Genomic DNA, 63,519 nt, shown 5'->3' with positions numbered 1-63,519 from the left:
GGCCGTTGGGGCGCGCGCCCCGGGCCGCCGCCGGGGGAGGGGCGGCCGGAGCCCGCGCCCGCCCGCCCGCGCGAGGGGGTCATGGCCCCGCCCCCGGCGCCGCGCGAGCCGACTCCCTCCGCCTCCCCTCCCCCTCCCGCCCCGGGAAGGGAGACTTTTGCAAGTTGTCTCGGGCCGGAGGAGGGGACGCGCGCGCGCCGGGTGCGGGCCGCGGCGCCCGGTGCCCTCGCCGCCCCCGGCTCTCGTCCCCCTCCCCAAGGCCGCTGTTCCACCGGGGCGCCGCCGGGAGAGGGGGCCGCCGGGGCGCTGCGGGGAGCGGCGGTTTGCGCCGGGGCTTTGAGGTTCCCGCCGCCTCGGCTCCGGCGCTTCGGGGGGGCGGGGCCTGGCGGCCGCCGCGCATGCCTCATACAGCCCTGCGCCGTCTCGCGCCGCCTGGGAGGCGGGGGTGGCCGGCGCCGGGGCGGGGTGCGAGGGCGCATGCTCCGGAGAGCCCTCCCCCTAAGGTCGGGAAGCCCCCGGGGCTGAAAGGTGTTGGGGCTTTGTTCAGCGTTTGAGGTTGGGGGCGCGGGTGCTCGGTGCGGGCTCCGTGTACCACCCCCTTCCCTCCCCGCGGGAAGAAGCATCTCCCGTCCCCTGAGTGGGCTTCAATTCTCTCGTTAGAGTTGGGCCTGCAGATCTTAATTGAGGTCATAACCAACTCTGGTGCCTGCAAAACCCTGCACAGAGCCAGAGATCTTAGCCTGGGGTCTGCGATCCTCAAAACCCACGGGCTTCTTGTGGGACGTGTATTCAGTAGAGGATCAGAGCATTGGCCAGATTTCAGATAGCCCCAGAAGAGTAAGAACTTCCACTTAGGGTGTAGGCACTCTGGAGAGGCCCTTTTCTGTCCCCAAAGGGTGTGTGAGGCTTAGCAGTACCAGAGTGCTTCCCTCAGAGGTGCTCAGTGTTTAAATGGTTAACAAGAATGCGTTTCATCATCTGCTTTGCAGATGAGGAAACGGAGGCACAGAGTTTAAGGGCCTCGTCCCAGCATCCCATGGCAGTAAATTTCCACGTAGGCTCAGGTGTATACTGATGGCGTCCTTAACCCCTGTGCAAAGTGTTCATGTGAAAATGCTTGGTAGCTGTGCCCTCCCGTTGAAAGGGTCAGCACGTCAGATGGTGGAGGAGAGCCCTTGTTACTGAACTGTCTTAGCCTCGGGTCTGGGACCAGGCTGTGCCAGGAACTGGCCGGAATGGAGAAACTGGAGCACAGGAACGGTTTTCCTTTGACAGATGTAATTCTCTGTGCGGGACTCTAGCTGTTTGCACTTCCCGTCCCGGTGTGTTGGGAGGGAAACGGAACAGAAGGGCCAGCAGGGCTCTGTCTCTGCTGTGTTCTGTGTGCCGGAGCGCCTGTCAGCTGCAGGGTTCCAATCAGCCTGTCGGAGCAGCGTGTTTTCTTGTCCCGAAGTGAAGGAAGTGATCCTTACGCCAATGCTGAGGTTCACCCAAGCATGTAGTCCCAGAGAGAGTGTGCAAAGGGGCACACGCTGGCTTGTCTGATGGGAATGGCACTTTCTTAGTCTTACTGAGAGATTCCTTTGCTCCCCAGGAGTAGACAGACCCAGCAATGCCTTGCAGTTTGCATTTGCTTTGTATTTACGACTCGCGAACCTTGTACATTCTGGATACACGTACACAAATCTATACGTACCTTCTCCCACCCCCTTAAAAAACAAGCAGTAGGGCGGTTTCCTTTGGACTAGTAAGCGCATCCAGGAGACTGAGCATCCAAATGCCTCGTGGAAGATGCACACCCTAAGTTTCCAGTTCTTGTTAGCATCTTTTGAGTTTGGTCCAGAGTCAAGGCCAGGCCCGTGCTGCCCCGCTGCTTTCCCACGGGCGTGGGTCCCCCCGCCTGGCCCCAGGTTCCCGGCTTCCAAGGGAAGCAGCAGCTCGCTCCTGCGAAGCAGGCCTGCCCCGGGCCGCCAGCAGTCCCTAGCTTGTTTCCAGAGAGGCTTTTTGCGGGAGAATTTTGCAAGCCTCACTGTGGAGGGCCGCCTCAAGGAGGTGTGTGTGTGAGAGCAGTTGCCGGGAGCGGTCTGGAACTCCAAGCCGAAGTCGGGGCTTGTGAACCCAGATACTCGTGTGGTTGAGGGGCAAGGTTGCCTTGAGTAAAGTGTATTTTTGTAAAACAGTCTTAGGATTTCAGTCTCAGGAAATGCTCTCTCCCGGGCTTACGTATAGTGTTGTCAGATGAGCATTTTACAGTGGTCTAGGGTGGATGACGTGTGAGCCCCATGACCCTGGAGGTAACGCAGGCCACCTCGGCAGAGTTCTGGAAAACGGGAGTGTCGCCAGCTGTGTGGGTCTTTGTGGTTTCTTCAGTGTCGGGGTGCTAAGGTCTTGTGGACCCCAAGACGAGTCTGTCCCATCTGCAAGGGCCAAACAAATATGACCAAAAAGCGAGCTTGAAGTCTGTTCTAGTTGATAGCCCGTTAGGGAATTTGTCGTTGCTGGCATTTCTCTGAGCAGCCTTCCCCTTGCCGGGGGTAGCGGTTTCTTAAAAGGATATATGTTAAAAGGTGGACTCTCAGCTTCATAAACATGCTTTTTGCTCTTGGGCAATAATTCAAAAATCGCTTTGAACCAGAAATCCCATTTTGTTGATTGAAGAAACTCAGTGCATTTTTCTGCGGTGGCCATTCATCTCAGACCAGCTTACGTGACCGGGGTGTCAGGAGGCAGCAGGTGGAGTGAAATTCACTCATCCTCTTGGGGAGACTGTTGGACCGGCTTCACTGCCACATAGCCTTTAGTCACAAAGAGCACTCTCTCGGCCCATCAGGGAAGGCTGGATTAGACCTCGAAGGGTCCCAGAGCCTCCGTCCCTCAGCCCCGACAGCCATCCTTGGGGTTCCTCCAGGTGGAGCCAGCAGACATCGGGGTCTTTCCCCCTGTCAGGCCAGCTCAGGTCTGTGACCAAGAGGGACATGGGCTGTGATTTAAAGGGTGTTAGGAGTTCTGTTCCTTATTTGAAATTTTTCTTTCCTAGAAGGTAGAGGGAAGAATTACATTAGGGAGAAATAAAGTGGGTGGCCTATGGCAAACGGCTGTGCAGATCATAGCATGAAGTCTAGTCTGTTAGTTTCATCTGATGGGTGAGGACATAAGGCCCAGGACAGGAAAACCTGAGAAAGAGAACAGTCTCTCTGGAGGACTCCGACCACGGTGACTAGAGTAGACTGCACTGACGAAGGCTTGCCAGAAGCCTTGGATCAGAAAGGTGGGAGTTTTGGAGAAGCCCAGTACCCACAGGCCCTTGCTCCCTTGGTGCAGAGGAAGCCCGCTCCTGCCCGGGGCCATCGCAGAAGCTCTTGCAGTCTGAGGGAGCGGCCGCGCTGGTAGATGCCCCTCCATGTCATGGTTTCGTGGTCACGTTGCCCCCGGGGGTCGTCTGCTGCCCTCTCCACGCAGACCTGAGGAGCCGTGGGGGGCCGGCCGGGCATCTGGGCAGAGACCCAGGGCCACTCCTTCCTTGGGGAACTTGACAGGACCCACTGGCTGCTGTTCATCCTCTGTGGTAGACCTGCAGAATGTTCTAGCCAGGCCTGCCCGCTAAGCAAAGAAGGGGAGATAACTGAGGGAAACTCGGCTCCCGTTCAAGTAACCCGAGCCCGTGGGTGCTGTGGGCTGGGACTGTCCTCCGATGGAGGTCGTTCTCTCAATAATTTACGTGTGATGAGGTCCTTCTCTGTCCCCAGCTGTAGGGCTCCCCTTCGTGTGCTGCCTGCAGGACGGGGCCTGTTTTGTGGGGTGCCCATGGCCTCAGGTCTGGGTCACACAGCGTCCCCCTGAAGATGTGTTCCTCTTAAAAACACACGCACCGTGTTGCCAAGCATCCCGCCAGGGCAGGCACTGCCTAGAGCTTAGAATGACCGGGGCCGGGGGCGCTTTTTTTCATCGAGCCTTCCAAGAACAGTTCTGTAAACAGAAGGAAACCATTCTTTTCGGTGACCTGGGGTGGTGAGGTAAAGGATGACGGCAGAGAGGAAAGGCCCCCTTCCCTGGCCCCTGCAGGGACCTGGGTGCATGGTTCAGAAGCGAGTCTCCGCCTGACGGTCAACTTTTAAAAGTGTGTTTGGACATTTCATTAATGCAGCACACTGCTGAGTGTTCTGAAGAGTGCCACCCCAGATCGGACAGTGGCCTTTTTGAGTGGTGCGTCCCCTCGACCACCCAATAGTGTGTGGTCCTAGTCCCATTCTGCGTGGGAAGGCTGAGCGTCTGGGCTCCGGAGTCCTGGGGCAGGGAACACGGCCTCTCCCTCCGAGGGCCGGGCCCCAGAGCCACCCCGTCCCCACTCACCGCTGCTTCCCTGGCTCACGGGCCGGCAGCCGGGATCTCCCGTGTCACACGGTGCTCTGATGCTGTTCCCCCCGCCCCCGCCCCCCGGAAAGGCGCCGCGCACAGCAGGCAGCAGAGGGCCAGTCCAGAGTCACTGGTGATGCAGGGCTCTGCTGGCCCCAAGGTCGGCCGCTTCAGGACTCCCTGCGCTGCCACGCCTGGCTTCTTGCAGTTACCTCCAAGGCGGTTTGCAGGGTGGAGGGAAATGCCACGTATGTAGCTGATTTTTTTAGTGTTTTGCACAAGGTATTTTCAAGAGAAATCGACGGATAAAAATGAGCCTGGGCCTCTCAAACGAGCTGCCGCGGGCAGGTTTGGGATTATGCTCACTGATGAGGTGGTGACCACCTCGGGCCTCCGTTCACGGTACGAGCCGCGGGGGGAGGCACGAATAAAGAATGATGATTTTTCTTTTGTTTCTGGCTGTCGTGGGACAGACTGCCAAAGCTGGAAGCTGCATTGCAAGCTAATCCTTTTTTTCCTCTCTTTCCCTCTCTCTCTAGAAACTTGAAGGGTCTAAGTGCAAAGGGCAGCTTTTGATTTTTGGGGCAACCAACTGGGACTTGATTGGTCGAAAAGAAGTGCCTAAACAGCAAGGTATGAGACCCGGTTTCTAAAACTACGAAGCTACTGTTTGTCGAGTGTTTCCTGTGTGCTAGGTGTCCCGTGTGGTTCCTGCGAGCAGCCACCAGGTAGGTACTCTCTGCGTCGACAGAAGTGTTCAGAGAGGCCAAGCGACTTGCCTGAGGCCACACAGCCCCTCTAGGGACAGGGCAGGACTCAAACCCTGGTCTTGTGCTAGTCTCTCATTTCACAGTTCTGTGTTGTTGTTTTTTTTTAAGATTTTATTTATTTATTAGAGAGAGAGCAGGAGAGAGAGGGAGAGAGAATCCGAAGCGGACTCCATGCCAAGCGCAGAGCTGGACGCGGGGCTCAATCCCACAACCGTGAGATCACGACCTGAGCCAAAACCAAGAGTCAAATGCTTAACTGACTGAGCCACCCAGGCGCCCCTCACAGTTACGTATTTTAAAAACCCAGTTCCATTTAGGATTAAACAGGAGAAGTACAAATAGTCACAGATAGCATGGACACCTTTTTCCCATCCTCCTCCTCACATCAGTTACTTTCATGAACATGAAGAGGCTGGTCCCGTGGGATGTCAGAATGTCCAAGACGTTTGTCACATGTCACACGTCCAGCTTGTTAGACATTGCAGAAGAGTCCATGAGTTTGCACGCTGCCAAATTGTTGCAGGAACTGGTCAGACAGAGCGAGCAGCAGTGTGGAGTGGAGGGAGCAGAGAAGCCCCAAGAAGTAGCTTTTGGTTCCCTGTGGCTTTTTAGAAAATTGGTATCTTTCCTCAGGAGGATACTGGCCCATCCAAGAGAAGTGGAGCTGGCCTGTCGCCACATTTTATGGCTTCTTGATTTCATTTGGAAAGATTCCCAAAGTACTTTCCAACATCGCCCAGCGAACAAATATTTGCACACGGACACTCCCTGGTGCCTCAAGCTGGGCAGAGGAGATCATCGTATTCCGTGAACGCAGCAGAACTTCCAGCAGCGCCTGGGGTCTGGCTGAGCTGGAGGGGGCCCGAGCCCTTTGCCTCCTGTCGTGGAAAGGACCACCTGCCCCGGGGCTGGTGTCCAGGAAGCCCCTCCCGGGGTGTGATGGCCACCATCTCCCTGCCGGCCCCGTGCGGGCGCCACATCATGTCTCCGAGCTGCTCTTCCAGTGAGTGGCCGGCTCATAATCACACACGCTCAGGCTGGAGCAGGGAAGTAAATGCCAGAGGAAAGCAAGCGGCAGAGTATGGGCCGTCTCCTGTGGACATAGGGTGGGGTGCCGGGCTCCCCACACCCTGGTGAGGCCCAGAAGGAAGGAAAACTGCCTCTGGTTTAAAATCCACTTTCACGCCCTGGTTGAAGGCATTCTGGGCGCATTTTAAGACTGCCTTTTTGTCTTCTCCCATTGCGGCCTTTGGTGTCCTGATGGATCTCCCTGCAAGTGAAGTTTTATATCATTAACAAACATTCTTCATAAGTATTTTAAAGTATCCTTTGGCCCTCCGTGACCTTGCCAGGGAGACTATAGGAAAAGGGGGAGGACTTGTCCCGCTGGTGCGAGTCAAAGGGGAGAAGGAGTTCTCCTCCCACCCCGGCCCTTCCCAGTCTCCTCGCACCCCCTGGGGGGGGGGCAGCCCCCCAGGTGCCCACTGCCATGAAGCCCCTGGAATCGGCGTGATGCCCACTTCGTTGATAGCATGACACGGTGGCTTGCGCTCCATCCCCTGACCGCCAGGCTGGCCGAGGAGCCGCCACTGCCACCGGGCACCGAGTTTGACTCGGATCACTCGGACAGGGCTCCTCCGGGGCCGGGACAAATCCTGCCCCTCGGGCTCTCGGCGTCTCGGGCATTGATCCTCCTGGAGCTGCCCTAGGGAAGAGGCTTCGGCACACCAGGGCATCCGGCCCCCTGCGAGACAGGTCCACTCCAGGCTGGGTCTGCTACGGTACTGGGTCCCTCCACGGTGTCCCCGGGCACTGTGCGTTTTTCCCAGAGATGACACGGGTCAGTCCTGCCACCGTCCTTTTCGCCTTCGTGATAAACAGACTTCGGCAGAACCCCTGAAGGCCGTTATGTTTGGTGTGCTCTTTCCGGGGAATTGTTGGGTCGTCTTCCACCTTCCAGGAGAGCAGAGTGTCTCAGGGTGGAGCAGCTCTCCGGGGTGTTGCTGTGGGGGGGGGGGGGGGGGGGGGGGGGGGGGGCCCCGAACGGAATGGGGGGGCCCCTGGCCCCCGGGGCGGGGGGGGGGGGGTGGGGGGGGGGGGGGCGGCGCCGGGGGGGGGGGGGGGGGGGGGGGGGGGGTGCTGACTGCGGCGGCCCCGTAACTGAATGAGGGCGCTCCTGGCGCCCTCTGCTGGTGGGGCGCGACAGGGCAGGACTGGCCTCGAAGAGTTCACCGATGCTTTTCCGCTGGAGCCCGGTAACTGAGCAGCCTCATAACCAGCTCGGACATCCAGATTAACGTGACATGGTTGACGTGACAGCCGCTAGCATTTCATGATGGTCCCCACGGGCCGAGAAACGTGGCTCGTGTCTCTGTCCTCGAGAGCCCCAAATTGAAAGTATTAAGCAAAACGTTGGCCATGCCCTGTCCACGAATGGGGAGGAGAGGGAGTTTTGAAGGAAGCAGCTGTGTTCTGCCCACCCACACGCCTTCCAGTGTTCCTGGGTGCTCCCTGGGTGCCAGGCATTGGCGAGGCCCTCGGGTTGCTAGGGCCTGGAAGGCACATGAGTTCAGTAGGCTTGAGTGCTGTGATTGGCCTCCCGGTGTGTGAGAGCCATGAGCTAAAAGAGGGATGTGGGCATGGAGGGCTTCCCAGAGGAGGGAGTGCTTGACATGAGGTTTGAAGAACAAGCAGGGGACACGGAAGGGCATTCTCTGGGAGGGAGTGCATGGCAAAGCATGGGGCCATGATCTGGCCACTACAGTGGGACCCTGGAGAAAGGAGGACACCGTGTGGCAGGGGAAGGGTGTCAACTGGGCCCCCCCTGCACGGGGCCTGGTAGATGTGCAAGGGGGGTAGGTGGTTCTGGGGAGGATGGGGACACTCAGACTCCGCTCGGAAAGGAGCCTCTGGCTGTAGGGGTGAGGCTGAGGTGGGTGGAGGGCAGGCAGGGGAAGGTGAGAAGGGGTATGGGGAAGGAGATGCTGGGTCCACCACCAGCTTTCCTGGGTTGGGCTCGCAGCAGGAGGGAGAGCACTGTCCCTTTTTGGCCACTTGCATGTGGGCGTGCTCAGCAGCCGATGCACGAGGGTCTGAGGTCCCCGTGGGTTGGGGCCGGAGACAGAGGTGGGGCGACAGCGGTCGGTTTCTTTCAGTTGCTGCACACTTTCTCCTTGGGCAGCCTCCCGATGCGAGGCTGACACAGCACCCCGGGGGTTCTATGTCGTAGGAGAGTGGACCCTTTGTGGTTAGTGACGTTTCTTGGGGTGCATTTCGCTCCCCAGTCACTGTGGGTGTTTGATTTGCATTCTTCCCTTTGCAGCTGCCTACCGCAATCTCGGTCAGAATTTGTGGGGGCCCCATAGATATGGCTGCCTGTCGGGGGTCCGGGTGCGGACGGTGGTCTCGGGTTCGTGCGCTGCCCACAGCCTCCTCATCACCACGGAAGGGAAGCTGTGGAGCTGGGGTAAGTCTGGGGTCGGGCAGGACAGGGTGACTTGTGGGGGTGAGCCCTCCCGTGGGGCTGACTTTCTCCTCTGTCTGCCTGGAAGGGTGGCCTTTTTGCAGCCATATTTCTTCTCTCCAGTTTCCAGTTGGTCTCGCCTGTTCCCTGCAAGTGCCTCCCCTTCCTCCACCCTTCTGCCATTTGCTTGTACACTGAACTCTTTGAATCTTCTTTTTTGGAGGAAAGATTTTTTTGTATTAGAGAGCGCATGAGCGGGGGAGGGGCAGAGGGAGAGGGACAAGCACAGAGCCCGACATGGGGTTGATCCCAGAACCCTGGGACCATGGCCTGAGCTAAAGGCAGATGCTTAACCTTTTCCTGAATGTTCTGACTGAATCTGGATTTTTGTGATCTTGAGGTACCTAGAATTGAATTCCTCTTTTAGATACGCTGTCCCCTGGGCAGACAGTTCCCCCCCTTCTTGCTTCATGGCACAGTGTTGACGTAAGACGCTCTGTTCTTGCCACTTTAAATGCCACCGGCCACGTCATGGCATTGGCCACCGTGTCTCTGCGATCCTGTCCCTCTGGTTCCAGGGATCACACCCGTCTGCAGGTTCAGTTGCTTGGTGTCTATTTCTTCTTAGATTTCCTGACAGTTGAGTTTACTTTTCTCTGAGTGGAGTTGCTCTTCTGCTGCTGGACCCCTTCGCCCGGGTCCCTGGGAGGTGGCGTCCTTGCCCTTGGTCCCCTCCATGGGGTCCCACGCACCGCTGCCTGTTTCCTCCTTCCAGATTTTTGATCCAGGTACTGACTAAGGCTCAGTTTAGCCCCACGCCCTCTGGTAGCTCCGGGACTCTTTCTCCAGCTGGGTATGTTGGCAGTTGTCCCCGCCCTTTGTTTCTGGTCCTTTGGCTAGCTTTTAGTCCATATGACTGCTTTTTTATTTCAGTCTGTTTGAACCGTTTTTTGCAACTTCATGAGCTGCTGTACCAAAGTCCAAATATATTAACATCTGTTGTCTTGCTGCACTCTGCTAATTTTGTAATGCTGTTGGGAAAAAAAAAAAAAAAAGCTAACAAGTGTGTCTGGCCCAAATTTAAACTTTATAGTCTCTTGATGACATGCTGACATTGCCACGGTTTTCCTTTTCCCCGATTGGCGCAGAGGTGTGTCCTTCCCCCCAGAGCACACCCCTTCTGCCTAGTGTGCCAGCGCTGAACACAGCAGTCTGTCTGAGCTCCGAACTTGAAATATCTTCTTTCTGATCTCTTTACTGAATTGCACTTACATGGTGCTTCTAAAAATGTGCTCTGTGCTGGCCCTGTGGGCAGGGAGTTGCAGAAGGCCGTGCACCCAGCCTGGCCCCCGAGCAAAGACCTGTGTCCCTTCAAACAGACTTAGTGGCGGGGTGGGGGGGATACGTCCCGGGGCCATGGTTAGCTGCTTGAAACGGCCTGGGATGTTGTCTGATGTCTGGAAGCTTCAGTGCTACAGCACGTCACTCTTGAGGGGTCCGCACCGGTCGGCCCCTCGGGCCTCTTGAGGGGCTGAGAAACCATGCCTTTCCCAGTGAACTTGGACGACTCCTGGTAGAAACTGCCAGAGGGCTGGAATCCGAGCGAGCTTGAGGATGGTTTTTCTCGTAGCCGGCCATTCCCTTCCTTCTCCAGCCCTCAGGTTGCTTGGTCCCCATTCTTGTGGCTTTGCCCTCCATGTTTCTCATGACAAAAGGTCTGAAGGTCATTGTCAGGGAAGGGTGTGAACTGCTCCCCTCCCCTGCCCCTGGGTGCCGTGACATTTTGGCCCTGTGAAATCTCCCAAATATGGTTACCCCCGTGTGGTGGTTCTCTTGGCCGGGGCGGGAGGGACCTGTGAGGGGCCCGCTGAGCTGTTTGGTTTGAGAACTGTGGTAAGCCCGTGTTGAAAAGCAGGGGAGATGTAGGGGCTCCTCTCGGCCCATCCTGCTTGTCATGTCTGCTGTGGAACCCAAGGGCCTTGCCGGAAGGCCTGTGCCTCACGGCTCACAGCCTGTGTGGCTCCAGAGGCCGTGGTGGCCCTGCTGGGAAAGGCTTGTGGCCCGCGCGGTCCTGTCCTCTGTCCCTGGCTGAGGGTCCTGTGCAGGGCGGTCCACAGGTGGTGGGCTTGGCACTGCTCTGTGGCCGTTGTTTCCAAGGCAGGTAAAAAGAAATGATGATTAGAAATGAACCAAATGGTCCATGGAAAATGCCCAGGGCAAGTCTGTGGGGCAGGTGTCGAAAATGGTTCCCCTCTTAAAATCCACCTCGGAGGGAAGGGAGCGAGGGAATTGTGGGCTGGCTGGCAGGTGGAGTGAGAACTGGGAGTTTCCGTGAGCTCATGTGCCTGCACGGGACACCCAGGGCAAACTGAGCACTTTAGTCTCTTCCGTAGCAGAGCCACGGAAGGGGCTCCCGGCCAGGTCCCAGCCGCTGTCCCAGAAAAGCGGGTCAGAGAAGGTGAGGGAGGTGGTAGCGGCCTGCGGAGCCGTCTCTGGGGACGGCAGCGTGTATCCTACCCTGGTCACCCAGCCCCACTCGCGGGCCTCGAGAGGTTGGCCATTGGCAGAAGAGCCGGGGCTTGTTTCTGCCTCGTCTTCGGTTGTCGCATGTGGAGGGCGCCTTCGGGGGGACCCAGATGTGTCTGCCGCTCTGGCCACCCTCTCCTTCCCACTGTATCTTGCTCTTGTTCTGCAGGTCGCAACGAGAAGGGGCAGCTGGGACACGGTGACACCAAGAGGGTAGAAGCCCCCAAACTCATTGAGGGTCTGAGCCACGAAGTGATCGTGTCTGCGGCATGTGGGCGGAACCACACCCTGGCACTGACGGGTAAGGAACGGCTGGTTTCTTCTGAATCGGGCAGGAGGCCACACGGTCCCCCCTGGGCTTTGGGTGGAGTTGCCTCTGTGGCTCTTGGTCAGGATCTGAAAGGTGCCCAGAGAGCCCCGGTGGGTGCTTCTCGGGGCTGCTGACGGCCTCACCCACCTCCTGTTGGCATCAGAAGGCGGGCCAGGAGGCAGAGGCCGGAGGCTGTGCCTAGTGCCTCCCCGCACATTCGGCCTTGGCCGTGAAGGGCTTCTGCCCTGAGCTGCCCGCCCCACCTCTGCCGTACGGTCTCCCTTGCGCTCTTCCTGGCAAAGGAGCTATCTTATTATTTTGGAGCCTTTGATCCCAAATCGAGTTCAGAACCCTCAGTGTTCTTTTCCCTTCTGTGATACTGTTCTTTCCTTCCAGAAACGGGCTCCGTGCTTGCATTTGGAGAGAACAAGATGGGGCAGCTCGGCCTCGGCAACCAGACGGACGCTGTCCCGAGCCCCGCGCAGGTGCCGCACGCTCCCCTCTCCTGGCTCCAGGGCCTCTGTCTCTCTTTGCTTTTGTGCTCAATTTTCCGGGCTGACACCAAGCACTGCTCCCTGTAGTTCAGTCGATGCCTTTTGGAAACGGTCTAGAGTCTTGGAGTGGAGTTCACGTGCTGTAGTCTTGAAAGCACGCTTCCTAGGTGCCCACGGTTGAAAAACCTCCAGAGGACAGTTCTCTCTGCTTGAAAGAATTTGCTGCAGAGGCCTGTTTTAAGCCTGTTCTAAGCCTGTTCTGTTCCAAAGAAAGTGAGAAATGTTGGATGGATGGGATTCGTCTTTCACTGCAAATACTTTTTGAGTTCTGACCTTGTGTGGCGTCACCTGCCGGGGGCGTAGCACCCAGACAGGAGTTAGGCGGTCTTTTTTTCCTGAGGAACGTGTGCTTCCATCAGAGAGGTGGCGATCACACCTAAGAGGGACTACTAACGGAAGGCAGCCACGTGCTAGTGAGCGTCTGAGTAGTGGTTGAAGGATGAAGGCGGGGCCTCACATTTCCTGGTCTGTAAAAGAAACTGTGCGAGCTTACCTGGGGTTTGAAGGATTTTTGAAATGTCCCCGTTGCGTCTGCCATTTGCACGAAGGAGGAAGTGACAGTTTCTAGAGGAAGCTGGGAGCGACGGGCAGGGCCCAGGGCTCACACTTGTTGAGTGTGATAATAGCAGTTTGCACGTCCCGTCTGACGTGTGTTCCCAGAGCCCATGCTGAGTTCCGGGGGGGGGGGGGGGGGCGGCGCGGCGCGGCGGCTTGGCTTTCTTATTTCCTAACTTTGAACAAAAGGTTTTATCTCTTGTCCACACCCTCCGTGCGGACTAGTTAGGCTAGTGTCTCTGCAGAGGTTAAGGAGAACGGGAGAAAGCGTCTGTCTTCCAAGTTGATAGTGGCAGGGTGAGGTTTGGGGGTTATATGTGGGCTAGTCTCTGTTTCTTTACCCCTCCCACCCGGGCTGCTCGGCTGAGGTCTATGCTGACCGGTCGCAGTGTCGGGCACTTTGGGGAATGCGGGGCTGGGTGCACCACGTGCCCTGTCTTGGGATTCGACTCTGCTGTGAAGGTGGGGGTCACAAGGGTATTTCTTCATGTACACTCTAGGCTTTGGCCCTCACAATTCCTGGGTCCGTTCAGTTTCTTTTGCAATGTAATAATTGTTTCACACCAACCTGCAGAGAGCGGGGAGGCTTGTTATCAGTCTTTTAAAAAATGTCTGAGAGTCTACTGTCTTGTCTTTTCAGATAATGTACAACGGCCAGCCAATTACCAAAATGGCCTGTGGGGCTGAATTCAGTATGATAATGGACTGCAAAGGGAACCTCTATTCCTTTGGGTGCCCTGAATATGGTCAGCTGGGTATGGAAACATTTTTTAAAAGCTCTGTAATCTAACTGCGTATCTGGAACCAGAAGTCAGTGTGGGCCTGTACACACGTGTTGGAAATGTGGGTAATTGATCGCAGATAATAGCCTTGATCCATTAAGTGGATCTCCCGTTTACTGGGACAGCACGTCCTAAATCACAGGGTTGTGGAGCATTACAATGGCTTGGCCTTAATGAGTAAGTCGGGACTGGAGTCTGACAAAGGATTCTTTTTTTCTGGGAGGGGAATTCATTTATATGTAAAAGGATTTCAAAGTTGTAAGGAAAAAACCACTTTCATTCAGTTTCGTATTTAAGAATTTGCCTTTATTGGAAGTGAGAACACACAAGGTAAAGGTTGTTGTGCAAACCCTAGGCTGGGCGGCTACCCCTGGTGTCCACCTGAGCCCCCTTCCCTGTGACTGGGACCCCTCTCGTTTCCGTCCCTGAACAGAACACACTTCCTTCTCCAGAAACACATTCACGTCTGTCTCATTGAGTAGAAAGGGAAAGCTCAGAAAGCCATTCCCTTAAGTGGAAAATGTCGTCTCGATCCTGATTTTACAAGGTCTCCATTTTGTTTTCCCATCTGACACCAAAGTGGGGTTTTTTTTGTTGTTTTTTTTTGTTGTTTTTTTCCTTCTGGCGCCTTCCCACAGCCCAGCCCCTGGCGAGTGGGAGGTGAGGAGTGGGCGCCCTCTGCTGGCGTCTCAGCTGCATGCCACTCCGGATCCCGGCGGCCCCCGTATCTGGGTTGCCGGGTCCCCACGTCATTAAGAGCAGACAGATGGAAGAAGGTATAAATAGAACAAGGAGCATCGCGCTGGCCTTAGACTCCAGGGAACAGTGACTTTGTGAAACTAAATATACCTCAAGTCAGAAGTGAATAAGAACGAACAGCCCTTTACGCACATGCAGCGTTGGTTGCCAGGGAGTTGCCAGAGACTGTTGGAGAAACCGTTTCCATGGCCACAGGCCCTGGTGCCATCCCCAACCCTGGGCAAAACACCGGAAGTGTGTTTCCAGTGTCCTTCCGGAAGTGTGTGTGGTTCCCCTGCTGCGTCTCTGGCTGCCCCGGATTTGCGGACGAGCAGATGGATTTTCCTGGAGGGAAAACTCCCTGACCTTGGTAGTGATGACAGTGGCTGGTCCTTGAGCAGGGGCCACGTGCCACACACTCGGAACGCTTCATACAGACTCTCAGGTGCCCGGTCGTTTGAGGTACCAGCTTTACGAGTATCTGCGGAATCGGTCCTACTTCTCGGCTGTCTTTGAAACCCACTTCGAATCTCTTTGTCCAAATCCGGAGAGATCCCTTTTAGAATTAGAACATATAAATGTAACCTTAGAGAAGTGTATCCCCAGCACACTCTCCCGCCCCCACCCTCTCTTGCTCTCATGACACATTTTACTGGGTCAGGCAAGGCAAAGACGAGCATGTGCTATTAACTGTATTTTAATGCCCGTAATGATATGTTTAGGTTACCGGTAAGTCCTAAAAACTTAAGCCTAAAAACCCAGGGATTGTGGGTTGAGCTTTTTCTGTCCATTCTTGGCCCATCCAGGGGCCAAGTGGGGCACAAACCCATACTCAGTAGGCCATTCCTTTGAACCCGGGGTCTCTGGCTTCTGTGACCACGGCTCATAGTCAGAAATGTGGTTTGTGTTACAGTCTGATCCAAAAGTTAGAGGCACATACAAAGAATTTTTACAAAACAACATCCTCGTTATGGACAGTATCCTCGGGTGTTTCCTATTCTGTCCCTTTCATTTCTTGAAAATAATTGGTTTCATCCCCCAAAATCGATTTCATGGTACTGATCAGGTTGCGCCCCCAGATGGGAAAGCGTTACGTTGGTTGACAGAAGTGTCCCACGAGGCCCCGATGGGTCAGGCTGGGGCACGTGCTCACGGCCGCCACTGACTCCTGGCTCTGGTCGCCCCAGGACACAACTCGGACGGGAAGTTCATCGCCAGGGCGCAACGGATAGAGTATGACTGCGAGCTGGTCCCCCGGCGTGTGGCCATCTTCATCGAGAAGACGAAAGACGGGCAGATTTTGCCAGTCCCAAATGTGGTCGTACGAGATGTGGCCTGTGGCGCTAATCACACGGTAAGGCCTGAGGGTTTCTGGCTTTCCCTCTGCTTCCCGAGCATCACCTCCGCGGAGAAGGGTTGTGTGTATTATATCTGGGAACCGATCCCGGAGATCTGCGACATCCTGCCCTCCTCCCACGGCTTTGCACCATTCAGTTGTCTCGGGTCATAGTGCTTTAATAGTGTCTCTAACTTCTGGAGATGCAGCTAAGGACAGACGTTTGGGGGTCAGAATCCTACTGTAAGTGTCTTTCTGGCCTTGGCTTTTGTCTAACAGAACACCACAGACCTCTTTCTAGGTCCATAGATGATCCCCCATATCGAGGGTGTTGAATGGTTTTCACCTGTGAAGGCTGTTCCCTTAAAGATCACTTGGAATAGGGGTGCCTGGGTGGCTCAGTCGTTAAGCGTCTGCCTTCGGCTCAGGTCATGATCCCAGGGTCCTGGGATCGAGCCCCGCGTCGGGCTCCCTGTTCAGCGGGGAGTCTGCTTCTCCCCCTCCCCCTGCTGTGCTCTCTCTGTCAAATGAATAAATAAAATCTTTTTTTAAAAAAATCACTTTGGGGCGCCTGGGTGGCTCAGTTGGTTAAGCGACTGCCTTCGGCTCAGGTCATGATCCCAGGGTCCTGGGATCAAGCCCCACATCAGGCTCCCTGCTCGGCGGGAAGCCTGCTTCTCCCTCTCCCACTCCCCCTGCTTGTGTTCCCTCTCTCGCTGTGTCTCTCTCTGTCAAATAAATAAAATCTTTAAAAAAAAAAAAAAATCACTTTGGATAGATGGCAGTACTGTTTTTGTGTACGTGCTGTTTTGTTTTGTTTTTATAAGATCTTATTGGTAAGTAATTGCCACACCCAACGTGGGGCTTGAACTCACAGCCCCGAGACCAGGAGTCGCTTGCTCCACCGACTGAGCCAGCCAGGCGCCCCGGTATTTGTGTCTGTTTATCTTCGTTGCCTTTTTGCAGTTATTTTGCCCAAGAACGTCTGTGAGTCGAAATTGGTTCATCTTCTCTGTTGAAAGAGCACTGGGCTGGGAGTCCAGAGACCAAGCTGGTCCCCTGGTGTGTGGCTGGCTGACTGGCGAGTGACCTCAGGCATGGCTTCTTCCCTGCAGTGCTCCCTGTCTGGTGCTCAGTGATGTGGACTAGGAGATTTTGGTCCCCTGGAGTCTAAAATCCGTGGTTCTCTTCTGTCCAGTGCAGTCTGGGGAAGGAAAGGTGGATCTTGTGTAGGCCTCATGTAAAGTGGTTTTAAGAGGTTGTACGTTCACACCATTCAAATGCTGAACGTTGAAGACACCGTGAAGGAAACGTTTTTTGGGTTTTTTTGTTTTGTTTTTTTTAATTTTAATTTTTTAAAATTTTCTTTATTTGAGAGAGAGCACAAGAGGGGGTAGGGTCAGAGGGAGAAGCAGACTCTCTGCTGAGCAGGGAGCCTGATGCGGGACTCGATCCCTGGACTCCAGGATCATGACCTGAGCCGAAAGCAGTCGCTTAACCAACTGAGCCACTCAGGCACCCTGATTTGTTTTGTTTTTAAGTAGGCTTCACACCCAATGTGGGGCTTGAACTCATAACCCTGAGATCCAGACCGGAGCTGAGATCAAGAGTCTGATGCATACCTGAGCTACGGGGGTGCCCTGAAGATCAATTTTAAATTGTTTTCAGTCCCCGTGACCAGATGGAGGTCCCCTGTGAACGGGGTGGGGTGGGGGGTGTCTAAGAAAGAGTCCCAGGCAGGCTGGCCTTCCCTTGGTTCCTTCTGCAGTGCCGTCTACACTGTGATGGGGGAACCCGGTGCATTGACCTGCCCTCTGGAGACTCAGCTCATGCTTCTGAGGAGGAACCAGGGGGACTTGTGACTTTACGGAATAATGCAGGACGGAAAGTAGTGTCTGCAGCAGAGGAAAGAGGAAATGCCCTGTGCCCTCCCCCGCCTTGGGGGCAGGTTCGGCTTATCTGCAGCATTTCTGCCTCTTACCATGTTGTTCTCTGCAACAGAGCAATGCTCCTCTTGTCCCCTCCCGTTGGGAGGCTCGTCCCAACGCTGTGTGTTCTCTCCGCCCGCAGCTGGTTCTGGACTCTCAGAAGCGTGTCTTCTCCTGGGGCTTCGGTGGCTATGGCCGCCTGGGCCACGCCGAGCAGAAGGACGAGATGGTCCCTCGCCTGGTGAAGCTGTTCGACTTCCCCGGGCGCGGGGCATCCCAGATCTACGCCGGCTACACCTGCTCGTTTGCTGTCAGCGAAGTGGGTTAGTGACTCCCCCCCTTTGGCCTCAGGAGCGGGGGGTGTGCAGAACCTCCCTGGCAGATGAGCACTCTGGTGGGTGGGGAGCCGCAGAGTCCTTCTGCGTTCCTAGACCGAAACCCTGGTGTTCTGTCAGAATGTTCCTCTCTTGTCCCCAGTGTGTGGCGCCTTGCCTTTCTTGTTGTTGCTGAAGAGGAGAATTCAGTTCTTGGCATGTGTGGTCACAGTGGGAATGTGTCTTGTCTTTCCCCAGGTGGCCTGTTCTTCTGGGGGGCCACCAACACGTCCCGCGAGTCTACCATGTACCCGAAGGCCGTGCAGGACCTCTGTGGCTGGAGAATCCGGAGCCTGGCTTGTGGGTATGTGGCCATGTTGCCTGGTGAGCAGGACGTCTGTCCCCTTCCTGGGCCTGGTGGACACCCGGGGGAGGGGGCCTCTTCCCTTGAGAGGCTTCATTGTACCACCCCCCCGCTCCCTCATCAGGGCCTCAGATGCACCAGAGTTCAGGAGGGGGAGGGACTGTTTGGGGCAAGAGGGCTTGGTAGGTCCTAGGACATGATGGCTTGTATTCCTGCCTTCACAGAAAGAATACCCTCTTGACGGTTTCTGTTCTTCAAAGGCTTGGTGGGCTCTGCTCATCTTGCAGGTTAAAATTTTAGCTGAACATCATGGTAGGATTTTACTCTGACACGCTGGGAAGAAGTTGTCCTTAAGCCAGTACTTTTCAGTTTGAGAACACCTGTTGAGCTCTCTAGCACTTCTTTATGAGGAGTTTATGTTAATCAAGTGCCAGGTGGCTTTTGGGGGGGGAGGGGGACAGTGTCTTTCGGCAGTGGGGCTCCGGCTTTCATCTCTGCCCGAATGTCTAGCCCCATCTATGTTAGTTTTTGCTGCCCATGTTCCATCCCCTTTGGAATGAGTGCTCCATCCTGATTCGATGACCCCCTTTCCTGGTGGGACGGTCTGGGGCTGGGGGCCTGGTTCCTGGCGCTGTCTCAGGGCTCTGCTTCGGGGCCTGCGTGGGACACCATTGAGGGTTTCGGAGAAGCCTGTTGGCCTGGTGTGTGTAGTGGCAAATGCGTGCCTCGCAGAATTTTTAATGGGATGGACTGGATCTTAATGCTAGTAGGTCACCCCCTGCTCTTGAGCCGGCAGCCTGCAGGAGCGCCTGTGGGGGCCGGGGCTGCTGGCCGCACTGGTGACAGCCCCTGTTTGCAGGAAGAGCAGCATCATCGTGGCCGCCGACGAGAGCACCATCAGCTGGGGCCCATCGCCGACCTTCGGGGAGCTGGTAAGCGGGGGTCCCATGTGGCAGGGCGCAGGACCCAGGCCGGGCTCTCTGCGGCTGTGCCTCCTGAAGACGGGCGTCTGAAAGGCTGCGACGCTCCGCCGTCTTTGGGTCACATCGGCTCTTGGAGAGGATTCTGTGCCCATCACGTCATGGCGACAGTCCTTCACAGCCACGTTGTAAACGGGAACAGGGCGGTTTCAGATCCCATTTCCCTGTGGTCTTGTAGCGCAGTTGAGGTGTTCCGGTGACGCGGAAGGGGGTGCTTTCTCTGCTCCCCTCTGGGAGGGTTCCCGTCAGCCGGAGCAGCGGGGCATCGGGCACCATGTGGCCCCCGGGTTTTCACCTGCTCCTCCACAGAACGGTGCGCCACGGGGCCAGCCTCTCGGGTCACTTGGGGACATTATTCCCTCATTTTTCCTAAGTAAGTCAAAGTCTGTTGCCTGCTTTTAATCTCCGTTGCCTGACTGATGAGAACCGATGGCCCTCAATTTCTCACCCGTACTTGGCCTTCCCCAACCAACTGTCTGATTCTTCAGTTCTGGTGCCTGATGAGTCTTTAACTTTTAATTTCTTCATCGAGAACAGCTTGGCTGCCGAGCTCGGCTGGCGGTCTGCCCGTTTAGTTGCGATTTGATCCTCAGCCTCTTTGTTATTTCCTGTGGGGAAGACGGTCTGTTTCCCTTCCCGCCTCGCTCGTGGGTGGGAGCTGAGGGGCGATGGAGAGGAGGGAAGGGGGTGCTTCTTGGTCCCTTGAGCCATCTCCGGGACTTGGTGGCCTTATCTTCGGTGTTCTGTGCAGACTTCGGGGCTCCACGGGGGCCCTCTGGCAGCAGACACTCCGGCCTCTCAGAGGCAGCCCCAAACTCAGGAGACTGAGCCTGGCCCGGTTTTTATGGATTCTTCTCAGAGAGGGCCAGGTGTTTCTAGGGCCTATCAGAGAGGGACTCCAAATACCAAATTTAGAAACCAGAGGGGAACAAGGGGGACTTTGGGGCGGCATCTCGGGGTGAGGAGGAGACAGCAGGGCGTCTGGGAGGAAGCACTCACTGAACGGGAAGGTGTGAGGAGGCATCTGGCAGCAGATGGAGCTGGGAACGGAGGGCTCTGCTGGCCCCGGAAGCCCCCATCCCCCCCAGACCCCAGGACGCCAGAGCCAACGGGCTCTGCTCTAAGACTGCTCCCAGGGAGTCACGCAGACCGGGTGGGGATGGGGGCTGTTCAGTGTCCAGCCTGCAGGGGGAGTGTGGGGACAGCTGGTGTTCTTCGTGATGATGGTGTCTCCCCAGTGACCACCCCCAAAAGGTGCCCGTTACCACACAGACCTGCACGGGTGACAGTTCAGCGTCAGGTTCTTTCTCGGGTTGAGAATCAGTCCCCTGTTGGCAGCACTTCTGCGGGTAGGTGTTGCTCACGAGGCCAGCCGTGGTGTCAGGCATGGCGGGGCTCTGTCACCATGCCAGCCGTCGCTGGCTCTGGCTCCCGGACACCGGGGTCCCCACAGATGTCGCCATGGTTGTTCCCGTATCTGGACTGTACCGCAGCGACCCCAGCTCTGTGTCTCTGTTCGCTTCGCCAGGGCTATGGGGACCACAAGCCCAAGTCCTCCACTGCGGCTCAGGAGGTGAAGACGCTGGATGGCATTTTCACAGAGCAGGTGAGCAGGGGCCTCCGGGCCAGCGAGAAGCTAAAGGGGCCGGTAGCAGAGCGAAGAAAGGCTGTGCCAAACCACACCTGACTTGCCCTGCTCCTGGGCGCGTGAGCCTGTTTGAGGCTGGTCTCGTCTCCCTGAGCGGCTTTTCTGCCGCATCATGCGCTAGAGGTTTGGTAGGGAACGGGCATCGGTAGGAAGAGGCACGGGGGCAAGCCGGCCAGGCTCCGTAGCTGTTCTCACCCTGAATGACACTGGCCGCAGTCCAGCCACGGTGGATTTGTTCTGGGGACAAGGGTACCACTCACATCTGCTTTGTACCTTCAGCTGAGACTATGTACTGTTAGGTCGGCGGGGCAGATGGCAGGGGTGAGGCTCCTGCTTCTCTGTCCAGCCAACCACCCTGCCCACTCCTGTCTGCCAACACACAGATGGGGCATGTGCCCGCACACAAGGCAGGATCGTGGTCCAGAGAGGCAGAGGGAACAGGGAGCAGGATCCCCACGTCCCTTCCGGTCTCTGCTGACAGCGTTGAACCCCTGCTTGGTGGCAGCCTGGAAGGCTTTGGTTGGCAGGGCGTCAGTAACGGGTCACGTGGACACTAGTGCCATGGGGCAAAGGGCGTGGAGGCGGTCCCGTCCCCAGTGCCTGGTGGCCCGCTGTCCGCTCCACTGTCCAGGACGGGCCCTGGCCCATCCAGCACTGATCTGTTCCCCCAGGTGGCCATGGGCTACGCGCACTCCCTGGTAATAGCTCGAGATGAAAGCGAGACCGAGAAAGAGAAGATCAAGAAACTGCCAGAGTACAACCCCCGGACCCTCTGATTCTCCCGGAGCCCCCGCAGCTCCAACCCTCCCGCGGCAGCTGTCAGTTCCACGTGCACTGGGACGGGACGTCAAACGAGGAATTTAAGAAAGCAGAAGTTGACCGAAGGTGCATTTTTGTTAGACTCCCTGAGGTTCCGTTTTATAAGTGATTCAACGTCAACTACCTTTTCTGTATGCGTTCCAAAGTGATTTTTTTTCCTCTTAATGTTTAATTAAAATATTTGCTCATAGTTGACTTAACCATTCCTACAAGAGGCAGAAACTTTGAGCAATCCAGGTGTTTTTTTTTTTTCCCTTCAAGTTGTTTTTCTTTTTTTCCTGCTCTTAAATACACTTCTCAGAACACCCCTTTCCAGTTGTAACTAGCATTGTGATCCGAGTGGGGGCTCCCTGGGAGAGGAGTCCCCGTTGACGCAGGAAGAAATGTCCCTTCCGGGAACCTGCAGCGGCTGGACAGAGACCGTCCTGGTGGTGGATCTCCATCCAAAATCACGCCTGCCTGCTTCGGAAGCATCTGGGTCACTTTCTTTCCCGCTTGTTCCTGTAGACCAGCTGAGGCTGGCGTTCTCTTTCTCTCCTTGGCTGCTTGTAAGCCCCACCGCCTTTTGGCTGCAACATTAATAGAATCTGCCGTTTCCCCCCTGGTGGGGGCTCTGGGGTCTGTGTTTAGCCATTTTTATCTACTTTAGCTGTAAAAGAAGTCCAAATGAAAATCAGGTGATTGTGGACCCAGTGGGGACCTGGGGGGGTGGGCAGACGTGGGGACAGTGTGTCTGGTTCGGCTCTAAGGTTCCTCTGACGTGGCCAGCCCTCGCCATTAGAGATTGATCAGCCAGCAGTTTAAAAAAAAAAAAAAAAAAAAAAGTGCATTCTGGAGTCCTTGCAAGGATCAGCCCTTTACGTACCAGCCTTTATCACCTCTGTGCTTCTGTCCCTGCCCCCGCCGGATCCTGCTGGAACAGACCCTGGCTCTGAGATGCGGGGTCCTGTTCTACTATAACCCAGCTCTCTGGTCGCCTTGCTTGGCTGTGGTACCAAAGAGTTGGGATTCCTGAAGAAGTCCCCCTTCCCCGCGTGTCGGCGCAGACCTGGGACTGCCACCCCGCTTCCCGCCACGTGCCCTCTGCCCGAGCTCGTCACCGGCGCGCTGCTCTGCGTGAGTTACGAGGTGCCTTTCCCGGACCCCTCCGCTCACTTGGACCCAGGAGAGGCGACAGCTCTGGCTGGGGCTCTTGGTTTCGAGAGGGTCTGGACTGGTTTGGGTGCTTTAAAATAGATTTTTTAGTTCCGTGGTGCTTCTGGGGGAGATGGGGATAGAACTTCAGTGTGACACTTGGGTGGATGGGAAAGTTGAATATGGGTCTTTTTTTTTATTCTTTGCTTTGCTGTTGTTACCACCTGTCATTGTCTCGATGTTAAAATGCCAAAAATGATCTAGTCGTCGTTGCTTTTTTCCCTGCCTGTCCCCCGTCACGCCTTACCGCAGCTTCAGCCTTTCCAGGGCATTTGACAGGATCTGTCCTGGCCAGTCCCAAGGCCTTGCGCGAGGAGAGCGGCCCGCGTCTTCCTAAGGTTTAGTCCGACTTCACGCTCATCTTTGCTGTCCTGTCAGTCCGTAGTCCAGGGGAGAAGCTTCTGCTAAACTAACCTAATTTGTCCAAATCACCCCCAAAGCCACCATCTCGGGCTCTCACTTCCGTGCGGGGCACCCACCTGTTTTCCCAGACACAAGTCTTTCTACTGGAATGGGGCTTCGGCGCATGTGCCCCTTGGACCCGCACAGCTGCCCCGGGGTCCCCTCTGCGGGAGCCGCCCCGGGGCAGGCAGGGCTCCGATCTTCCAGGGGACTAGTGTGAAACCCGCCACCAGCCTACTTTCGGGCCCCTTGCCAGGGACTGGAGCAGCCTAGGCACGGAACTTCGAGTGAAGACGGCCCTCTTCTCTGCCACAATCACTCCTTTTGGCTTAGAATTTTAAAATGAACTTCCTAACGGGGAAAAAAATCCTTCATGACAAGGAATTAGGGGGTGGTCCTGCACTCCAAGAGAAAGAGTAGCCCTGGCCCAGGCTGGGCTGGGCTGAGAGAGGACTTTGTGCTGACCCCCAGGGCATCTGACCCGCCTTCTAGCTCTGGCAGGAGTCCCTGGAAGAGGGGGTTCAGGGCAAAGGGGAGAGAACCCAAGAAGAGGTTGTGATTTGGTCGAAGGTGCCTGGTTTAGTGCTGTAATTGTCTTATTTTTTTTTTATATATATATTTCTTGGAGTAAACATTTTAAATAAACGACATCATTGTTTACTCTGTTTTGGCTTTTGTGCTTCTTTTTCAGTAGAACCAGCATCAGACGTTAAGAACGCGGAGCAACTCAGTTTTTCTCCGCTCCCGCAGGCACCCCCCACACCGAGGCTCCCCTGAGAAAGATGGGCTTCAGGGGAGCTTGGTTCAGTTTCTAGGCTTAAATCTGGGGTTGAAGGTGAGTGGAGCTCCCACCTCTTCCCGGAAACATGTGACCCTCAGGGAGGTGTCCTCCTTCACTGGCCCAACTCAAAAAGGGGGTTTGGGTTTGCCCCATTGGGGCTCTGAGGGCAAACGCTCAGGCATGGGAAAGCACTGGAAGAGGGGTAGGTCCATGTGCCCAGAAACGTCTGTCCTCATTCCCCACCCTTCCCCCCCGCCCCGGCTTCCAAGGGGAACCGCCCTCCTGTCTGTCATGTGCCACGTAAGCCCCGGTCACAGAGGTGCTCCAGGCCAGGGCCGGCCGCCTGCCGCTGTACAGCCAACTGCCCACCAGGGGGCACCGAGGAGCCAGTCAAGTGCTCTGAAGCCCCAGACACTTTGCTGTGTCCGGGTTGACCCCCTTTGTTCCCAGGCTGCTGCTCCCGGCTGACTCGGCTGAGCTCTTCCCCCGGGCCCCGGCCACCTGCACTCAGAGCATCCAACAGCCGCCACTGTGGAGCCTCCCAGCTGCTGGCTGCACTCGGTCCTCAGACCAGCCTCCCCTCTCCTCCCTGTCTTTGCCCCCCTCCCCCATCCCAGTGGCATTGCCCATCAGCAGGAGGAGGGGCGGAGCCTCTGGGTGGTTAGACCTCAGAAGCACTTACCTAAAAAGGGTCTTCATGCTCTCCACCCAGGGGTTGGGGGACAGGTGGAAAGAGGCAACTTTGGGTCCCAGGATGGGCATTTCTTCTCTCCAGGACACTTGAGGTTAACAAAGGTAACCCCCCCCCAGGCCTGCCCCCACTGTATCTTGTCCCTCTGACCCCAGAGATGCCAGCTACCCCCAAGGGGCAATGCCTCTTCCTTCCCCGAGCCTGGAGGCCGTCACTGTGCTCAAGTGTGTAGACCCAGCCTGCCAGAGGGGCTTGAACTGGAGAAAAATGGAAGTAATCTGAGTCCAGCCTTGTCCCTGCCCCCTTCCCTGCCCAGGTGGGGCAGCCTGACCACAGGAATCCCAGGGGCTCAACTTTCCATCCTTAGCTGTCATCCCCATCCTCAAAACAAGACAACTACCAAGATGCATTCAGAACACCTAGAACTTTAATGGATACATAGTAACCACTTCTCCGCGAAGACTGTTTTCCAAGGGGGTTTGAGCTGGCAGCGTTGGCCACCCCCTCCAGATACTGAGGGACGAGGGTGGCCGGGGGGGGAGGAGGGGTGTATTGCTCTCCGGACAGGCAGGGCATTGGGATGCTGTGGAATGGTGATTAAGGGGCCGTTCCCGCTGGGGCGGGGCTAGGCCTGGGGCTCGGGCACCATCCTCCACCATTTGAAGGCAAAGGGTACCCGGCGGATGTTGGCACAGGCACAGAAGTCCCCGATTTCAGTCAGGTAGCAGTCGAAGTCATCGATGAAGGTGCACTTGAAGCCCAGGGGCTCTAACAACTGGCAGATCTTTTCTTCCAGGCAGCAGATGCCCTTGATCTGGGGCCCAAAAGGCTTGGGGATGCCCAGATTCTTGTCCATCACGATCATCTGCATCTGTCAGACAGGATGGGCAAAGCTGAGGTAGAGGGTCAGAGCCACGGAAGAAAGCCCCCTCGGTGGTCAGGCTCAACCACACGCAGCAAGCACAGGGCAGCTTTCTTGAGGCTGTGTCCCTGCAGACATGACCAGTCAGCCTCCGCAAAATCCAACTCACTTTTGCTGAACCTTCCCGTGGCCCTGACAGGTTTCAGCAAAACCGAAATCCCGGTCGGGCCACGGTCTGGCTCTGCAGACCTCCTTGGTTCCTTTCTCTACAGTGCTTCTCTTGTTCTGGACAGGAAGTTTCCTAATCTGGGTGCCTCTCCTGGGATGCCCTCCCCCCAAGCTCTGTCGGTTGACTTCTGTCCATTTCTCCTTTCTCAACTCCAGCCTCTCTTCCTCAAACTCACTTCCCCCACTGCTACCCACCCCTGCTCCCAGGGCCATGTCGTGCCAGGGGGCCCCCCTGGTCTTCTAGAATTAAAAGCTAGCCACATGTGACTGATGAATGCAGGGCCTGTGTCCCTGGGATTCAGAAGAGGGTAAGCAGTGCCCCCGTCTGTGAGGTGGGCATGTAGCATCGCTCCCTCAGGGTTGGGGATGAGCCCAGGGCCTGGCCCATGGCCACTGCTTGGCCAGTCACCCAGCCTGGGGACCTGCTGGTCTGCTCCCTGAAGCGGTGTTCCCTAACCGAGGGAGAGAAGAGCTTCCACACCTCCCTTCCTCAGGCACCGCTGTCCGCTGGGCCTGAGCCTCTAGTCCCGCAGCAGGGAGGTCAGGAGACCAGCCGGAGTTCGCAGAACATGCCCCCGCCCGGCCCAGCCCCTGCATGCCTCACCAGGTTCGGGAAGTAGGGCCTCGCGAACAATTTCGCCATCTGCTCGTTGGAGGGCACGTTAGTCAGCTGCTCCAAGCAGAAGAGCTGCGGGATGTCAATGATGTCCCTCTCCACCAGGCCCAGCTCCTTCTTCAGGATGTCACGGTTCAGGTTAATGCACTTCTGTGGGGCAGGAAGGGGCCGGGAGACCCAGGGTCATGGCCTGAATGGCCACTGTCTTCATCCCACACCGTGTGCGGGCAGCCTTTCATGGCAGGCCCGCCCTCCGACAGAGGGCACACAGTTCCCTTTGGGGGCTGCGGGGGGTGGTGGGCGTAGGGCTCGGAGGAAAGGCCGGGATCCCACAGCTGGTCGGTGCGGGGCAGCATGGGGGTGGGGGTGGTCGTTTGGCCCTCAGTCCTGGCCAGAGTGGGGGAGCTAGGCCAGGCCAGGGCAAGAGGAAGTCCTCTGTGGGCACCCTGCTTCCTTCCTTAGGCTAGGAGCCGTAAGGTCCCAGGGGGCAAAGTGGTTTGTGCTGTGACCTTGGACAGGTCCTTGCTCTTTTCCAGACTTCTGTTCCCCCCTGGAAGTTGGATAAGCTCTTCTGGGAACTCCTAGCCAGTGATTCACAACGAGGCTGGAGGTGCTGGGTGGCCCAGAACACAGCTCATGGGCCACTTCAGGAAGCATGGAGACGACCCTGGTCCAAGTCTCCAGAACTTGGAGCTTCTTAGGGGAGTTGGGGGGGTGTCCTCAATTTCCTGGTCAGACACTAGGCAACTTGTGTGGCCCAGAGCATGTCTTTGTGGGTCAGACTTGGGAATCAAACCCAGTTCCCCCTACTCCTTGGCTTAGTTCACACCTGGGCGCTAAGCCTCCCTATCCTCCTATGCTTCAGGGGGTGATCAAGGTAATCAAGATAATATCTTCCATGATGCTTGGGCTAAGTAGTTGCTCAATAAGGACCTTGTCTAAATTGTCCATGCCTCCCCCCACTTTTTGGAGAAGGTCCCTCACCCCCTGGGCCCTACCTCTACATAGTTGTTCTGCTTCCTCATGTTTTCATCAGCCAGAAGTTGATTGATGGTGTTGGCCTCCCTCCCTGTAGACGGAAGGAGAGGGCGGGCAGGATGTAAGGCCAGGGAGCAGTTCCTCCCAGGGCCGGGCTGGCTGGGTGTATTGTTACCCCGGTGACTCTGACAGGTGACCTGGCCGTCTCCAGAGACCTACCTAGGTCACCTGTCACCCCTGGGGACTGACATCAAGGTCATTAAAGCTCAGGGAGGACTATTGCTGCCCCCCAGCCTCTCTGGCCCTGGTAGGAGGGGAGACAGCCTGGAACAGGTTAGCCGGTGACTCCAGCCCCCACTCCCCTCTCCCCTGGGCAGTTCTGTGCATCATGTGACCCAAACCACCCAGTCACCTCCTCCCTGAGACCTTGACTAGGCTATTTAACTGTGTTCCTCAGTTGCTTTGTCTTTAGGACAAAGCAGGGATGGCCTGCTCAGGCCCCAGCTGAGGTAACACAGTCTTCGGTGTGTGGGGTGTGATACTGAGCGGCTCGTGCTCAGTAAATGTCACTTTCTAGAAGTGTTTCTAGAACCCATGTGATTCCTGGGCCCCACCCCAAAGGTGGATTCACCAGGTCCAGTGTGGGGCTGAAATTGTGTGTTTCTGACAAGCCTCCAGGTGACCCTGAAGCCGCCCTTGGAGGAGCATGGGGTCTAGAGAGCTTCCCAGCAGCCCCTCCCTGGGTTCCCACGGACTTTCAAACAGAATGACTGTGCCCCAGCCACATGATCTCTGCCTGTCCACGTAGGTTTTCCACAAGGTGCCCAGGGGACCCCTGAAGTCCAAAAGCCCAGACACTCGACTCCACGTTCCCCGAGTAGGTAAACATGAGTGTTGGTAGCACCTGGTTTTGCCTCCTCATCCCCCCACGGAGTCCCCTTCCCATACACTTGGCCGCCCCCCCGCCACCCCCAGAACTTCTGGCTGACTGGCCCGGGCGGCCCTAGCATCACCAGAATAGCCCCGAAACAGAAGAGGTTCTCATGTGCTATGCGTTAGGCTTTCCTGCTTGCCTGGCACTCTGCGCAGCAGGAAGCACAAAGGGAGACCGGCCCTCTAGAGAGGGCATCTGGGAAAGGAGGAACTGGCTTCTGCTTCTGTTCCAGTGCCAGGGGCTTTGCTCACCGTTGGAAAGGAGCTGGTCCTCCCGGACCTCTGCAAACAGAGTCAGGTCTCCGTAGCCCTCCTCCTGTTTCTCCTCGAACAGTTTGTAGCAGGAGCTGGGGCTGGCCAGGAGCAGCCGGAAGCCCTGGGAAACTAGGGTCAGATGCTAGCTTCCCCTCCAGAAGCTTCCAAGGGGCTTTACAAGGGGGGAGACCCCTCCCTCTCCAGCCTGCACCCCTACCCCCACTGACCTTGTCACCCTCGCTCTTGTCCTGCGTGGGGATGAAGCACATGAACTCATCCACGTGGCCAACCATCAGCCAGTCCGAGAAGAGCTCCACCGGGGCCTGGACTCGCTGGGCGTAGAGGAAGTCCCGGAGGGCCTTACCCATGTCTCGGCCCTCCTTGCTAAGGGTAAGATGGAATGAACAGCCCTTGAGCCAACATGATGTGGGTGGGCCACCACCTGTTCAGTGTCAGGCTCCCTTCAGCTAACTGACTGCTCTAACCACTGAACTCAAGGGACCGGGGTCCATAAAGGATGGGGTGGCTAAGAATCCCTCTGGCCCAACTCCGGACCGAGCCAAGGGATTCTAGCTAGACCAGCTCTGAACCCTGGGACACAAGTAGCTCTTGGATTTAGATTAACGGCCACCAAGAAGTCCACACACCTTGTAGAGGTAAGCTCCTGCTGGTCCCTAGGCCAGCCAAATTTAGCATCCTTCCAATCTGAACCCAGGAATCACCACTCCGAAGGATGAACAGTTCGTCTGCTTTTTCTACCTGTAGTCTCCTACGACAATCAAAGACTCAAAAATCCTTTCTGGGCAGTTTAAAGAAAGGTCCAGGGCAGATAACCTGCTGACTCGTGTGGGAGTCAGGTGGGACCCAGTGATTTACTAGGTCCCCTCAGTTTTAAGAGCTGCCCACCACCTGGCCTCTTGCCTCACCTGGGGTAAAAGCAGCTGCCAATGAGGATCCTGCCTAGGGGGTACTCTTTCCCTTCCACCTTGACAGGTGGGGACACCATCAGGTTCCCAATAGAGTCCATGCTGGCCATCCTGTGGTCCTTGGTGCCTTGGATCATGTAGCCAACCCCTGGGCTCTGGAAGGAGACCCAGTGGGGCAGGGCTGTTAGGAAGGATGGGCTTTAAGACCCAGTCTTACCCCTGATCCAGACTCTCAGGTAGATTCCCACACCCCCTGCCCCCAGAGCCACTCGGGCCCCCTCCCCCTTGGCACTCCGTCCCTTCTGGGCAGGCGCCATGCCTGACAGGTTGGACAGGGTTTAGATCAGCCAAACCGAGCCCCACACCAGGGAGTATTTCATGGGGAAGTCGTCCAGCGTGAGGACCCGGGGGGTGTCGAGGACCAAGGAAAGCGTCTTATGGGGAGCCTGGGTGTAACAGAAGGCCATCTCATCCTGGAGGGGACAGGAAAAGGAGTTGAGTCACCTTGCGCCATCAGCTGCTTTCCTACCCGTGTCCAGCTTGCCAGTCACAATGCTCCCTGCACACAGGCCACCTCCAGGGCGGGGGGTGGGGGGCAACGGGACCCCCTTCTGCCCTCTCCTGCTTGGCCCCTGAAACTCAGCTCAGGCATCCCCTTCTTTGGGGCTTTTCCAGACCCGTTCTCCCATGTGTCACGTTTCAAACCTGGGTCACCTAGCTTCTCTTCCTTCTCTTCCCTTCCGCACCCCATCCGCGAACAAGCCTTGGACTTCTCTCTGGCACCATTCGGGCGAAGCCACCCTGCTCTTCCCGAAATTACCCACCCCCCTGCAGCCGGTGCGCTTTGATTCTTGCCCCTTCCTAAGGCCGGTTCTCTAGTTCTCAGCCAGAGGGGGCTTTTTAAAACCTAAATGAGAACATTTAACTCCCACTTCACACCTTTCAATGTCATCCCACCTCATTGTAAACTCGTTTCTATTCCTTACCTTGGCTTAAAAGATCCCTAATATTTGATCTGGCTCTTTCCTCCCTCTGGCTTTTCTGCTCTGATCTGGCCACACCAGCCCTTCTGTTCTTCAGATCCTCCAAGTAAACCCCCACATTAGGATCTTCACATCAGCTGTGCCTCTACCCAAAGAGCTCTAATGTCTAATGTAGCACTACCCCCCAATCTTTGTACAGCCAGCTCGGTTTCCTGAATTTGAAGCTTTTCCTGACCACCCAAAACGGCCTCGTTTGGGCTAGAGACTCACTATGGCATCTTGCTTTCACAGCACGGAGAGCCCCTGTCCTTGCTGGAGCAGGAGCATGATCCGTCCCATTGTCCTGTAGCTCTAGTACTTAGATGGTGGCCAGTGTATGGTCCTCACTCAGCTACTTGTGGAGAGGAGAGCACGAGACTTCAGAGCTCTGCCAGGTCTGGCTGGACGCTGGAGGGGGAGCCCTGCCCCAACAGCCAGGAGGCAAAAGTGCCAGACCTGTTAGCACCTGGGCGTTCTGTGGTCTCGAACACACACAGTCCGGAACGGGAAGAAGTTGGACTCTAAGCTATCCCTTAGTGGCTAGGATTTGGGCGAGCCATTCACCTCTAGTTAGTCTGAGCTTTGCTGGGCAGGTTGAGCGGACACGTGGAGCTGGTCAGATGCACCACCTGCAGTCTCCCAGCCCCTCCCCCAGCAGGTGGGTTTTCCCCAGGTGGGGGGTTACCTGGAGCCACCTGCCCATGCGGTTGGGGTCCTCGTAGACAGATGCCACCTGGCTGTTACTCTTCTCGCTCAGCTCCATCACTGTGTTCACAAAACCCTGGACCTGCAGCTCTCTGCCATGGGAGAGAAGCCAACTCTGGGGAGCCCTTCAAGGCCCCTTCCACCCTGGTCATGGCCTTACTCTTCCAGGGACAGGGGGCACCTCCTCCTGGTGAGGAGAGATCATGCCCCTGGCCCCAAGGTAAGCAGAGCTGCTGTCCCCTTCTTGCACTACCTCCAAGATCTCCATCTGGCAGCCGGTTCCAACACCTCCACCTCTGGCTCTAGCTCCCCCCTCGCTGGGACCTCTGGTCCTCAGCTGCTGTCATCCCCATCTTCCCCGTTCTTGGCCTTTCTCCTCACTCGGCTTCAGTTCTCCCCTCGCCCCTGTGCTTGGGCTGACTCGCTTGGCAGAACCCCAACCCTGGTTAGCCCAGTTCCACATTTCTTCCCTAGAACTCAAGTTACTGGAAATAGTTGGAGAAAAGCCCCTGGGGACAACCGGAACTGGTCCTTAGCACCAGACAGCCATCCTCCTATCAAGTCCCTCATCCCCATGCTCTGCTCTCCCTCCTGGAGCCGCAGATGAGCAGTCCCGTACCTATCTATGGGGACCTATGGACACATCCTACCAGCTTGGTTCCTGGAGCTGCCTTTCCCCTCTCAGATTCTTCCTGCTCTGCTAGATCATTCCATCAGCAGCATTCTCAGCTTCCCACCTTAAAAAACAGCCTTCCCTTGGCCTCATACCCCCTTCTTGCTTCCTATTTCTTTGGAGTTTTGCAACATACTCCCTTCCCATTCATCTTTCCATGCTTCCAAAGCCACCAGGCAGGATTTCTTGCTGCACAGTGAGTGGCCTCCATCTTGCCAAACCCAATGGGCATCTCGTTCTCCTCTTGGGGTTTCACACAGCTGGCCCCTCACCTGGCCTCCCTCTCCCTTAACCTATGGGTCTCCACTCTCCTGGTTTTTAATCGAACCTCCTCTCCCTTCTTGGTTGTGTTAAATCACCCCACAGCTCACTGCTCAGCTACCTTCCCTGTGTGCACTAGTCCTCAGATGAGCGTGGCTAGGCCTGTGGCTTTGAACATCCTCCACCTGCCAGGGGCATCCAGACTCGTCTCGAGCTTCCCAACTGTCCATTGAGCCCCAGAAGTTTAGAGACCCAGTGGGTGCCCCCAGCTTTAAGTCACCAGGGCCAAAGCAATACTCTACCAAGTCAGCAACGGCACCACCATTCACCTTCCTGGGGACCCCAAACCCAGGGGACAGTCTTGTCTCCTTTAGCCCATGCATCAGCTCCCCTGGGTCGGGGTGGGGGAGGTCTGCCTTCAGCACACCCCTGGATCTAACGTCTGTGCTCCCACCCCTGGCCTGCACCACTGCTAGGTCAGGCTCGCACAATTGCAGTAGCTAAGCCGGGTCCTGCCTTCTGCTTGTGCCCCTGGTTTTCCAGGGGGCCGGAGTGCTTGTACAGATGGGACCCTCAATGGCTTCCCACAGGTTTTACCAGCCAGGGTCCTTTGTGCCCTTCTCCATAGGCATGTGGCCACCTGGCTTCCCTCAGCTGAGAGTGGCCGTCTGCAGGCCATGAGCACATGAGAAGTGGTTCAGGAGACTTCTAGACCTCAGCAGGGACTCATGACCACTCTGCCCGACTTGGACTCCTCCTCTTTCCTGGGGTGTGAACATGCCTGGGCCGAGCCTCCGTCGCAAAGATGGAGATGCCACCCCAGGGAAAGGCATTAGCACAAGACAGAGGAGTCAGGGCCCCTCTGTGACCGAACAACGCAACCCTCCTACCTGTGGCCATCTAAGGGGGAGAACGTGGACTTCAAACCACTGCATCTGGGGTCTGTTACAGCCCCCGAGGCCCCGCTGCCTTGGTCCTGTCATCCTCCTCCTGCTCCTGCCGGCTCGTTCCTGGCTCTCTGGGCCTCCCTGCTGTCCCTGGCGCACGTGCCTATCCTTACCTTTCCATCCTTCACCCTGCTTTCCAGCACTGGCCACTACCTGGAGCCATGCTGTCATCCACCTCCCCATGAGAGCAGGAGGGGGACAGTCACATTCACTGCTCCGTCCCCAGCACTGTACAGGTTTAGACAGGACTCCAAGCAAGGACTATCTTGGGGATAGGGCTAGACAGTTCAGGCAACAGAAGCTCACTCTGCATGGGGAGAAGTCTAGTGATCTCGACCCACCCCCTCCAGCCCTGCAGACGGACAGAATACCAGGAAGGACCTGGCGCAGGCAGCCCGAGGTCTCTTACCTGCACAGGTAGACCTCTAGAGGCATCTGGGTGCTGGGAGTAAAAATGCAAGGGGCCACCCGGAACACTACCATGTCCTTGTACACCAGGGTCTCTGGAATTGACTGCAACGTCACACAGGGCCCCATCAGCAAGCTGCTTCCGTGTCCCCTTCCCCCCAGCCACAGGCCTCCAGCTGTTCAGCCCTGCCCACCTGTGGGCCCTCCCCATCCTCTGCCAGGTGCTCTCCCACAGGTGGCATGAGACCCTAACCCTACCCGCAGCAAGCCTGGTCTCCCCCCGCCCACCCGCCGCTGTCCCTGTGCCGCGTGAGAGAGGCTTCCTCCCCACATGGCCCCTGGCCCCGGGGCTGCTGGTCTACCTGAGGCGACATACCGGGTCTTGCGATTCTTCCACCAGGGAGACGGAGTAGGAGATGAGGCCTGAGAAGTCGGCAGACGGGAACTCCATGGCTTCAACGTAGAAGGTTTCCTTCAGGTGGTTCTCAAGGGAGGCGAACGTATAGGTATGCTGGCCAGGCCCCAGCAGCACCTCAAAGGTGCTTGAGCTGTCTCCTGAGGACAGAAGGGATGGGCCAGCTGCTGACGTGGCCTGGTGCCTGTCTCCACATCGGACAGTGGGGGTTCCGGCTCGTTCCTCCCGACAGAAGCCAGGTTCAGAGCTCCAGCAGAGCAGGACCCAAGCTGGCTTTTCTGTCCCCGCATTTCTGATGCTTAGGGCTTAGGGGACAATTAAGCATTTGTTCCCGAACAAGGGCCAGAGCTCACGAATGCTGTTCAAAGACCTATCCCACATCAAGGGCCGGGGCTCGGATGAAGATGCCGGCCTTCAAGGCTCTCGGTCCAGGGTGAAGGCCTGAGGCAGGTGGTTCTACCCTTGGACCAGCTTTGGGGAAGAAATCCTCAAAAGCCTCAAAGGTGAGAAGCTGCAAAGTTGGGCTTGGCAGCCTTATCTGAAAAACCAGACCCTGCTCTAGTAAGCACTAGGGAGGGGTCCGTGGGAATGGTCTGTCGGCCAGGGTAGGCCTCGGATCATTTCCTGAGAAGCTCAGGAAAGGTCCTATCGGCTGTTCAGAGCCTAGCAACTTCGGGTTTCGTGGGTTGTGAAATAGAAAACCATGCACAGGAAAGAAGTTGACCACACCCTGCGGTTGTCTCTAGTTAATTCAATCCCAGATCTGTTCGCTCTCCATTTGCAGAGATCGTCCTGACTCGAGGCCACCAAGCTTCCCCACCTGACCTTCCTGCCACTCTCCTTGTCCTTCCGACCCATTCCCGTTGTGGCCGCCCTGCCCTGATGGCAGCTACTCCTACTTAGAGCCTCTAGAAGGATGCCAAGTCTAGGAGATCCCGGTCTAGGTTTCCCTGGGCCACCAAGGCCACCAAGGCCCCGAACCATCTAGGCACCGCATCCTCTGCAGAGCGCTCTGGTACCCAAGCAGCCAGAGGAACCACATGCTGAAAGACCCCAATTTAGGAGCAGACCAAACCTCACCACCACTCAGGAACACTATTGTCACACTGCCGTCCTACTTAGCGCTTCCGCTTCTCGGGTCCTCCGAGGGGCATGTTCTCCTCCCTAGCTCCCTCCTCTGAGAGGCGCTTCCTCACCTCCGCCTGATCATGCCCCCTGCATAGATGTGCCGTGTTTGTCCATCTCCAGTCACTCCCCCTCCCTTCCAGCCCCCCAGTCACCACCTCCACACGGTTCCCTTTACGGCAGAGTCCTCCCACGTGCATGTCCACGGTCTGCCCACTTCGCTTCCAGCCCCGCATTCTTACCAAATTCATGAGTGACCAGCATTTTGAAAACCGAGACGTTATCACAGATTTGATTAGCCTAGCAACAGCATCTGCCACGGCCGATCATGGCCCTCACTTTCCTTTGTTTCTAGAACTTCCTCTGGCTTTCTATTTCTCTGGAAATCTCCCCTCAGACTCCTTTGCTATATCTTACAGAACAGTGTTCTCAAACTTTAGCCTGCTTCAGAATCACCTGGAGGGCTTGTGAAAACACAGTGCACTGTGTGTCCCTGCCCTTTAAAAATTTTTTTTAACTTATAAAAAATAAACTCTACCCTCAACGTGTGACTTGAACTCAACCCCACAGTCAAGAATCACATGCTCTACAGGCTAAACCAGCCAGGCACTGTATTCTTGACTTTAATTTTTAAGGGACATCTGGGTGGCTCAACCTGTTAAGCATCCAACTCTTGATCTCAGCTCATGATCTCTGGGTCATGTGCTCGGGCCTCATATTGGGCTCCACACTGGGCGTGGAGCCTACTTAAATTTTATTTTTATGTAATCTCTACATCCAACATGGGGCTCTAACTCAAGATCCTGAGATCAAGAGTCCTATGCTCTTCTGATGGAGCCAGCCAGGCACCCCCTAAGTTTTTTGTTTCGTTTTTGAGTGGAAAACCCGACTGTTTGATATGGATGATGAGCTACAACATCATTAGCAAGCTACACAAGTCACTGCCTCCATTATTGGCACCCAACGGGCCACACTGGGCTAGAGCATCCTCGTGGCTGAACCAGGCTTAGACCCATGGGTCTAAGGCTCACTCCCAGCCCACATGTGGAAGGACCACATACAACCAACCTGGGCTGCCTCTCGTGGCTGGTCCCACATCACTTCCAAGTTCAGCTGTGGTCTGCAGAAGAGACGGAGCAGAAGACTGAGCGAGGGCCCCTGAGCGCAGGTGAGGGAAGCAGCCGAGGCATGCTCTCCAGTGCTGGAGACTGGGAGATGGTCAATCTACAGCAGAGCCTTCCCTAGTCGCCCAGCTGAAGCTGAACTTGGGTTTTAAGAGAAGGGAGCATGGCACATTTCTCCAGAAACAACGTTCAACCTCGATTTAAAGAATCTAGAGGCACAGAATACTAAGCCAGTTTACATGAAAAACTTGTTCATTCAAGGACATTTTGCTGGACACGTCTACCTCCACTTTCTAAACCAGCAGCCCTTGCGCCTTTATCTATAGAACAGGAACGTGCACCTGCCTTCCAGGTTGGTAGGGCTACAGATGGGCGGGTGTGGTGTGGCGCCTGGGATGGACAAGCTCACACAGCTGCCACGCCGCCCCTTGGCTTCCGAGTTCTGGAAACTCGATCTAGTGGGGCCTTGTAGAGGAGTGAAGACAGCCCCTTCTGGCAGGGGTAATTGGGAGAAGAGCTTAGCTTGTCTGTGTAAGGCCATGGCTTCAGCCAGTGCGCGTTTCTTCTCTCCCAGCCATGAAAACCCTGCAGGACAGGCACTGCCGTCATCCCTACTGGAGAAGTGGTTGGAAGTACAGAGACTCACCCACATGTGCAGGCTCAGTCTGTGGAGGTGGCAGCCAGAGTGTCCTAGGGACACAAGCGAGGCCCCACCAGGCCCCCACCTGCAGCCCCAGGTCCCAGCAGGCCTCCGACAGGGTCCCTGCTGGGAACGACACGTGGCCACAGTGCCCCCCGATGCGTTGGAAGAGTAAGCGAAGCTGGAGTTGGTGCAAGAAACTCACTTTGGGGCCGGTAGACTCTGGCCTTCTCTGCCTCTTCCTCCGAGGTGTAGAGAACCAGCCGGTATTTCTTTAAAGCGCAGCCGGGCCCTTGAACATTCAGGGTCATCTGAGACAGGCTCTTTATTTCTGGGCAAAAGACAAGGTAAAGGTTCGGGGGCCTCCGAAGGCCAGCACCGAGGAGCGGTAGGGCCGGCGGGGGGGGGGGGGCTCCTATATCGGGGCCCTGGGGACCCTCTGCCTCCTGTTCTGGCCCAGCCCTGCAACAGGTCTCTGCTGCCTGCTTCCCCACATGGCCACAGGCAACTTGCCGTCCCTGGGGTCTGCTAGGAGTTAGGACGGCACTCACCCCATACAGCTGGGGAGAATGCACAGCCCCTACAAACACTGAGAACAGGGCCTGGCACGGTCCGCCCAGAGAGGGTCCCCCTCCAGCCTTGGTGTGAACCAGGGCATCCCTTTATACTGCTAAGACCCAGAACCTTGGTCCCAACCACAAGTGAGGACGAGATCCAAGACTGCTCTTGCCTAAGACAGAGGGCTTTTAGGAAGATGTTCGCAACTCCCTCATGTTTAGCCTTCTCAACTACTTTGTGAAGCCAGCTAGATCATCCCCATTTTACAGATGGGGAAACAAGACCAGGGAAGTTAACACACTCAAGTCCACAGCTAGGTAGAAGTTTGTTACCTAACACCAGGACCCACACTGCTCCCACGGAGCCGTGTGGCCTCTTCCTAGTTACAAGCTTCAAGCCTCTGACAAGAGACTTTAGGCTCAGAGCGGGGACACCTCAGCCTGGAATCCATGTTCGCTGAGGGGTGTGACAGCAAAGCCCCAGGGAGAGGTAGACCCCGGGGAGAAAAGCGGCGACAGTCCCAGGACAGTGGCCAGTCCTTACCTTCTGGAAAGAACACCTTCGTGGTCTTGTCTACAATCCGGACCTTGTCAGCAGGGCTGCAGTTCACAAGCAGGATGGCACCCCAACCGCTGGGACCCCAGACCCAGTTTTTCTGCAAAGACGACAGGAATGTTGACTCAGGAAGAAGCCAGGGAAATCCTGCTTTCCAGATGCTACCCCGCATCAGGAGCAGAGCCGAAGCTTTCTCCAGGGTGACAGGGACCTCTTGGGGAACTCAAGCACTTAGAAGAAGCAGGCAACGTCAGGGCAGTGGGTGGAGAGGCAGGGAAAAAGCTGGCTGCCGGCCACAGCTCTCTGCCTGGTTTCAGTGCGGGGGCAGCAGGGACGGAGGCAAACGGGAGGAGACCCGTCCCACGCAGGGAGCCTCTTCTGGTTGACTGAACAACCAGACATTTTAGTTTTTTTGAAAGAGCTAGACACAGACTTCATCAGTTCTGACTGTATCGGAGCTGTTGGACTTCAAAGACACCATGTAAGCCAGTCTTTGGGCCCACGCCCTTCCCCAGGCAGCCTCACCTTAGCCTGCTTGTCACTCGTCATCTCGACCTGCCCACTGCGGTAGATGTCCACGTCCAGGGAGACCACTGAAACAAGAGGGAAAGTTTCCGCCACCCAGACCTGCTGGACGGAGCCTCGAAGCGCCAGGTAACCCTAGCGGTGCCCAAAGCTGGGATCAGGGATCAGGGATGCCCAGCCTTTCAGGCATGCTGTCAGCTTAGAAGAAAGTTCCTCCAAGGCAGACTGCTTCTCTGAGCAAGACTGGAGAGGACCAAGTATCCGCATGTCTCCCCCAATCCCCTGGGAGTTCACAAACCAAGTCCACTGGGGTCCGAATGCCATCTCTAAGCTCTAAGACTCAGGAAGGGCTCAATCCACAGCAATCCCAAGCCTCTTAGAGCTGAAGGATCCGGGCTCTGCCTGAGTATCCTCAGAGGCTCCTCTTACAGTCTCTACACTCCACCTTCCACTCCTCCCCACCACACACTGACTACCACGCGGCTCTGCCCTGGTTTCATTTTTGTTCATAGAGCTTGTCTCCTGATGTGCTCTGTCCCAACTGGAATGCCATGGCCAGAAGAACAGACCACAGTCGCTGCGTGTACTTTGCACCTGCACGGATGCTCAGGGACCGGAGCCCTGCTACGAACCAGGTACAGTTCTAGGTCCCAGGGCTACGGCAGCGTGCTAGACAGGCCCGGTCTTCTTCAATCTTAGGGAGGAGAGTGTCAGAGCACACACGCCACATGCAACAGTGGCGAGGGGGTCAAGAAATAAGCAAAATGCATATTGTTTCTGATGGTAAAAGTGCCGTGGAAAACAAGGAAGGGGATGGGGGGGTTGTTTCAGTTTTAGACGATCGGAGGAGTGTTCTAAAGAATTGAAATATGAACAGAGGCTGGAAGGAGGCAGAAAAGGGATCAGTGTTAATATTTGGGATAAAAGTAATTAGAACAGGAAGTACAAGGTGGCAAGGTCAAGGGTCCAGAGGCCAGCGTGCCCAGAGCAGAATGAGCATGGAGAAGAGAAACAGGCCACGGGGCAGAGATAGACGAGCTCATGTAGGTTTTGTGGGTAAAAGGGACGCCAGCTTTAATCCAAGTATGCAGAAGCATTGGAAGGCTCTAATCCGAGGAGACGTTACCAGATATCCTTCTAAAGACATACTGCTCTGGGAGCCAGGTCAGGAGTGGACGGTGGAACAGTAAGGACAGAGCAGGGACACACACACACCCCCCCCCCCCCCGGGGACCCTGTGCGGTGCCCCAGGGGGGAGGATGTGGCTCGGACCAGCTGAGAGCATCAACGTGGCTTGTAGCTGGATTCCAGCCAACTTTGAGGAAACAGCAACAAGACCTATGGATTGACATGGGTGGAGGGAGAGGGAAGAGGGACACCCAGCGTTTAGGCCTGACCAGCTAGAAGGGTGGACCACAGTCCATGACAATGGGCAGACCATCAGGAAGGTAGGCGCTGGAGGAAAAGAAAACCAATTCGGGTCCTCCTACTCTGCCACCATCTTCCCCGGAAGTAGAACCTGTTCCATTTGGGTTATATTAAAGATTGAAATGTTGGTTAGACACCCAAGAAATCACACTGGGTTAGCAGATACCCAAGTTTGCGGGAGACGCCTGGCTGGAAGAGTTTGGGCGAGTCCTCTATCTGCAGAGCCACAGGCCCACTGCCTGAGCTTGAAGCACTTCTACCAGGCTGGGTGGTGGGTGGGGGGATGAAGGATCCAGCAAAGGGACCCAAGAAGGAACAGCTGGCTAGGTAGAAGGAAAACTGGGTGCAGGGTCCCTGAAAGGTTTCAGGTAAAATGGGCCCAGAAAGGGTGAGCAGTTGTATTAAACACTGCTGCCAGGTCAAGGCAGGGGAAGACCAAGGACCAGTGGGCTTAGGGACCTCCATAAGGGCAGTGCTCCTGGTGGGGTCTGGCTTGAGACGGTACCGGAGAAAGGGAAGAGAAACGGAGGGTGTAGAGTTAGGGGAGTAGGGCTCGAAGACGATCCAGAAGCAGGTTTAAGAGAGCAGAGGTTGTTTCTTGTTCCTTAAGAGACTAGGCAGCATAACGTGCTCCTATTAAAGGAATAGAGGTTCCCGCTTGTTCTGGAATGATCCAGAAAAGGAGTTGGCGGGGAGGGGTAGTGGCTTCCTACATCAGTAAGTTGCCGAAGGAAGTTTCTGAATGAGTGAGAGGGGAAAGGATCTAATGTGAGAAGGTTAACTTTGCACCAGACACACACCAGTTATAAGAGGTGGCAGAATGCAGGTGGGGCTGAGGGTAGGTGGGTAGGACAACAGGAGCTCAGGGAAGTTCCCACGCCCGCTCTCAGGGAATGAGGCCAGCAGTGAGTGAGAGTGGCAGAGAAGGGACCGTGAATGGGCATGTTGGGGGGAGTCCATCCAGGACCCAGGAGGTAGATTACAGGGAGAGCCCCTCGGCTCCTCTTGCTGATACAGCGCCCGCCCCCCCTCCCGGGGTACGAGCACACTCACCAATACCAGTGAGGCAGAGCATAGCCGTGGCCACGGGGACGTCCTCGTCAGGCAGATAGTACGAGACCAAAACCTGTAGAGATAGCAGCCAGCACCCATGGGAGTGGAGGGCAGGGGGGCAGGAACAGGACCTTGGGCTAAGTACCCACGTCCGGCCATTGGACTTTGGCCTCATGTTACAGCTTCTGAGCTTCTGATGTCTGACTGTGAGCTGGGGCAGGGTCCTCCACGTGGCGGCCTGACTACAACCCTCCCAGGTGGGCTCTACCCTAAGGGCAGAGAGAGATCAAGGCACTTGCCCTACATTCAACCAGAAAGGGGTGGCACGAGCTTTAAGATCCAGGCTGTCTGGCTCAGAGGTCAAGATTTAGACTGGGCTACACATCCCCGCTACTCTTCCCCTGCATTCCTGGGATCCCACCTGTTGCCCCAGAGATGGGCCGTGGGGAAGCAGGGGCTCCCAGTGGTTCAACTGCTCACTCAAAAGCAAGTAGGACAGCTGGGGTGGGGCCTGGAATCAGAACGCAGTCTTTCCTGGGTCGTGCACCAAATCTGCTTCCAGAGGGCCTCTATACGTTAGACAAAGACCTGCCCTTCAGCCACTTGGCCTGGACCACAAAGCCTTCATCACAAACCAGAGAACTAGCCAGCAGCTGGGGCCATGTTCTCATGCATGTGACCCACCACCTCTTCCTAAATGGAAACTTCTGTCCTCCAAGAGCCAGTGTCTCCCTCAGTGGACCACTCCTGACCGTGCTGGAGGCTGAGCCGCAGGCAGAGCATGCTTCTCAGGTCTCTGGGCTCAGCCAGGATGCATCACAGCTGCGAATCTTCCCTGTGAGCTAGGCAGCGATTAAGTGTTCTACCTGCCTCCGAGGGAGGTGCCTGCCCTGGGCAGAGTGCAGCATGGGGTGTGTTCTATCCATCTGTCACCTGACAATCACCAGCAGACTATCCCAGCAAGTTCTGCCGACCGAGTGCCCTAGTCCTGAACGGGCCTCCATGTTCTCACCCCCACTTCACGTTGGAGTCGGCTGGAGAGCTGAGCCACAGAAGCCAGGGGCCCACCCGGGAGGCTGACTTAATTGGCAGGAGGTGTGGTCTGGGTGCTGAGTGTTAGAGTCCCTGGTGGTTCCAATCGCCCCATATGAGCCATCAGCTGCGACCACAGAGCCACCACCAACGCCAAACTCAGGAGCCGGCTTTCCAAGGAGGTCACCCTCCCTGCCACCACCAGTGCCCCATTAGGGGAGACAGCTTGCCCAGGGGAAAGAACACGGCCTTGGGCTCAAATCCTAGATCTCTCCCACTCTAGTCATGTCATTCAGGTTGAGTCTAGAGGTCATTCCGTGCCTCAGTTTCTTCGTATGTAAGATGGGGGTAAGGCCGACCTCTTAAACCAGAACTCCAGATACCCAGTACACAGCATATGCACTTACTACACATTAGCTCTTCAGTTTCCTTAAGATCTTCACACCCCCGAAGACCAGCCTTGGTCAAAAAGCCCATCTGAGTTTTGCTGCTAAGACCTTTGAGCCAGACTTGAAAAGCAGCTTGTTGGGAAGTTAGGCTGGAGTCGTGGTCAGGAGCACAGGGAGGAGACAGATGTGCTGGAGCTTGAATCCTGGCTCTGCTGATCACTCCCTCCCTCCCTGCCTGCTTCTTTGTGTCCTGGGGTCATGGAGCACCCCCTCACAGTTTCGGTGCGAGCACTGAACATCAGGCAAAACACCTGCATGTTTCATAGACTAGGGGCCCGGGAAACACCATCTTTCGGGAGGGAGCCCCCTCCCGCAGCTAGGAGATTCCCCCTCATCCCCCACGCCCAGGCTTACCTTGTCACTGTCGATGGCGGAGCTGGGGGAGGTCATCTTCACCAGCACGTCTATGGGATGCGACAGAGGCCACCGGGTCGGGGCGGCCTCCTCCCCGCTCACTGCTGGGACCGTGTTGGGGATATCCACCAAGACCCCAGGAGAGCCACTGACCGTGAACGATTTGCACTTCTCTGGGGCACACCTGGTTGGCCCAACGAGGAGACAGACTTTAGGGCACAAGAGTCTCCCGTTCTCAGCCCACAGGGCAGCCGGCTTGGTGGGGGATGGGCCCTGACCGCGGCTCTCCTTAGGGTGTTGAGGCAGAGGCCGGCTAGTCAGGGCAGGTTTGTGGTCCTCACACAACTTCAGCCTCACTCCTACCTTCCCCCACTCCAAGGACCCCGTGTCCTTCCCCCGCTAGCTCTAGTCCAGAGCCTACCCTCCCGCCGAGGCTCCAGAAGTTACCAACGCTACATCTTATTTGTAAGCCCATGGAGGGAGGAGCCGTTTGTCTGAGGCAGAAAGGATCCCCGTAGGGGGAGAGACAGGACCTGGGCCTCGGGAGGTCCGTGCGGTGACCCTGGGGAAGACCCGGCCTCAGGAGCAAGTCAGCCCTCCTCCCCCCCACTAAGGCTCCATTTTACAGAAGCCCCCCTCCCTTAATCCTCATGGCCTCCTAGAGAGTCAGCCTCGCCCCCATTTCACCGGTAAGAGGACAGGATCGGCAAGGCACTTGTTTGTCTAGGGTTCCTTAGCCCACGCAGGGCAGAGGCAGGACTTAGGTCAGAATCCTACAGGGTCAGGACCGGGGGCCCTTAGATGAGGGGATGGGGCAGGAGCCAAAGATGCAGAGAAGGGAGGTGACCCCCGGCCCCCACATAACCTAGGGCCAACTCCAGTACAGGAACCAGGCGCCAGCCTCCCTGCCCGGCCCCGCCCCCCAGCCAGCCCCGGCAGAGCCCCCAGCTCCTCACCCATTGAGATCCAAGCAGATTTCCGTGCCCAGCACACACAGGGCATGGATGGGGCTGTCCAGGGACAGGTGGATGATGCTCTGGAAAGACATAGCGCGGCCCTCCGAGCTGACTACCCTCAGACCCACGCAATGACCCTGACTCAGCGCAGCAACCTCAAATAACGCCAGGACTCACCTGCGCCCTCCCCTCTTATGGGCTCAGGGCCTCCCCAGCCCAGCCCCTTGTTAAGGAGGCTTCAGCAGCTGCCCAGGTGTGGCTGATTTTCTCCACTGAGACTTGCTGGGGTGTGGGTAAGGGGGTGGTGCGGAGGAGCAGGTGGGGTCCGAGCCCCGTGGTCACTAATCTATCAGGCAGCTGGTTCCCGCAGATCCAGGGCATCTGAGGCTGGCTGCTTAGGTCTCTGGCCTTCAGCTGGGAGCAAGAGGGGCTCTGGGGAGCTGGTGCCCGGGGCGCTGGGCAACCTGGCCATGACACCGTGGGACGGACTTGGCTGGAAGGTGCTGTCAGGAGCTCATATCCGCAGGGGGTATGTGGGGTGGTGGTCAGGAGGGCAGCGTGCGGCAGCATTGCCGGGCACTGGGGCCTCAGTGCTTCCAGAAAATTGCTGAGGTGAGCCAGGCAAAGTGCTGGACCAGTGGTCCTCAATGCATGATGGTTGCAAAAAGGATCAGGAGGCTTGTTACCGTTATAGACTCCTGGGCCTGGCAGGTCTGGGGTGTGGTCCAGGAACCTGAGTCCCATCCTCAGGTGATTGGGGGGCACTCCTTGTCCAGAGTGGTGGCATCAGCTCCCAGAGGGGGCATGGCAAGTGTTGGTGGAATGAATGAACCGAGGAGCCCCTGCTGAGCCCAGTTCGCCAGCTGCTTCCCATCGTCCCTGAGCTCACTGGGCAAAGAAATGAGAACAGCTCCAGCCCAGGGGACTCACCAGCTAATTTTAAAGCAGTGTTCATGTTATGGTTTAAAGTGAGGGTTTATGGTTATTCTTGAACAGGTACTACGTTCGCATGGTTCCAAGTTCAAAAGGGGCTTGTGACAGTGTCCCTCCTGCTCTCTCACCCACCCAGTTCCTTCTGGCGGCGGTCGGTGGTATCCGTTTCTTCTGTGTCTTTCCATATAAATGTAACGCACCACCAAGCAAACGTGTGTGCATATCCTCCCCTCCTTCTTAGTTTTATGTGAGTGGCAGCATATGCTACGTAGTATCCATTTCTTGCTGTTTGCATTTCCTAGGAGAGAAGTTCGTCCTGGCAGCTTGTGAAAAGCATCCTCATCCTTTTCTATGGTCGCACGGTCCTCCCAGCAGAGTGGCACCGTGATAGGTAGACACATTTGTTTTCAGTCTTTGGCCCTGACACACAACGTGGTGATGTGTAACCAGTGTGTAACAGCGCAGGGTACATAAGTTGGGTCCTGAGTGAACTCGGCTCGGTCAGCCAGGCTTGTTAAATTCGGGACTAAAAGTAGAGCTATCCTTCCTTGGAAGCGTTAAGCATGCAACATAACTGTCAGGGGTGGCTTTACTTAGGGGGCTCTTGGACACAGCGGGTTGGCCAGGAAGACCCGAAAGCCCCTTCTGTTTGGGCTGAAAGGGGCAAATATTAAGCAGGCAGGAGGCGCTCAGCCCATGTATGCTCCCTCCCATACCGCCAGAGGTGGGCTGGAGGGAGGGGATGGTCGGACTGGGGAGGGGCTGCTGAGGGTTGGGCTCTGGCTTCTGGAGCCAAACCGTCTGGGACCTCTGTCCCCCTTGACCTCAGACAGCCCTGCCTTGTGCAGGGTTCTGAGCGCTGTCGGGGAGGAGCACTCTCAACCTGGAGACCCCTCTGGGCATGGAGGGGACTTGGAGGGATCTAGAGTGGGCCTTGCTCCTCTCCAGGGCGCTTCCTGTTCACCACTGAATCCCCAGCACCCACGAAAGAGTCCTGGACATAGTAGATGCTCAATAAATTCTTGGGGTGCAAATGACTACATGACCCCCATACCCCTCAAAAAGATACCCCAGTGGGCTTCCATCGGGCTCTCCAACCAAACCAAGGGCTCTGTGACCACGAGGCAAGTTTTCCCAGACTCCCACAGCTCCCTGCATGCTTGCTCAGTGTAGACCGTCCCCCTCGGCTCCTCAGGAAATGTCCTTCATCACTCAGGTAACCAGGTCCCGTGGTCAATTTAGGTCACGGTGGCGGTTGCTATGGTATGCCACCTGACCCCTTTCAGGACACAGGCACTTATCCCCCAGCTGCTGCCGGCCCCCCTCCTGGAACTGTCCACACTGCCAGTTCCCACGGCTGTGTCCCTTCCTTGGGGGCAGTTTCCTCCAGTGTGGCAGGGGGCGGGGGGAAAGGGCAGGTTGCTTGTCTTAATTCAGGACAACTCCAAGGGCCTATCCCAGCAGCAGGGCATCCCATGGGTTACCCAAAACCTTTGTAGCCCCCACATCCCTGCACATTGTCTCCCGCTGCCCCCCCCACCACACTCCCTCCCCAATGTGGTTCCCTATCCACCGCCTCCGGGTTCCCACCCACCACCTGCGGGCACCTCTCCCCCTCCAAATCTGTTTCTGGGAAGCAGACATGAAACAGTTACCAGACAATTTCAATTCAGAGGTTCAAAAGTCAAACTCCACACAAAAGAAAACCTCCAACTTGGTTTTATAAAACTGTATCTGCCCCCCCCGACAAAAGAAATGTTAATGATGTGGCATGCTATCCCATTACCGTATTCAAGTGTATCAGCTCAACACTGTGCAGCTTAACCTTATACAGTGTTATGTGTCCATTATATCTCAGTCTTTACTGATGGATTGATTTAAAGATTCATTTAAAGATTATTTATTTTATGGGACGCCCGGGTGGCTCAGTCTGTTAAGCGACTGCCTTTGGCTCAGGTCTGGGATCAAGCCCCGCATTGGGCTCCTTGCTCAGCGGGGACTCTGCTTCTCCCCCTACTTGTGCTCTCTCTCTCAGACAAATAAATAAAATCTTTTTTAAAATTTTTTAAAAAAAGATTATTTATTTTAAAGAGAGAGCAGGGGGAGGGGTAGAGGGCGAGAGAGTCCCAAGCAGACTCCGCACTGAGCCTGACGCAGGATCCGATCTCATGACCCCGAGACCACAACCTGAGCCGAAACTAAGAGTTGGCACTCAACCGACTGCGCCACCCAGGTGCCCCTATATCTCAGTTTTTAGAAAGTTAACTCTTGTCCCTTTCCCATTAAGGTTTAATGCAGGTGCAACGCTTCAAGCTGTGGAAAAGGGGTGCAGGGATTCTCTCTGCCTCTTCTGCCTGCCGCAGCTGGACACAGTGGTTCTTAACTGTGGGAGGTGGACTAACGGCCCCCCAAAAATGTCAGGTCCCAATCCTGGAACCTGTGTCATCTCCCACAGGAAGTCTTTGCACAGGTGACCACGACTCTTTGAGATGGGGAGATTATCCCGGCTTTTCTGAGTGGACCCTAGAAGCAGTGACGAGTGTCTTTATAAGAGAAGCAGAGGGAGATTCGCCACACACAGAAAAGAAGGCAAGGTGACCACAGCGGGTCCTGGAGGCATGCCGGCGGCCACCAGGAGCTGGAAGAGATGAGGAACGGACTCCTCCCAGAGCCGCCGGAGGGGACACAGCCCTGCCCGCCCCTTGATTGTAGCCCCCCCTGAAACTGATTTCGGACTTCTGGCCTCCAGAACGGAGAGAATAAATTTCGGTTGTTTTAAGACACTCAGTTTGTGGGGCGCCTGGGTGGCTCAGTCGTTAAGCGTCTGCCTTTGGCTCAGGTCATGATCCCGGGGTCCTGGGATCGAGCCCCGCATCGGGCTCCCTGCTCGGCGGGGAGTCTGCTTCCCCCTCTCCCACTCCCCCTGCTTGTGTTCCCTCTCTCGCTCTCTCTCTGTCAAATAAATAAGTAAAATATTAAAAAAAAAAAAAAAAAGACACCCAGTTTGTGGTAACATGTTACATACGGCAGCCTCAGGCAAGTAACCTGTGACCGCTGGGGAGGGGAGGGGGGGGGAGGCAGCAGGAAAGTTCTCGCTTCCCAGGCACTGTCCTAGGATGGCTCTGTGCTCTGCAGGGCTGGAAGGACTTACAGCAGGTGCTTTCTCTCACTTGGGCTTCCCTGGTCCTTCGCAGAGGCTCCCGCCCCCCATGAGTGACTGGGGGAGGCTCCCCCGGGTCTGTCTTGATGCCAAGCCTGCTCCAGTCACCAGCTTGTCCCTCAGTCCTTCTGCAGCTCCTGCAATCTGGCAAAACCTTTGGCTTTTGTCTGCTGAGGCGGGTAGCTGCTCCAGGCTGCCGTATGGGTCAGGTCTGGGGACAACCTCACACCAAAGCCCCGCTGTGCACTGTCCCCTTTCTGGTCCACAAAAACCACTCGTGCATCCTTCGCCCCAGCAGTTTTGGAGGGGAAGCAGCTGACTCTCTTCGGAGAAGCATGGTTTGACCCAGGGTTTTGGGATCCTTTCTACTGTGGTGTGAGGGTAGGAGCTTTGGAGAATCGGAGAATCGTCTATTCTCCATAACCACATGAAAACAGTATCTCTGGGTGTTTAGTGAGCATCACAGACCGTATGGAGCCAAGATCTGGCCTTCATTTTCAAAATCTGGAGGCATCAGGTTTTATTTTCTACAGAGGAACCTAAATCCCTATGTCAGGGCCATGAAAGAAAACGTACACAAAGGACACAGAGGGAGACTAGTGACTTCATTCCACAACCCCCCCCCCCCCCCGCCCCACCACCGCTCCTGCTATGTACCACACCCGGCACATGGGGACAGCATCAAACAAGCCCCTTCACGGTCTTAGAATGGGAACGACAAATGCGAGGGACACAGAGAATTCGCTGGCGTCTGTATGGATCTCACACAACAGTCAAATCCTCACGCTCACGCCCCCTCGGGTTCTAGCACTGGCCGTCTGCTACCTTTTTCTCAAAGGACAGCACGAGCAGGAATGCAATTCCTGGCCCCACCTTTGCCCTCGGAACTTCGTACACATCCCTTTGGGGTCTCCCGAGAAGTCTGAGGCTGACATGACTGTCCCTGGCGCTCTTCCTGCCGATGTGCTCGGCATCCAGTGTGCTTCCTATAATTTTCTTTATCAGGAAACACACAGCGGAGGTGTGTCTGTCACACATACACATGACAGCGAGTCATCAGACGGGCATCCGTATGCCTCAGGATGTTCAGCCGGCTGGCTGCTGGGGAGCTGACTTCAATGCAGCTTAGAGGAGGGATGTGCCGCATCCTCGGGGCTCAGCCTCCCCCCCACCCCCCGCTGCCCCACCAAAGGCTCCATGGGAGCTTAGAATCAGCTGGGCTCAGATCACAGAAGACTTCATAGACCAAGTATAGACCTGGGAGAAAAAGCCACACAGAGTAGCACCGACCTTCAACTTCGAATTTGCAACATTCAGCCTGACCATGACAATGAGTGAACGCACAAATAGCAATGAGAGCTTGACCTCCCTTACAAAGAGATTATCAACTTATCAAACTTTATTGCAGCATCTCACAGCAGAAACAAGTTTGCAAGGCCAGGACTATCTTGGGATCTTCAGAGGGGGTGCCCAGGGCTCCAGGGCACGGCGGAGGGGAGCAAGACGCTGCCGGGAGGGTGGCCACACCCAGGGAGACGATCTGTCCCCCAGAGCTCTTGCTGTCCCACACTGCAGGGGACCAGAGCCTCTGGCCAGGAGCTTCCGAAGGGAAAGGACACGGGGTGGGGAGGGCGGGGGACCGGCTCAGGGCACCATGTGCCACCACTTGAAGGAGAAGGGCTGCCGGCGCACGTTGGTGCCGCAGTGCACCTCCCCGTGCAGCGTGTGGTACGGCGTGAAGTCGTCGATGAAGGTGCAGCGGAGGCCCAGTGGCTCCAGCAGGGACCGCACCTTCTCCTCCAGGCAGCATTGGCCATCGATGATGGGTCCGAAGGGCTTGGGGATGCCCAGGTGCTTCCCCAGCACCAGCATGTTCACCTGCAAAGAAGCGGGGTCCCAGCCCTGGGCCAAAGGCGTGCAGCCTGCCTCACTGCCCGTGGGTCCGCTTTTCCTTCTGACCTTCCAAAATAGCAGCCCCGCTTCACAGATGGGGAAACAGAGGCCCAGAAAGGTAAAGTCAGCTACTTCCGGCCACCCTGCTGGTCTGGGCCTCAGACCCAAATCTGTCAGACTCCAGGGCCCATGTTCTCTCCTTCCCGAACCTGCCACCTTCTGGCAAACTCTCTATTACTCAAGGCTCAGTTCAGGTGGCACCCCCTCTGCAAAGCCGCCCATGAGTCCTCGGACTCTGTTAGTTAGTGCTCCTCCTCTCTGCTCCCCCCACAGCTGCCAGTCCGGGGCCTGGCCCGTAGCCAGCACTTAGTAAATATCCCATGACTGGATGAATACATGATTACCTTCTTGGTAGCACTCTCCATGTATTATCATTTATGGAAATGACTGTTCTCTCTCTTATACTGGGAGGTGAAAGGAGGAGGATTCTGGCTCTAGGCCAACATGGGTTTGAATCCCAGCCCTGCTACTCAATAGCTGTGTGACCTTAGGCAAGTCACTTCACCTCTCTGAGCCTCATCAGCAACATGAACCCAAATGGGTTTCTGTTACTGTGACTATTAGACGTCATGCTCAGGAACAGGTGCAGGGTCAGTCTCCAGGGCTCAGGAGTCAGGGAAGGGCCTCTCATTCTCTGTTATGGTCCAGACACAGCCCCTGCTGAGTGTCTTGCACCCTGAATTTCTCTGCCCGTTCCACGCCCACACCCCCGCCTCCCACCGGGGGCTCCTGGGGTGAGTGACAGCTCATGCTCAGGCTCCTTCCAGAGCCTCCAGCAGCCAAGGCACAGAGTGGAGCTGATGACTTCACTCGTGATGCCTCATCCCCTGGCCGCCAGCATCAGCCTTCTTTCCTGCCTAGGAAACCCGGCTGGGCTGACATGGAGAAACAAAACGCTTGGGGCCAAGGAATTTTAGTCAAGGTGCCCCCTCCTGCCTTGTTTTAACCACAGAACCTCTTCTTCTAAATAAAATCTTCTGCGGTACCTTGATGCCCAAAACAGAACAAACCCAAACCACTGGCTTTGAGGCACAGTCTTGGAACCCCAGTGACCTGGGGAAACCAGTCTGGCGTCCTCTGTGCCGGGGGCTCGGGCTCCTCCCTGAATGTGACCTCCAGCCCCAGCAGGAGAGGGCGGCTGAGGGGCCCCAGCAGCACCCGCTGAGGTTTCTGCCTGGCCCTCAGGTATCCTTTGGAGCTACAGAGTCAGGGCACAGGGATGGTAAAAATACAATAGATGGCTTTGAGATGGTGCTTGGCGGGGAGGGGGGCGGTCACAGTTGAAAGTTCTCAACAAAGGCGGGCTCCCCGTCAAGTCCACCCTTCAGAGGAGAGAAGCCACCCAGCCTGGGCAGGGCTAGCCTCACGCCCTCGGAGCAGCCTCCCCGGACCACCCCATCTGAAATGGTGCCCCACCTCGATCCCTTCCAAACGCGACCCCGCGTTTGGGGTTGGGACCCCGCTTCTTTGCAGGTGAACATGCCGGTGTTGGCTGCTTGTTCCATCCGCCGCACACCCGCGGCACCCTACACAGGGAAGCCCTCAGGGGGCAGTGCCACATGGTGAGGGCATGGGCTCTGCAGCCAGACCCCCGGCTGGGAACCCTAGCTCGAAATCCCATTTTACCAGCTGTGTGCTCTTGCGCCAGAGACCTGACCTCTCTGTGCCTCATCTGCGAAGTGGGAGCGGGTGAGAGTCTCGGGTTCCCAGGGCGGTTGTGAGATGCCCAGAGCCGCCCTGTGAGCCACGCGGACCCCAAGCAGACAGCCAAGCCCCCCGGATCCGCGCCCAGGGTCCCTGACTTAAGGCCATTAGCAAAGGCGGGCCGACCCCAAAGACCACCTCCTCACCATGTTTGGAAAATAGGCTTTGGCCCTGAGGATCCCCCTGACATCCTCCTGGAGCTCGAAGAGCTGGGGGATGTCCACGATGTCCCGCTCGGTCAGGCCCAGCTCCCGCTTCAGCACCTCGCGGTTCCAGTTGATGCATTTCTGGGGTGGGGAGGTGGGGGGCGGTGGGCATGGCCGGGCCAACTCGGGCAGGGGTGGAGGGGGCCAATGAGAGGGTGGAGGGCCGGGGTTGGGGGGTGCCAATGAGAGGGTGGAGGGCCAGGGTGGGGGTGACAGGGCACAGCAGGGCCGCCGCGAGGAGGGGGTGGGAACCACGGTGGGGGAGGGCGGTCTGGGGCTGAGGCCTGGCCAAGGGAAGGACCAGGGACAGGGTCAGGAAGGCACTGACGCACACCTCTTTTCCTTCCCTCCTTCCCTCGCTCTGCTCTGCTCAGTCCCTCTGCCTCTGGCTTCTGCCTGTGTGTCCCTGTCTTTCCGGCCACTCTGTGTCTCTCTAGCCCTTGGCCTCTCTCCTGCCAGTTGCTCTGTCTCTGAGAGTTTCACCTGTCTTGCTGTGGCTCCAGCTTTCTCGACTTCCTTCCTTTCTTTTCCACGCATCACTCACGTGTGTTCCCACAGTGGCGACTGAAGTCTGTCTGTCCCACACACATTTACCCAAATCCCAAAGCCATTCGCCACCAAGCCGACACGCAGCCGGTGGGAGGCTCTGCCTTGAGCCTCCAAGGGAAGGGAAGGCGGTGGGGTGGGTGGTCTGCCCGGCACCCCGGCTAATACCTCCACGTATGAGTTATGTTCTCTCAGTTTCTTGTCTGACAGAATGTCCTTTATTTTCTGTTTTTTTTCTGTCATGGAGAAAAAAGAAAAAAGAACGCAGATGAATTCAGAGGTCAATTTCCCTCTTCCCAGTAGACACAGTGGGGACTCAGTTTTCCCATCTAGAAAATGGGTGCAGTTATAATTTCTAGCTCACAGGTTCGTTGTGAGCAACCAGGAGGCAGATGCCTTTAATAAAATATTTCATCAGTGTAAGTTCTCCTTAAAAGTGTTTCTCTCACTCCCTTAAATTATCTCCAAAGGCAAACAGAGGTCTAACCGTTGCCTGATACTAGATGAAAATTCTCAGCCATGGAGACTTACCAACCTCTGACCCAGCCCATGTCTGCGGACTTTAAGATTTCCTTCTGTGCTCCAGCTAGACGGGGAAATTTCTTTCTTTCATTCATTCATTCAGCATTTGAGCCAGACTGAACTTTCTTCAGGTCCTCAAACACATTTCGCTTTCTCCTGTCTCTGTGCCTTTGCATTCACTGTTCCCTCTGTCTGAGATATCATTCTTCCCCTCAACCCACTGCCCCATTGGGCGAACTCCTGCTCATTCCTCCTGCTCCTGCTTGGTCTTTGCCTCCTCCAGGAAGCCTCCCTTGGACTCCTCCCAAATATTCCCAAAGCGCTTGTGCCATTGTTGTTTATTTGACTCACTTCCCCAGGACCGTGAGCCCCGACAGTGACAGCGGGGAGCTACTCTGCCCTGTTCACACAGCATCCCCAGTGCTCAGCACAATGCCTGGTGCACAGTAGGTGCTCAGAAGGTAGCCATTGCCCGAATACCCCCATCTGGTGATAGGAGACTACGTGAAGGCAGAGAAAGGACCCTGGATGGAAGAACAAGGCAGAGCCAACTTACTCTTAATGCCTTCAAATAGCACAGCCTCCCCATGGCCCTCCTTCAGCTGCTCCTCAAACAATCTGTAGCAGGACCTGGGGCTGGCCAGGAGCAGCCTGAAGCCCTAGAGGCAGAAACACTGGGGTCAGAGGTCAGCTTTGCCCCTGGGGCTCCCAGAAATGTGGGCGTGGACCCAGGCTGGCCAATTTCCTTCGTGCCCCCTCCTGGGGTTGAAGGAAAGCTGGTCAGGCATATAAGGCCGGGCCTACCAAGCAGAGTGCTGAGCAATGCTTGGGAGCCCAGGGAGCAGGCGTGTGGCCTCCTTCAGGCAGCGCCCCCAGACTGCACCTTCTTATGTGCTGGGACGAAGCTCAGGAACTCGTCCACGTGACCCACAAACAGCCAGTCGGAGTAGAGCGTCACTGGGGCCTGCACCTGTTGGGCACTGAGGAAGTCCTGCACGGCCTGGTGCATCTCCTGGCTCTCAGCACTGCCAACACAGGATAAAGGAAGCGTTACGGGGAGCGAGGGGCAACAGGAGGGCCTCTAAAGGAATGGAGGCTTGGCAAAGGGGTCGAGGTTCTCCTTCAGCTACAGAAGGGATTCAGAAGCCTGGATACCTTTATTCTATCCTCGGACATTGGAGGAATTTACGATTTGCCATTCTAGTTTTTTTGGGGGGAAACTGAGGCACCAAGTCAGTACAGTGAAAAAGACCAGAGCTTAGCCTCAGAAAGCACTGCCCATTGACTCAGCCCAGATGCTGGTGTTGTGGGTAAACATGGGGCTTGCCCATATTATCCACAGAGATGTGGAGAGCCGGTCCAACCTGAGTGGGTAATCCCTTGTCGGATTGTAGCCTTGGGACATTCCTTCACCTCTATGGGCTTCAGTTTTCTCTTTGCCCTGGTCTCCAAGGGTCTTCCTGATCTAGCCCTTTGCTCTCTCTCACTCAGTCTGTTCCAGCCACTCTGGCCTTCTTGAACACACCCAGTTCAGTCCTGCCGCAGGGCCTTTGCACATGCTCTTTCATCTGCCAGGAACCCTCTATCTCAGATCTCCCCATAGCCATGTCCTTATTGTCATCGGGCCTTAGCTCAAGAGCTGTCTTCTCAGCAAGGCCCTCCTTAGTCACCCTAACATTCCCATTCCTCCTTCTGCCCCTCTCTTTTTTGTTTTCTTGCTATTTGAAATTATCTTATTTGTTTACCTTTGTGTTCCCCCCACTAGGATAGCGGCAAGGCCTTGTCTGTCACACTCATGGCTGCCTTCCTTCCCAGCACCTGCCTAGCGCCTGGCACACAGTAGGTGCTCAGTAAATATTCACTGATGGAAAAGGGTGTAAGTGGCTGAGCTGGAATTTGAGCTTGGGTCTACTGGGCTCCTAAGCTGTATTCTTCACTCTGCACTTGATTCCTCTCCAAGTCCCTAAAGTTTATTGAGGTCCTTGGGCTGGGAGCAAGTAGGGGAGGCTTCCATTGAGGCCTCTGCTTTTCCTTGGCATCCCTGGGTCTCCCTTTCCCCCTCCCGTCCCTGCCCTCCTCACCTGGGGTACCTGCTGCTCCCAATGAGGATCCTGCCCAGAGGGTATTTCTTCCTCCCGACCGTGACTGGGGGGCTCACTTCCAGGTTTCCAAAGGAGTCGAAGGTAGTAACCTCTCCTGTTTCAGGTCCTCGAGTCACATAGCCAAAATCTGGACGCTGAGATGGGAGAGGCATGGGCCAAGTATTAGAGAACATGGCCCCTGCGTGGGGACAGGGTGGGAGCCCAGCCACAGGCAGGATTTGGTAGTGGTCCGAGCTGGTACAGAGCAGACGCTGCTATGATCTGGGGGATGCCGAAGGAGCGCTGACTCAGGGGGTAAGAAAAGGGTTGAGCGCTTGCTGAGTGCGTCATGCGTGCCCACTGCTTTGTAAACCTTAACTCAGGTGTAACAACGAATCTATAAAGTATCATTTTTGTCCTCATTCTGCAGAGAAGAAGGATGGTCAGAGCCGTGGGTGGCTTCTTCGGCCCCACAGCCTGCTGGTGGAGGGATCTGAGCTGTCTCTCCAGCAAGCCCTCTAGGACCACACTGTGCTGCTTCCTGACTGGGCTGGAACTGGCTTCACCCAGTGGCTGTGACATCCCCGCTTGGATCTTCGTGGGAAGAATGGGTGGGTGACACATCTCATCCCCTCTATGCATTTCCTATGGCTGCTGGAACACATCCAGTAGGGGCTTAAAACAACACACATGTATTCTCTTTTGGCTCTGGAGGTCAGAAGTCTGAAAGCAGTCTCACGGGGCTAACATCAGGGTGTGGGGGCGCTGGTTCCTTCAGGAGCCTCTGAGTCTGTTTCCTTGTTCTTTCAGCTCCTAGTGGCTGCGTGGCTGGTGGTCTCTTCTCTCGTCTTCAAGGTGCATCGCTATGTCCTGTGTTTCCACCATCACATGCCTTCTCCCACTCCGTCCTCCCTCTTCCAAGGAGCACCATGATGGTAGAGAGCCTGCCAGATAACTCAGGGGCACCTCCCCATCTCAGGGTCCCTGACTTAATCACATCTGCCAACTCCTTTTGCCATAAGAAAGCATCAGGTCCCAGGGATTAGCACAAGGCTGGGTTTGAGCACCACCATTTTGTCTACTGCACTAGCCCTAGCTTTCTACAAAAGGGAGGTCGTTCCCAACCCCTCTTCTCCCTTCCTCTCTAACACCCATGCCAGCTTGACTCCCATGCCCACTGTGCCCTGGAAACTTCATGACCACAAGCTGAGCCCAAAGGGCAGTGCCCTCCAGCACTGGGGGAGTCTGCGGGTCACACCCATGTCCTCCGCACACTCGCTGCGCTTGGCCTTCCTGACACTGCAGGCTCTTGGGTCCTGCCCCTCAGTCTCCTGTGCATGGGATGGGGTGCCCCCAGCCTTGTCCCTAGTCTTTTATTCTCTTTTATTCTCTATAATTCTCTTCCTCCTGTCACCTAGTCTCACCGAACACTGACCATGTGCCAACAACCCCACATATCTATCTCCTGTCTGCACTTCCCCACCAGCCCCAGACAGGCATCCACCGCTCGCTTGACTTCCCACTCGGATGTCCACCAAATAGCTCACACTTGCCCCAAATGGAACTGCTGACCCCTCTACCCTCATCCCCTGTCCCTCCCACAGTCCTCCCCAGCTCAGGGAATGGTGGCCACTGCTCACAAATGTCAAAGCCTGCTGTCACCTTTGGCTTCCCTCGCTCTCATAGAGGTCAGGGAATCCTGTTGGCTCGGCCCTCAAAGCATGTCCAGAATGTGGCCACTTCCCGTGCCCAACCCTGCTCCCCAGGTCTGCGCCCCCATCGCCTCTCACCAGTGACTGTGCCTGCCCCCGCCTCCACACCACCTGCCCCCGCCCCCCGTCGTCCATTCTCAACAAGCGGCCAGAGCTTCCCTTTTATAACACTCATCAGGTCATAATCCTCCTCTATTTAAGACCCTGCAACAATCCCCATTTTCCCAGAGTTTAAACAAATAGCCTTGCAGTGGCCCACAGGACCTGCCCCCCACTCAGTCCCCATCACCTCTCTGACAGTCTCTCCTTCCACCCTTCCTTCATTTCCCCCTCCTCCAAATCAATACAGCTTTTATTGCATCTTTCAAATATCACAAATAGGTCTGAAAAATCATCCGGCATCTTGCTGTTTCTGTAGCTGGACAACGTATGATCTTACTCATCAGCCTGCTGAGCCGTTCCTTTTTCAGAAACATAGATACCTCCCCAGATTTTCTGATATCCTTCTTTTTAACTCTTGTGGCTTGCTGAATCAAAGCAGCTGAGTTTGATACAAGTTCAATGTCATTTCCTTCAAGAATTAATTCATCTTTCTGGGCTTGAGATACTGAACGAGCAACACCTGGCTTCATCTGAACCCTGCAGACACATTTTTCACCCAGGAAATTTTGGATTTCAACAAAAGAACCATTCTCCTGAACAACGACGTTGATGGGGAAGTGAGTGTACCCAGACCTCATTTTGTGACGGAAACCCCGGGCCACGCCCTTGACCACGTTCTGTACGAAACTCCAGATAGTACAGATAGGGCGAACGGCAGCCAGTTCTGTTCTAGTGCCCATTTGTCCACTTACAGCCTCTTCTTCCTTCCAAGGAGACTGACTTCTACATTGATGTGATTGAAGTCCCTCTGCAGGGCTCCCTAGGGCCCTTTGCAATAACAGCGCATCCCTTCAGAGTGATGACATTTTCTGGAACGACGACAGTCTGATCGCTGAGAATGGTGTTCATTCTCAGTAGATGAGGCACAGAGATCCTGCCCTTCCTCTTGCTAGCTCTGCTCCACCCCTTCTGGGTTCCTCACTCTTCACTGAACATGCCAGTCTTGCTGCGGCTTCAGGGCCTTTGCACTGACTATTTCTTCTGCCTAGAATACTCTTCACCCAGACATCCATGCAGCCAACTCTTGCACCTCTTTGGAGTTTTTGCTCCAGTGTCCGCTTCTCAAAGAGGTCACCCCAGAAAGGTCAGGCCCACCCTGACCACCCTATTTAAATTTGCAGTGTAATCCCCCCACTACTCTGGCACCTGGGAGCCCCTTGATTCTGTTTTTTTCTTCCTAAGCCCTGGATTCCACTCTCCGATATACAATATAATTTATTTATCCACTGTACTTATTGTTTATGGTCTGTCTTCCTGGGCCAGAATGTCACCTCTGTGGGGGCGGGATCCTTGGCATTGCTCACCGACACATTCCAAGTGCCTGGAGCAAGGCTGGGCACAGAGAACGGGCTCAAAGAATAGTGGATGAATGAATGAAAAATCCATATAAGTCATTGCCTTGGCCGTTGCCACGAAAGCGGCTCAGTTCCACAGGCTGCAGGCTTGGATTTCTGAAGGCAAATGAAGGTGCCCCCCTTGCAGAAGTGGCCCCCCAGGAGTGGGAGGTGCAGGGGACGCTCCCACGTGCTACCTGATGCAGCTTCCGGCACAGACTTAGACACGTGTCACCCTGTTTGCTCTCCTCCAGTCTCTGTTCACCAAAGACCCAGAGTGTGCAAATCCATTCTTGAAAACTGCTGATCTCCCACTTCACTAACCGGAGAGCAAACCTTGGCTCAGCTCTTGCACTCATTCGTATCGAGCTGGCTCTAATAGCATTATTTTGTTTTAATTCTGTTTACCTTCACGGTTGCCTTCTATTTATGATAAGTACCGCTGGTTTTCCACTTAAAGGTGGTATAACGCTTACTGACATTGTCTTACGGGAAGAATACCCAGTGAGCGTCAAGCTGGGTGCTAAGCAACCTGTGAACAGTGATGGGCACCACGTCCTCAGACCCTGCCCTGCTGGTGCTGACGGTCTAGCAGGGAAACAACAAAAGGGAAATAAGAAATCAGTGATTTATAACAGAACACTCCCGAAAAAACCAATGAGGTGCTGTAGCCGAGAATGCCAGGGGCTGAGGCGGGGTGTCCTTCAGCACCAGAGATGGTCTCACTGAGGAGAGCACTGCAGTGGAGACCTGAAGGCTGGGACAGTCAGCCATGTGAAGCGGGAAGGGCACTGGAGGCAGAGGAAACAGCATATGCAAAGGCTATGAGGTGAGGAGCAGTTGGGCACATTTGAAGAACAGGAAGGAGGCCCGCGGGGTTGGAGCTGGGTGAGGGACAGGGAAAGTGGCCCTTGATGATGACTTTGGAAAAGCCGATGGGGACGTTGTCTGGTGACAAGTTTGACTTTTAGCCCAATTCTCTTCCTGAGTGATGTGACTCAGAAAACCACAGCCGTGCTTGCCTATGAACACATCGCAGCCCCTCGTCCCAGGCTGGGTGTGGGAGAGGGGAGGACCCCTGTGCTGAGGCATCTGTCTGCCTGGCAGGACTCTGGAGATGTGGCTGGTGACATCAGAGAATCTGGCCTCTGTCACACTTGGCATGTGGAAAGGGGGACGGGCCACTGCGCAGAGCAGGGCTGCAACCAGTGGGAGGGACCACGGTCCCAGCAGGCCAGCGGGGGTCCTGAAACAGGATTACCCTGATTCCAGGCGGAGAGACACGGTGGACCCTACAAAATCTCTGCGTTGGCACCACTCAGCTCAGGAGAGTGAGCAAGACTTGGACAAGTTGCTGAGTTGAACTCAGATTTCCTTTCAAAGCCTCCTGTGTGGGCAGGGCCACCTCCCTTTCCCTGGGGCGCAGGGTGCTCCCTGGAAAGCCTTTCTTCGGAGCAAACCTTGCACCCCACGCCCCACACTCTCTCCTCTGCACTTCCCCAGCGCCTGGACTCAGGGGCTCCCTGCGCCTGGGGTGTGCGCTTGGCGGCATGCTGGACACAGAGCTCGCCGGGCCAGATCCGCCTGGTTTCAGTGTCAGCTTCTCCTCCCCTTTCGTGTGACCTTGGAAAAGTGGCTGCCCCTCTCTGAGCCTCAGTTTCTTAATCTATAAAATGGGCCTAGTGATAGCATCTAGATTAAAGGTTGCTGGACAAATTAAATGAGTCAGTGCTTGTAAAGAATTTGGCATCGTGTCTGACACAGAATGCATGCTCAATAAATATAACTATTCCTAGGATTATAATTCTGTGCTGAGTTTACGCGAACCTGCCGGGCTAGTCCAGCATGATTCACCAACATGTCACCCCCACCCCTGCCCCCAAACACATGCAGAGTCACATCTAGGCAATGACCACTCTGATCCCCAAACCCACCCCATATCCCAGATGGACCCGCCACAAAGCCCCCCCACCCCCCACCAAAGACAGAGCCTCCAGCCAGATATTGGGGAAGGTTCCAGTCCTGGTCCCACCCACACCTTGCAGCAAGAGCATCTTCAGTGGGACAAGGATGCCGCAGCCTGATCTGATGTCCTTGGTAGGGTTATTTTGAGGACAGGCTGAGCTCATGGTTGGAAAGAGCTCCGGGAAAGGGAGAGCCAGATCTCATCTCAGTAATGACAGAAATACTGCAGCCCACCAGAGTGACTGCTGCCCCAGCAGGAAGCGCACCTACTACGGAGCCGGGGTGCTCAGCCGCGGGTGTTGAGGAAGGAGACCTCGGGCGGGGGGTATCTCAGCAGTCGCAGGCCCCACCAGCACCTACCAGCATGTATTTGACGGGGAAATCCTTCAGGCCCCTGTTCCTCGGAGAGTCAAAGACCACAGGCAGGGTCTTGTGCGGTGCTTGGATGTAGCCGATCTCTATCTCGTCCTGTGCAGAGCGAGGGGAAGGAGGGCTGATGGGCTTGCTATCCAGGTCGTGACACCCAGTGCAGGGAGGGGGGCGTGGACCATTCACTCTCCCCCCTGTGGTCAAGGGCAAATTCCTGTGCAGTGTTCGACCCCAGAGGAGGGACTCTGAGGAAGCAGAGCTTATTATTCTGTGTGTGCACAAATGGGTTCACCCCCACTCCTGGTGAGTGCTGGGGCTGGGTGCTGCGGTTGCTGGGGACTCGGTGAGTGAGCCTCAGGCCCTGTCCTCAGGGAGCTGGTCACCTAGAACCCAGAGTGAGGAGGTGATGGGCCGGGAAGGAGAGGCTCCTGATGGTGTTGGGACTGGCAGAGAAGGGGGGGCAGGTCAGACCCAGCTTCGCCAAAGGGGCAGAAGTCAGGAGGGCTCAGAAATGCACCTGGTACAAATCCTGTCTGTACTCTGATAGACAGATGTGATGTCGGATGTGACCCCTCTTAGGCTGAGCCCCCTGAAATGGCCACACTTGTAGGTCAGAAATGGGGCTTCCAGCAATTTTAGACTGTTCAGTCCAACTTAACACAGACAGGACTTCAAGAAAGGAAGAGAGGGTGTTCTCTGTGGATTTAGGGGAGGATGGGAGATTTTTGAAGGGGAAGCTTTCGAGCTGGGATTGTACAAGCGGGACCTGGGTGTTGGCGATGGGACCGGGGAGGACAGCGGAGAGAAGGAACAGCATGAGCAGAGGCACAGAGGTGCTGGGAGCAGGGCGAATGGCATGGAAGGGCAAAGAGCCCGAGAAAGCAAGCAAGTGGTGAGGAGGCTCACGAGGTCCAGTCAGCAGCCACTGCCCCATGCCGGGTGCTGGGTGCTGAGCTGAGTGAGACTCAGTTTCTGCTCTCAGGGAGCTCATAGCATGATGAGGGAGCCTGGCGCAGAAACAGAACAGTGATACAGGGTGGACAGCTGGCTTGCAAAAGGTGCGGGGCAGCCAGGTTGGGGGTGGGGGCCCTGGAAGCAGGCTGAGAGGGAGGAGGCGGGAACCATGGAAAGTGCTGGATGGAGCAGGGGTGTGGCCTGGTGTGGTGGCTGAGCCCAGGAGGGTTGACTTGGAGGGAGGGCCACAGGGGGGACTGGTCAGGCGCCAACCCCTTGAGCTTTGCATCATTTCTGGAGGTCACCTGAGAGTTTTCAGGCAGGGAGGTGGCTTTCATCTTGGTGACCATGGCAGGCAGGCAGGGGCTGGCCTTCAACGTCGCTTTAATCACTTGCCTGAGCCTCCACGTGCCCAGACCCTCAGAGGCTCCTCACTTCCTGCCCATCTGAGGAAGGGTGGCCAGCAGGCCTCTAGGCCCAGCCCCAGGAGCCCGGTGCCTCCAGTGTCCCCTGACCCTCAGGAAGATCCACCCGGTGTGTCTCACCCCCCCCCCACAGGGCCACATACCTGCATCCACCGGTCATCCTTGCTCTGCTCCTTGGAGGGGATGGTCAGCTTGCACTTGGCTTCCCTGGCCAGAGCTGTCACTGACTTCAGGAAGTCTGCGTTTTCAAGCACCCTAGAAAGGGCAGAAAAGAAGCCCCTTAGTGCTCTGGATTCAGTGGACAGTGGCCTTGGCCAGGGACCCCTGCAGGGTCCCTAGGGGTGGAGCAAAAGCTCAGGCCTGGACGGAGTGGGGGAAGGGCAAGTGGCTGCTCAGGAGATGCTTGTGGCCTGGATGGAGATGCCCGGCTCATTCTGTCTCTCTGCTCTTAGCAAACATCTCACTGAACTCTTGCAACAACCCATGAGGGGACTAGCTGGTTGCCCTTCCATCCGGGAGAAGCCACAATGAAGAGGTCAACACTCAAGGTCGTGCCATCTGGGGAGACAGCACCGGGATTTGAACCCAGGTCTCGCTAGCTTTCAGCCTCCGTCCTGACCTCCAGGCAACCACCAGGTCACCCCTCACCCCTTCTGCCTGGAAGCAACCACAAGAGAAGAGGGGAGGGTGTCCCTGAGACCCCAGCATACTCAACAGGTGCTCTCAGATGGCAAGGTGGATGCCAAGGCTCCCCAGAGCAGATTGTTAAAAGGCAGATGGGCCCCTTCCCCAGACCCCAGACCCCCCAGTTCTGAGGTTGGCCAGAAACATGCATTTGAAGTGGTTTCTGGTGCGGAAGGTCCACAGGCCACCCACTGAGCCCTGGCAGGCTGGCTCGTGGACTGAGGGTTTTCATCTGCTACGTCTAGCAAACGCTATGGGCCTTCAGGAGAGAAAGCTGCCATCCGCCTGCATATTAGGGCAGGAGAGTGAGGACAAAACAATAGCAACAGGAATTTCCCTGCCTTTTTATTCCAAACTGGCCAGAAGCCCTCGGCATGTTGCAGTAGGGGTCATTTTTGCCCATTTACACAGCAGATATTTCAGGGGGCGCCCTGTGGCCAGAACCGAGGGCCCTTCCTGGTGCATCTATGCCCCACCCCCTGACACCCCAGGGCCCTCACCTGCACACGTACACCTCCTCCGGGGGCTGAGTGTTGGGGGTCATGATCCAGGGGGCCACACGGAAGACCACGCTGTCTTGGAAAAGCAGGGTGGCGGGGAGCTCCTGTGAGGCATGGGTGAGCCCAGGGCTGTCACGGCAGCCAGGGCCCGACACCTACCGCTTCCCGGCTGGGCTCTGCACCCCGACCCTCGAGCTGGGCCGAGGCCCAGTAGCTCGGGTCTCCCCTTGGGCTGCCATCTTGGCCTACCGGGTTGGACGGGTCCAGCAGGGAGATGGTGAGGGAAATGAGCCCCGGGAAGTTGACGTCTGGGAAAGCGAGGCCCTCCACGTAGAAGTCCACGCTGTGCTGGCCTCCTGGGAGCTCCAGGGGGTGACTGGGCTGCTGTGGCCCCAGGACCGGCCTGTACCTGGAGACCTGTTTGCCCCCTAGTGGAGAGAAGGGGGCTCAGGTCTTCGTCTCCCCAGTGCTGTGATACCTTCCCAGGGCCACCACTCTCAGGACGACATGTCACAGCTAAATGAGCCCCCCGTAGGAGAAAGAAACTAAAGCGTCAGGTGGGACATCGCCCCCTGGCTGGGGGTCCAGGGATAGAGTGATGGGGTGGTGCCTGAGCCATTCCCAATCATATACATACAAGTCCAATACACATTATGGTTCATTCATTCATTCATTCATTCATTCCCGAGCACCTGCTCTCAACTGACACCTGGGGAGACCAGGGAGGTAGTCACTGTCCCGGTCCCCACGGAGTACACAGCCTCCTGGGTGAG

At 56.2% G+C, this 63,519-nt stretch overlaps 3 protein-coding genes and 1 pseudogene across 3 annotated transcripts in view; 1 reads left to right on the top strand and 3 right to left on the bottom strand.

The window, feature by feature from the left end:
• The first annotated feature begins 4,892 nt into the window (after positions 1-4,892).
• RCC2 (regulator of chromosome condensation 2) lies at positions 4,893-23,701 on the top strand. The gene is made up of 11 exons (XM_021684071.2): positions 4,893-4,986; positions 8,446-8,589; positions 11,282-11,413; positions 11,819-11,907; positions 13,172-13,286; positions 15,239-15,405; positions 17,458-17,638; positions 17,888-17,993; positions 18,853-18,925; positions 20,502-20,579; positions 21,293-23,701. The coding sequence occupies exons 4-11, from the start codon at positions 11,854-11,856 to the stop codon at positions 21,395-21,397; spliced, it is 879 nt and encodes a 292-aa protein (XP_021539746.1). The 5' UTR covers positions 4,893-4,986; positions 8,446-8,589; positions 11,282-11,413; positions 11,819-11,853; the 3' UTR covers positions 21,398-23,701.
• Positions 23,702-24,913: 1,212 nt separating this feature from the next.
• PADI6 (peptidyl arginine deiminase 6) lies at positions 24,914-43,695 on the bottom strand. The gene is made up of 16 exons (XM_021683499.1): positions 43,537-43,695; positions 42,581-42,764; positions 40,746-40,818; positions 38,265-38,332; positions 37,728-37,839; positions 36,832-36,957; positions 33,699-33,877; positions 33,324-33,427; positions 31,014-31,125; positions 29,672-29,779; positions 29,307-29,461; positions 28,608-28,764; positions 28,378-28,501; positions 27,213-27,283; positions 26,203-26,364; positions 24,914-25,379 (listed from the first exon to the last, which is right to left on the bottom strand). The coding sequence occupies exons 1-16, from the start codon at positions 43,626-43,628 to the stop codon at positions 25,134-25,136; spliced, it is 2,073 nt and encodes a 690-aa protein (XP_021539174.1). The 5' UTR covers positions 43,629-43,695; the 3' UTR covers positions 24,914-25,133.
• A 5,533-nt stretch (positions 43,696-49,228) lies between these two features.
• The window catches only part of PADI4 (peptidyl arginine deiminase 4), a 41,982-nt gene continuing 27,691 nt past the window's right edge, over positions 49,229-63,519 (bottom strand). The window contains 10 exon segments of the mRNA XM_021683498.1: positions 49,229-49,507; positions 51,433-51,573; positions 52,207-52,274; positions 53,117-53,234; positions 53,456-53,585; positions 54,642-54,796; positions 60,175-60,282; positions 61,706-61,817; positions 62,747-62,850; positions 62,996-63,174. Of these exon segments, the coding sequence (XP_021539173.1) occupies positions 49,274-49,507; positions 51,433-51,573; positions 52,207-52,274; positions 53,117-53,234; positions 53,456-53,585; positions 54,642-54,796; positions 60,175-60,282; positions 61,706-61,817; positions 62,747-62,850; positions 62,996-63,174 (1,349 nt within the window). The 3' untranslated portion in view covers positions 49,229-49,273.
• On the bottom strand, positions 56,789-57,364 carry LOC110574710 (annotated as a pseudogene).

The sequence above is a fragment of the Neomonachus schauinslandi genome, chromosome 4 (assembly GCF_002201575.2).
Source record: "Neomonachus schauinslandi chromosome 4, ASM220157v2, whole genome shotgun sequence".
In the NCBI taxonomy this organism is placed as follows: domain Eukaryota; kingdom Metazoa; phylum Chordata; class Mammalia; order Carnivora; family Phocidae; genus Neomonachus; species Neomonachus schauinslandi.
Note: the sequence above shows the minus strand (reverse complement) of the source record. Positions and strands in the feature narration are given on the sequence as shown.

Excerpts from the sequence above, each read along its gene's own strand:
- RCC2 (XM_021684071.2), top strand. The coding sequence starts at position 11,854 with ATGGGGCAGCTCGGCCTCGGCAACCAGACGGACGCTGTCCCGAGCCCC. Across the intron at positions 15,406-17,457 it reads CCTGTGGCGCTAATCACACG|CTGGTTCTGGACTCTCAGAA; the intron begins GTAAGGCCTGAG and ends CTCCGCCCGCAG. Across the intron at positions 17,639-17,887 it reads GTTTGCTGTCAGCGAAGTGG|GTGGCCTGTTCTTCTGGGGG; the intron begins GTTAGTGACTCC and ends GTCTTTCCCCAG.
- PADI6 (XM_021683499.1), bottom strand. The coding sequence starts at position 43,628 with ATGTCTTTCCAGAGCATCATCCACCTGTCCCTGGACAGCCCCATCCAT. Across the intron at positions 33,428-33,698 it reads TGGAAGAATCGCAAGACCCG|TCAATTCCAGAGACCCTGGT; the intron begins GTATGTCGCCTC and ends GTGACGTTGCAG. Across the intron at positions 28,502-28,607 it reads ACAAGAGCGAGGGTGACAAG|GGCTTCCGGCTGCTCCTGGC; the intron begins GTCAGTGGGGGT and ends CTAGTTTCCCAG.